Source organism: Stegostoma tigrinum, chromosome 15, assembly GCF_030684315.1.
Source record: "Stegostoma tigrinum isolate sSteTig4 chromosome 15, sSteTig4.hap1, whole genome shotgun sequence".
Taxonomy (NCBI): domain Eukaryota; kingdom Metazoa; phylum Chordata; class Chondrichthyes; order Orectolobiformes; family Stegostomatidae; genus Stegostoma; species Stegostoma tigrinum.
This window is the reverse complement of record NC_081368.1, coordinates 7,706,337-7,778,425: the sequence shown is the minus strand read 5'-3', so window position 1 is coordinate 7,778,425 and position 72,089 is coordinate 7,706,337.

Here is a 72,089-nt window from a genome sequence, read left to right as displayed (position 1 = left end):
ACAAGCTTCAAAATCTCCCCTTCCCCCACTGCATCCCAAAACCAGCCCAGCTCGTCCCCTCCCCCTACTGCATCCCAAAACGAGCCCAGCCTGTCCCCGCCCCCCTAACCTGTTCTTCCTCTCACCCATCCCTTCCTCCCACCTCAAGCCGCACCTCCATTTCCTACCTACCACCTCATCCCACCTCCTTGACCTGTCCGTTTTCCCTGGACTGACCTGTCCGCTCCCTACCTCCCCACCTGTACTCTCCTCTCTACCTATCTTGTTTTCTCCCCATCTTCGGTCCGCCTCCCCCTCTCTCCCTATTTATTCCAGAACCCTCACCTCATCCCCCTCTCTGATGAAGGGTCTCGGCCCGAAACATCAGCTTTTGTGCTCCTGAGATGCTGCTTGGCCTGCTGTGTTCATCCAGCTCCACACTTTGTTATCTTGGATTCTCCAGCATCTGCAGTTCCCATTATCACTGACACATTATTTGGATGACCTGTGTGGGACAGACTTAATGGCTCCTTTGTCTCTCAACTGTAATATTTATAAAGAATGCAGCAGCAGGGAGGCTCTTGTTGTATCTGATGCAGAACTGACCCCACCTTGCCATGTGTTGTCAAAAGCAAAACAGTGCAAAGCTTTGAAATTACTTTCTACCTGTTTTCCTTTTCTTTAGTTTTCTCCAGAAGATTCAATGCAGTGTATAGATCGAAGTGCCGATTTCACTAGATGGCAGTCTTTTCAATCAATTGACAATGTTGAATGTGGAGTATGTTAAGTTCTGCTTCAACATAATATACATCGGACCTCATGTAATACTATTCGTTACATATAATGGTTCGGCCTGCATCTTGGAAATGTGAAAATCCTTTTTAATTCTGAGAACATTCACCCTCTCCAGCTTCACTGACTTCAAATACGGAGCTACATAGGGGAGATAACAGACAAGTATTTTGCATCACTGTTTACTATGAAGAGGATTTGAATGACAAAGACCATGGGGAAATAAACAGCAACAATTTGAAAACTGTCCATATTACAGAGGAGGTGGTGCTCAACATCTTAAAATGAACAAAGACAGATAAATCCCCGGTACCAATCAGGCATACCTGAAAACTTTATGGGACGACCGGGGAGTGATTGCTGGGCCCCTTGCTGAGATATTTGTATCATCATAGGTAAGGTGCTCGAAGACTGGAGGTTGCCTAACATGGTGCCATTTTTTAAAAAAAAAGGTTTTAAGGAAAATCCAGGGAACCATAGACCGGTGAGCCTGACATTGGTGGTAGGCAAGTTGTTGGAGGGAATCCTGAGGGACAGGGATTTACATGTATTTGGCGAGGCGAGGACTGATTAGGAATAGTCAACATGACTTTTTGCCTGAGGAATCATCTCTCAATAACTTGATTGAGTTTTTTGAAGACATAACAAAGAGGATTAATGAGGGAAAGCAGTGGACATGATCTACATGGACTTCAATTTGGTGTTTGACAAGATTCTTCATGGTTGACTAGCTAACAAGGTTAGATCACATGGAATAGAGGGACAACTAGCCATTTGGATTCAGAACTGGCTTGAAAGTAGAAGGCAGAGGGTGGTGGTGGAGGGTTGCTTTTCAGACTGGAGGCTTGCGACCAAAGGTATGCCACAAGGATCAGTGCTAGGTCCAATGTTTTTCATCATTTATGTAAATGATTTGGATGTGAACATAGGAGATATGGTTAGTCAGTTTGCAGATGAATAGAAAGGTATTGGAGGGATATGGACCAAATGTTGGCAAATGAAATTAGATTTATTTAGGATATCTGGTCAGTGTGAACAAGTTGGACCAAAGGGTCTGTTTCCATCCTGCCTATCTCTCTACCTCTATGACTCTCAATGAGAGGTTAACTCATCAGCAGAGAGCACTGCGTAATAAATACTTACCATCACATTATTGACTGTAAAGATTAAAATTGTAGATCTGTTGTTATGTCAGGCATCTAATAATTCTCATTTGTCTGCACTCACTTTTTTTAAAGAATTGAATTAATTCCAAAGGTTAGAACCAATGGTTTATTTTCTCACTTCTGCACATTTATATCTAGAGGTTTTCCACAGGGCTCTTTTCTGATTCTTCCAGTTTCTCAGAAATTCTCTCCCTTCAACACCTACTTATTAATCCTTTCTTAATACCAACTTCTTTCATCATGTTTCCAGTTGTGTTTTGTGATATCTCCTTGTGTATTTGCATCTTTAATGTGGTCTGATCATGCAGTTGGGAAATATATTGAGAAGACCATCCTATGTAAAGATATGCTTGCCAGAGAGAGAGAGCAGGGGAGAGTAACTAACTGATACCAAAAATAGAAACTCTGTCTAATAGAAATTCAAATGAACCTATATTCGTTACAGGATGAGAAGGGATCTGACTGAAATGAATAAAATTCTGAAAGACGAAATGCAGGGAAGATGTTTCCCCAAATTTGAGAGTCCACAACCAGGAGACACATTCCCGGGATTGGAGCAGACCACAGGAAAATGAGACGAAGAAACATTTTTGTACTCAAATTGTAATGAACTTTACCATGAAGAAAGCCAAGGGGACACAATATCTTCAAGGAAGAGGTAAATAAATGTTTATATTTTAAAGAATTAAGGGGTATGCACAGTGATTCAGTGGTTAGCACTGCTGTCTCCCAACACTAGGGACCTGGGTTTGATTCCAGCCTTGGGTAACTGTCTGTTTGGAGTTTGCACATTCTCCATTTATTTACGTGGATTTCCTCCGGGGGCTCAAGTTGTTCCCATAGTCCAAAGATGTGCAAGCTAGGTGGACTAGCCATGTTAAATGCAGTGTTACAGAGATGGGATGGGTGGGATGGTCTTCAGAGGGTCAGCGCAGACTTGCTGGGCCAAGACGCCGCTTTCCACATGGTGGGGATTCTACAATGAAAACAAGAATATGGCCTTGAGAGATAATGGGAACTGCAGATGCTGGAGATTCCAAGATGATAAAATGTGAGGCTGGATGAACACAGCAGGCCAAGCAGCATCTCAGGAGCACAAAAGCTGACGTTTCGGGCCTAGACCCTTCATCAGAGAGGGGGATGGGGGGAGGGAACTGGAATAAATAGGGAGAGAGGGGGAGGCGGACCGAAGATGGAGAGCAAAGAAGATAGGTGGAGAGGGTGTAGGTGGGGAGGTAGGGAGGGGATAGGTCAGTCCAGGGAAGACGGACAGGTCAAGGAGGTGGGATGAGGTTAGTAGGTAGCTGGGGGTGCGGCTGGGGGTGGGAGGAAGGGATGGGTGAGAGGAAGAACCGGTTAGGGAGGCAGAGACAGGTTGGACTGGTTTTGGGATGCAGTGGGTGGGGGGGAAGAGCTGGGCTGGTTGTGTGGTGCAGTGGGGGGAGGGGATGAACTGGGCTGGTTTAGGGATGCAGTGGGGGAAGGGGAGATTTTGAAACTGGTGAAGTCCACATTGATACCATATGGCTGCAGGGTTCCCAGGCGGAATATGAGTTGCTGTTCCTGCAACCTTCGGGTGGCATCATTGTGGCAGTGCAGGAGGCCCATGATGGACATGTCATCAAGAGAATGGGAGGGGGAGTGGAAATGGTTGGCGACTGGGAGGTGCAGTTGTTTGTTGCGAACTGAGCGGAGGTGTTCTGCAAAGCGGTCCCCAAGCCTCCGCTTGGTTTCCCCAATGTAGAGAAAGCCGCACCGGGTACAGTGGATGCAGTATACCACATTGGCAGATGTGCAGGTGAACCTCTGCTTAATGTGGAATGTCATCTTGGGGCCTGGGATGGGGGTGAGGGAGGAGGTGTGGGGACAAGTGTAGCATTTCCTGCGGTTGCAGGGGAAGGTGCCGGGTGTGGTGGGGTTGGAGGGCAGTGTGGAGCGAACAAGGGAGTCACGGAGAGAGTGGTCTCTCCGGAAAGCAGACAGGGGTGGGGATGGAAAAATGTCTTGGGTGGTGGGGTCGGATTGTAAATGGCGGAAGTGTCGGAGGATAATGCGTTGTATCCGGAGGTTGGTAGGGTGGTGTGTGAGAACGAGGGGGATCCTCTTGGGGCGGTTGTGGCGGGGGCGGGGTGTGAGGGATGTGTCGCGGGAAATGCGGGAGACGCGGTCAAGGGCGTTCTCAATCACCGTGGGGGGGAAGTTGCGGTCCTTAAAGAACTTGGACATCTGGGATGTGCGGGAGTGGAATGTCTTATCGTGGGAGCAGATGCGGCGGAGGCGGAGGAATTGGGAATAGGGGATGGAGTTTTAGCAGGAGATCTATGGCCTTGAGATCTATGGTCCTTGTTTCTGTATTTGTATGTTAACTACGTTAAATGCAAATTGGTTTGTTTTTATCTTAGAACACAGAACACTACGCCTCAGTACAGGCCCTTCGGCACGCAATGTTGTGTCGAACTGTGAAACCAAACTGAAGCCCATCTAACCTACATTATTTCATTATTATCCATATGTTTATCCAATGACCATTTAAATACCCTTAAAGTTGGCGAGTCTACTGTTGTTGCAGGCAGGGCATTCCACGCCCTTACTACTCTCTGAGTAAAGAACCTACCTCTGACTTCTGTCCTATATCTATCACCCCTCAATTTAAAGCTATGCCCCCTCTTGCTAGCCATCTCCATCTGAGGAAAAAGGCTCTTGCTGTACACTCTATCTAATCCTCTGATCATCTTGTATGTCTCTATTAGGTCACCTCTTAACTTTCTACTCTCTAACAAAAACAGCCTCAAGTCCCTCAGCCTTTCCTCATAAGGCCTTCCCTCCATACCAGGCAACATCCTGGTAAATCTCCTCTGCACCCTTTCCAATGCTTCCACATCCTTCCTATAATGCGGTGACCAGAACTGTACACAATACTCCAAGTGCGGTCGCACCAGAGTTTTGCACAGCTGCAACATGACCTTATGGCTCCAAAACTCAATCCCTCTACCAATAAAACCTAACACACCATACTCCTTCTTAACAACCCTATCAACCTGGGTGGCAACTTTCAGGGATCTATGTACATGGACACCGAAGTCGCTCTGCTCGTTCACACTGCCAAGAATCTTACCATGAGCGCAGTACTCTGTATTCCTGTTACTCCTTCTAAAGTGAATCACCTCAGACTTTGCTGCATTAAATTCCATTTGCCACCTCTCAGCTCATCTCTGCAGCTTATCTATGCCCCTCTATAACCTGCAACATCCTTGTACACTATCCACAGCTCCACCAACTTTGCAAATCTGCAAATTTACTAACTCATCCTTCTATGCCCTCATCCAGGTCATTTATAAAAATGACAAACAGCAGTGGCCTCAAAACAGATCCTTGCGGTACACCACTAGTAACTGAATGCCAGGATGAACATTTCCCATCAGCTGCCACCCTCTGTCTTCTTCCAAATAACCAATTTTTGATCCAAACCGCTAAATCACCCTTAATCCCAGGACTCAGTATTTTATGCAACAGCCCATTTTGAACAGGCGGACAACATTTCCTATCCTCCAGTCTTCTGGCACTATTCGAGTAGACAATGACGACATAAAGATCAAAGCCAAAGGCTCTGCAATCTCCTCCCTAACTTCCCAGAGAATCCTAGGATACATCCCATCCAGCCCAGGGAATTTATCTATTTTCACACCTTCCAGGATTGCTAATACCTCCTCCATGTGAATCTCAATCCCGTCTAGTCTAATAGCCCGTATCACAGTATTCTCCTCGACAACATTGTCTTTTTTCTGTGTGAATACTGATGAAAAATATTCATTTAGCGCCTCCCTTACCTCTTCGGACTCCACGCACAGCTTCCCACTACTGCCCTTGGCTGGCCCTAATCTTACTCCAATCATTCTTTTGTTCCTGACATACCTATAGAAAGCTTTATGGTCTTCCTTGATCCTACCTGCCAAAGACTTCTCATGTCCCCTCCTGGCTTTTCTTAGCTCTCTCTTTAGGTCCTTTCTGGCTAACTTGTAATTCTCAAGTAATTCCCTCGCTGAACCTTCATGCCTCATCTTTGCATAAGCTGCTCTTCATGTTGCTCTTTCTTGATACTGCTTGAGTACACATCAATCAGGTGTTTGTTGAGAATTGTGAGTTTTTTCAACAATTCTGGTGGGAATTTCACCACCAGATGCTTGCAGTGGGATTGGAACTGATTGAAGTGTTCTTTATTGATGATACCCCGCATAGAGCTACACTGATGTCATCTGGCTATTGGTGCCTGGAACGTCCTGCCAGATGAGGTGGTAGAGTGGGACACAGTAGCAACATTTAAGAGGCATCTTGACAGATACATGAATGGACGGAAAGCTTTTTAGTTTAGAAAGGCATTATATGTCAGCACAGTCATGGTAGGCTGAAGGGCTTGTTGCTGTCCTGTACTACTCCTTGTTCTTTGTCTGCCCAAGCAGCCAAGTCCTGATGAAAATGTTGACTTTCCTACTCCTCCCATGCTGTCTGACCTGCTGTGTTTTTTCAGCTTCACAGTTACTGACTCTGGCTTCCAGCATCTGCAATCCTTACTGTCTTCAAGCCAATCACGTTAAAGCTGAGATACAGGAAAGACATGTTAAAGACCACCTTGACACATTATCTCATCTCCTGAGAAGGCATGGCACGCCAATGAGCTGACTGCTCAGTTGGGTAGATCAAGTGTAAAATTGGATAACCATGACCCAGAGCCTTTCAGAGACCAGCACCAGAGTCCACTCATCGACCTGCCTTAATGAAAACCAGAAAGAACTGCGGATGATGTTAATCAGAAACAGATGCAGAATTCAGTGGAAAACCTCCATAGGTCTGGCAGCATCTGTGGAAAGAAATCAGAATGAGCATTTCAGGTCGAGTGACCCTTCCGCAAAACAGGTCTTCCTCAGAATTACCTGCCTTGACTGGTTTGTGAGACAGTTTATGCATAGCGCTTCCATCAGTGCATCTAAAAGAGTCGCTCTCTGGCACAATAAAGAGCTAATTCTGAAATGAATCAAACTTGTCAAATAGGTAGTATGAAAGATCGCACATATACTATGCTACCTGTGTTCACCGTATATTAAGTCCATAGAATGTACACGTATAAGATGTATAATGGACCTCATCACCTTTTTTCTCCAGCTTAACAAAGTAATACACTGTAACTAGGTAAGGAGATGGTGGTGCTTAATTAATTAAGTGAGTTAAATTCAGTTAAGCAATTCATTTAGCTGAGTAGTAGATATGTGGAGTAGTAGTAGAAGTGAGAAGATATGGAACTAGTGTTTGGATAGAGTTGTTAATAAACTCTACTCATAAAGATAGATTTCTTGCCTTCTGCTGACAGACTAAGATCCATTGTCACAGTAAATTTCCGAGTTTTGTTTGCCATATTTTTTCTGATTTCAGAATTTTCCAGATTACAGAATAATATTAGGATACCTAACTACAAGTGTATGAACTAGAAAGCACCATAGACATCTACATTTACCTGAAAGAGTAAGGAAAAACGATGAAGCTCCAGTTTTCCCTATCCAAATTCTGCATTCCAAAATGTTCCCCAAACCATTCAAGTCAAGACACTAAGAGTTGCTCAAGTCTGCTCACAAAAATTATCAAGACGACTGCTAGTTTCCAAACAATAAACATGTAGATTGAAGAGGTGACAGTGTTAATTCCCCCCACCCTGATGAAAATCGCAAGCATCTGTCTACAATATTGGGCCTGCTAAATTGATACTAACTGCAAGCATTACATGAGTAAAGTAACCGATAATGTGCTTATTGCTGCACAATGGTCCAGTAATGTTTTGAATGTTTCTCCCCTGTGCACTGAACATAACAAAAATCAATATCCAGGCTATTGAGAGCTGCTTTTCATGTGACTTCCAAGAATATGTGGTCAAATATGTATTCACAATGCTCTTCTGTTTCAGAATATGCACCCTTTGGCACAGTATCCCTCATATCCTTGTCCAAAGTGAGTCTGGAGAATATTTGACCACTAATTCATCTTATATGAGACTGATCTTAATACCTCTTAATGAACATTAGGCTCACAATCTACGGCAAGTTGACAGTGATCGGATGGGTTTTTAATCACTCTCATCCCTCACTGTTATGGCTGTACAGAGCTTCGGTTAGACCTGGCCATGAGCACTGTGTTTAGAGTGGGACTAACAAGAGGAGAAAAAATATATTTGACCTCACACAGTCATGGAGCCATAGAATTGTACAGCACAGAAACAGTCCCTTCAGTCCAACTTGTCCATACCGACCAGATGTCTGAAATTAATCTGGTTCTGTTTGCCAGCATTTGGCCTGTATACTTCCAAACCCTTCCTGTTCTTGTACCCATCTGGATATCTCCACCAATTTTTCTAGTAGATCATTCAATTCACGCACCCTCCCTCTGAATGAAATCATTATCCTGTAGGTCCCTTTTAAATCTTTCACCTTTCACCTTCAAACTACGTCCCTTTGGACTCGCCTACACTGGGAAGAAAGACCTTGTGGATGTGAGTTTGCTCACTGAGCTGGAAGGTTAGTTTTCAGACGTTTTGTCACCATGTGACAAACACTACATTGGACAAACTGGCAGAAAGCTAGCCACCAGGATACATGAACATCAACTAGCCACAAAACGACATGACCCACTATCACTCGTATCCTTACATACAGATGAGGAAGGACACCACTTTGATTGGGACAACACATCCATCCTGGGACAAGCCAAACAGAGACATGCACGAGAATTCCTAGAAGCATAGCATTCCAACCAGAACTCCATCAACAAACACATTGATTTGGAGCCAATCTACCATCCCCTGAGAAAAAGAACAGGAAATGACACACCAACCCAAGGAAACCTAACCAGATAAATAGAAAGCGGGACATAACACCAGCGCTTCATCGGAGGCTCACTGATGATGTTACCTAGAATGGTGACAAAATGTCTGAAAACTAACCTTCCAGCTCAGCGAGCAAACTCACATCCAGAAACTCAACCTGAGCTACAAATCTTCTCAAAACTCGCTAGAAAGACCTTGGCTATCCACTGTATCCTTGCCTCTCATGATTTTATAAACTTCTAAAAAGGTTTGCCCCTTAGTCTCCAATGCTCCAAGGAAAATATAGTTCCAGCCTATTCAGTGTCTCCCCATAGTTCCAGCCCTGGTAGCTTCCATGTAAATCTTTTCTGTACCCTTTTAAGTTTCACAACATCCTTCCTCGAGCATGGAAACCAGAATTGGATGCAATATTCCAAAAGTGGCCGGCCAATGTCTTATATAGCCACAACATAATATTCCAACTCCTATGCTCAATGCAGTGACCTCATCCTTACCAGCCTGCTGACAGCAGATGCACCTGTCCATGACAGTATCAGTAAGGCTGAACACAAATCAATCCTTGTGAAGATAAAATCCCACCTTCACAATGAGAAAACCTCCATCGTGATATCTGGCACTATCGTCGTGCTAAATCGAGATTTTGAACATACCTAGCAACTCAAGACTGGGCATCCATGAAGCACTATGGGCCATCAACAGCAGCAGGGATGTACTCCGGCACAATCTATAACTTTACGGCCCAGCATATCCCCTGCACAGCCACTGCCATGAATTTTGGGGATCAACGTTGGTTCAATGGAGAGTTCAGGAGGGGGCATGCCAGGAGCAGCACCAGGCATACATGAAAATGACGTGCCTATCTGGTGAAGGAATGCTTGCATGCCAAACAATATAAGCGATGAGTGATCGATGAGCGAACCCATAATCAACTGATCGGATTTAAGCTCTGCCGTCCTGCCACATCCAGTTGTGAATAGTGGGGGACAATTAAACAACTCACTGGAGAACGAGCCTCCACAAGCATGCCCTTCCTGAATGATGGAAGAACTCAACACAGTGTAAAAGATAAGGCTGAAGCATTTGCAGCAATCTTCAGTCAGAAGTGCCAAATGGATGATCAATCGCAGCCTTCCCATTGGCACCCAGCATTACAGATACCAGTCTTAAGCCTGTTCAATACACTCCACAAGATATCAAGAAATTTTGATGGCGATGGATATTACAAAGGATAAGTACCCTGACAAGATTTCAGTGATAATTCTAAAGACCAGTGCACCTGAATCTGCCACATACCCTAACCAAGCTGTTGTGGCACAAATACAACACTGGCATTTGCCCAACAATGGAGAAAATTACCCAGGTATGTCCTGTACATAAAAAGCCAGACAAATACAACCCAGGCAATGACTGACCCATCAGTCTACTCTCAAATATCAGTAAAGTGATAGTGGGAGCCAACAACAGTGTTATCATGCAGCCCAAACTCAGCAATAACCTGACACTTGGTTTGGATTCCACCAAGGGTACTCAGCACCTGACCTCATTACAGCTTTCGTTCAAACACAAGAAAAAAAGCTAAATTACAGAGCTACAGTGAGAGTGACAGTCCTTGACAACAAGGCCATATCTTACTGTCAGTGGCTTCAAAGAGACTGAGCAAAACTGGAGTCAATGACAATCAACAGGTAAGTTCTCTGCCAGTTCGAGTTATACCTGGCATGTAAGAAAATGGTTGTGGTTGTTGGAGTTAGCCATCACGCGTTGAGGACATCTGTGCAGGAGTTCCTTGGGGTAGTGTCTTTGGTCCAACCACCTTCACCTGCTTCATTCATGACCTGACCTCCATTATAAAGTCAGAAGTGGGGATGTTTGAATGTTGGGGATGCATGATGTTCAGCACAATTCATGATTGCTCAATCACAGAAGCAGTCCATGTCCAAATCTTCAGAACTGTGCCATTCAGTCCATAAGAATTCCAAACATCCCTTTCCCCTCACCTCATACTTCTCTGTCCTAAATTTCACCTGCTTTGTATCTGCCCATTCTGCTTACCACACACTCCCCCGAGCTCTATCCCTGTAACATTGTACTTCCCCATGGCTAATCCACTCAGCCTGCATGTCCATGGACACTATGGGCAATTTAATGTGGCCAATCCAACTAATCTGCATGTCTTTGAATTAGGGGAGCACCCAGAGGAAACACACACAGACACAGGGAGAATGTGTAAACTCTGCACAAACAGTAACCCAAGGCTGGAATTAAACCCAGGTCCCTAGCATTGTGAGGCAGCAGTACTAACTACTGAGCCACCATTCCTTCTGTCCTTTTGATTTTAAAAACGATCATCACCATACGGACAACATTCTTCAATTTGGTAAGGTGCACTTTTTCTTTTAAATGAGTTCTCCCCCCAGAAATATGCTAAGTTTGGAATCAAATGAGAATTTTAAAACTAATGTTGATAGATCTCTGTTGGACAGGGCAATTAAGGAAGCTCAAGAGGGTAGATGGACTTAAAATGCAAATCAGCCGGATGTACCAGGTTTGATGGTCCGAATGACATTTTCCTGTTTTGAACCTCTTTCCGATCTTGGTTGTTAAAGTAGAAAAATAAACTGAAGGCCTCTGTCTGCCTGGCTCAAGGTGACATCTTCTGGCTCCTTAATCTGCACTGTCATCTCAGAAAGTGACTGCAGTCCTGTTTCATGAAGAAATCAAGGGCAAACGGGAATGTTTTAGCTCAGTGGACAATTAGTTGATCTTTCTTTGGTTTAGCTGAGCAATAATACCTGCTGAATAGTTTAATGAATTTAGAAACAACAAGATTATTCGTACAATAGGGGCAAGGCAATTTCTGTACAATAGATCAAAATCAAAAGACATTATTCCAAGTGAAGCAATTAAATGATAATGTGGGTACAATTAAGATGTAAAAATGCCAAGAGAGGTAGCAAAGGCATCAGGTAAAAATATTAAACCGTCTGCTCTTGCATGAGTGAATAGGTATGCTGCAATGTTACAGGATTCACAAGATAATATCTAGATACACAGAGGGGTTTCTGCAAGAATATCTAACTATCCCTTCAGGTTAAGACAACTTCCGCAGACCGGAATTTTAATTTATAATTCATTAAAAGGCTGCAAGCAAGTGGTACAAAAATAAGTCATCAAGTGGTCTTCTCTTAATTAAAGCTTGATGAAAAAGAATCACCTGGAGTTTAGCTTAGATTTGCAAACTGAGACATCCACTTCAGTCACTGGTTAATAACTGGAAGAAGTAAAGAATTTTAACCTCTATAAAAAGGTCATACAAATATTTACATTTTGGGACTGGGAAAATCATGCTTTGAAAGATATTTTAATAACCTGTTTCTATCAAAGTGTCCAAATGAGTTCTTTAATGAACTTTCAATTGTTTACTTTGCTATGGCATGGCAACTGCTCTGGTAGGACCGTACATTTTTCTGAAGAAGGTCCAGACCCGAAACATCAGCTTTCCTGCTCCTCTGATGCTGCTTGGCCTGCTGTATTCATCCAGCTGTACACCTAGTTATCACAGAAGGTGGTGTGCACAGCCAAGATCATCACAGAAGCCAATCTTCCATCCATAGTCTCTATTTACATGGTTCGCTGCCGCAGACAGGATGCCAATATCATCAAAGACCTTTCACACCCTGGTACTGATCTCCCACAACATCTACTATTAGGCAGAAGATACAGAAGCCTGAACACACACAACAGCTGGCTCAGGAACAGCTCCTTTCTGGCCATTATCAGACTATTGAATGGAATCTATCCTCACTAATGTAACCTGCAATGTTGCCTGTATGCCTTTAAGTCTTTTTGGTGTGTACATCCTTTGCTTGCTATGATCTGCCTGTACCACTCGTAAACAAAGATTTTCACTGCCTTTTGGTACACATGATAATAAAATAAATCAACATCAACATAGGTGTAGTGATTGTAACAAGGTCAGCCAAGTGGACCTCAGGACATGAGTTCCCTGATTGGAAGAGGTTAACAGCACCAATCAGGGAGCCCTGGCTGACAGATATGAACAGGAGGGTCAGAAGTTCTGTTTACTCTGAGAGCTGGCTTTATGCTGGCTGAGTCAGTGTCACGTATAATTGTGTGTGTGTGTGTGTGTGTGTGTGTGTGTGTGTGTGTGTGTGTGTGTGTGTGTGTGTGTGTGTGTGCATGGGTGTGCATGTGTGTGTGTGCGTATTTGTGTTTGCATGTGTGTGTGTGTGTATGTGTGTTTGTGTATGTGTATGTGTGAGTGTGCACATGTGTGTGGGTGCATGTGTGTGTGTGTGTGTGTGTATGCATGTGTGTGTGTCAGTAAAGGTTGACTGGGTGATGGTGTTTATGGAATTATTTCAATATAGTTGTTTGTAATGTAACTCATGACTTCAATAACTGCTGTAGTTCTGATAATTACAACCATAACCAAGCTTCAACAGTGTTTAGTCAACTGTGAAGTGCTTTGAGAAATCCTAAGGGGAAGTAAATTGCTATTTAAATTTGGGCTGTAACGGGGCACTTTTCTTTGCCTTCTTCAACTTTTTGCCCATACCCTTGAGCTCGCTAAGTTGGTGAAGGTTTGAGCTGACAAAGGTGTGGGACTTCGGTAAGCAGTATAATTGAAAACATATGCAAGAACGTACGAACATATGATCAAGGGTCAGGAACAGGCCATTCACTCCCTTTAATCTGCCCTGGAATTCAATAAGATAAGAAAGATGGTGTTAAACTTATCAGGGTTCAGAAAAGATTGACAACAGTGTTGCTGTGGTTGGAGGGTTTGGGCTACAGGGAGAGGCTGAATAGACTGGGGACTATTTTCCCTGGAGTGTTGGAGGCTGAGGGGTGACATTACAGAGGTTGATAAAATCCTGAGGGGCATGGATAAGATGAATAGCCCAGGTCTTTTCCCAAGGTATGACAGTCCAAAATTAGAGAGCTCAGGTTTAAAGTGATTGGGAAATGATTTAAAAGGAACTTAAATGGTAACTTTTTCTTGCAGAAGGTGGTGCATGTATGGAATTTGGAGACGGATATAGGTACAACATTTAAAAGACATCTGGATGTGCACCTGAAAAGGAAATGTTTAGAAAGGTGTGAGCCAAATGCTGGCAAAATGGGATTAGATTAATTTAAGATATCTATCTCACATGGACAAGTTGGACTGAAGGGTCTGTTTCCATGCTGTAAATCTCTATGATTTATGATCATGGCTGATCTGATTATGACCTTAAATTCAAATTCATGCCTGGTTCTTATGATGTTTCAGCCCCTGACTTTAAAAAAAACTCTCCACTTCTGCTTCAAAATTTGTTCCATCACTGTTTTCAGGAAGAGAGTTCCAAAGAAGCATAATTCTCAGAGAGGACAAAAATAATGTTATCTCTTTAAAATGTGTGACCCCTGATTTTTAAACTCTGATCCTTAGTTCTAGCTTTTCCCAGAGAAGGAAACATGCCCTCTATGTCTACCCAGTCAGATCCCTTAGTACCTCCTGATTCAGTCAGATTGAAGGCTTGGAAAATAAACAGAAGAAAGGTTGAGTAGCAGTGTGTGTTATCTCACTCAGGGAGTCCGTATTACAGCTTCAACATGACTGTCTTCATGCATGTTGCAGTTTGAAGTTGTGGCGAGTGATGGGAGAGGCTCCCATCTTCATCCAGTTACATGCCTGACTTGAAATCTCGCCCACTCTTGATGCCTGTCATTTGTGTACGTTGGAATGTCAACAGGGGTGATGGCCGAGTGATATTATCACTGAACTGTTAATCCAGAGACCTAGGCAATGACATGGGGACTCAGGTTTGAATCCTGCCACGGTAGATGGTAAAATTCAAATTCAACAAAAATCTGGAATTAAGAGTCGAATGATGATCATGAAACCATTGCTGGAAAAACCCATCTGCTTCACTGATACCTTTTAGGGAGGGAAACTGCCATCTTTACCTCATCTGGCCTCTGTGTGACTTCAGACCCAGAGAAATGAGGTTGACACTTAACTATCCTCTGGGATGGGTAATAAATGCCAGTCTAACTAACAATGCTGTCATCCAATGAATGATTAAAAAATGAAAAGAATTGTAGAATTTCTATTTTTTTATAAAAGTGTGGTTTTGATTGAACTAAGAGAGCTATCTCAAAACGAAGGGTGATGGAAAATATTGCTTAATGTTTTTTTAAGAGGAAACTACTTGCCCTCATTTTAGAGATAATGGGAACTGCAGATGCTGGAGATTCCAAGATAATAAAATGTGAGGCTGGATGAACACAGCAGGCCAAGTAGCATCTCAGGAGCACAAAAGCTGATGTTTCGGGCCTAGACCCTTCATCAGAGAGGGGGATGGGGGGAGGGAACTGGAATAAATAGGGAGAGAGGGGGAGGCGGACCGAAGATGGAGAGTAAAGAAGATAGGTGGAGAGGGTGTAGGTGGGGAGGTAGGGAGGGGATAGGTCAGTCCAGGGAAGACGGACAGGTCAAGGAGGTGGGATGAGGTTAGTAGGTAGCTGGGGGTGCGGCTTGGGGTGGGAGGACGGGATGGGTGAGAGGAAGAACCGGTTAGGGAGGCAGAGACAGGTTGGACTTGTTTTGGGATGCAGTGGGTGGGGGGGAAGAGCTGGGCTGGTTGTGTGGTGCAGTGGGGGGAGGGGATGAACTGGGCTGGTTTAGGGATGCAGTAGGGGAAGGGGAGATTTTGAAACTGGTGAAGACCCCATTGATACCATATGGCTGCAGGGTTCCCAGGCGGAATATGAGTTGCTGTTCCTGCAACCTTCGGGTGGCATCATTGTGGCAGTGCAGGAGGCCCATGATGGACATGTCATCAAGAGAATGGGAGGGGGAGTGGAAATGGTTTGCGACTGGGAGGTGCAGTTGTCACCTCAGGGGACCTCCCACCCACAGCCTCCAACCTCATTGTTCCCCAACCCCGCACGGCCCGTTTCTATCTCCTTCCCAAAATCCACAAACCTGCCTGCCCTGGTCGACCCATCGTCTCAGCCTGCTCCTGCCCCACCGATCTCATCTCCACCCATCTGGACTCCATTTTCTCCCCTTTGGTCCAGGAACTCCCCACCTATGTCCGTGACACCACCCACGCCCTCCACCTCCTCCAGGACTTCCAATTCCCTGGCCCCCAACACCTCATATTCACCATGGACGTCCAGTCCCTGTACACCTGCATTCCGCATGGAGATGGCCTCAAGGCCCTCCGCTTCTTCCTGTCCCGCAGGCCCGACCAGGCCCCCTCCACCGACACTCTCATCCGCCTAGCGGAACTCGTCCTCACACTCAACAACTTCTCTTTTGACTCCTCCCACTTCCTACAGACTAAGGGGGTGGCCATGGGCACCCGCATGGGCCCCAGCTATGCCTGCCTCTTTGTAGGTTACGTGGAACAGCCCCTCTTCCGCACCTACACAGGCCCCAAACCCCACCTCTTCCTCCGGTACATTGATGACTGTATCGGCGCCGCCTCTTGCTCCCCAGAGGAGCTCGAACAGTTCATCCACTTCACCAACACCTTCCACCCCAACCTTCAGTTCACCTGGGCCATCTCCAGCACATCCCTCACCTTCCTGGACCTCTCAGTCTCCATCTCAGGCAACCAGCTTGTAACTGATGTCCATTTCAAGCCCACCGACTCCCACAGCTACCTAGAATACACCTCCTCCCACCCACCCTCCTGCAAAAATTCCATCCCCTATTCCCAATTCCTCCGCCTCCGCCGCATCTGCTCCCACGATAAGACATTCCACTCCCGCACATCCCAGATGTCCAAGTTCTTTAAGGACCGCAACTTTCCCCCCACGGTGATTGAGAACGCCCTTGACCGCGTCTCCCGCATTTCCCGCGACACATCCCTCACACCCCGCCCCCGCCACAACCGCCCCAAGAGGATCCCCCTCGTTCTCACACACCACCCTACCAACCTTCGGATACAACGCATTATCCTCCGACACTTCCGCCATTTACAATCCGACCCCACCACCCAAGACATTTTTCCATCCCCTCCCCTATCTGCTTTCCGGAGAGACCACTCTCTCCGTGACTCCCTTGTTCGCTCCACACTGCCCTCCAACCCCACCATACCCGGCACCTTCCCCTGCAACCGCAGGAAATGCTACACTTGTCCCCACACCTCCTCCCTCACCCCCATCCCAGGCCCCAAGATGACATTCCACATTAAGCAGAGGTTCACCTGCACATCTGCCAATGTGGTATACTGCATCCACTGTACCCGGTGCGGCTTTCTCTACATTGGGGAAACCAAGCGGAGGCTTGGGGACCGCTTTGCAGAACACCTCCGCTCAGTTCGCAACAAACAACTGCACCTCCCAGTCGCAAACCATTTCCACTCCCCCTCCCATTCTCTTGATGACATGTCCATCATGGGCCTCCTGCACTGCCACAATGATGCCACCCGAAGGTTGCAGGAACAGCAACTCATATTCCGCCTGGGAACCCTGCAGCCATATGGTATCAATGTGGACTTCACCAGTTTCAAAATCTCCCCTTCCCCTACTGCATCCCTAAACCAGCCCAGTTCATCCCCTCCCCCCACTGCACCACACAACCAGCCCAGCTCTTCCCCCCCACCCACTGCATCCCAAAACCAGTCCAACCTGTCTCTGCCTCCCTAACCGGTTCTTCCTCTCACCCATCCCGTCCTCCCACCCCAAGCCGCACGCCCAGCTACCTACTAACCTCATCCCACCTCCTTGACCTGTCCGTCTTCCCTGGACTGACCTATCCCCTCCCTACCTCCCCACCTACACCCTCTCCACCTATCTTCTTTACTCTCCATCTTCGGTCCGCCTCCCCCTCTCTCCCTATTTATTCCAGTTCCCTCCCCCCATCCCCCTCTCTGATGAAGGGTCTAGGCCCGAAACGTCAGCTTTTGTGCTCCTGAGATGCTGCTTGGCCTGCTGTGTTCATCCAGCCTCACATTTTATTATCCTGCCCTCATTTTAAGTGTTGTTTACACTGCTGTTTGCTTAGCCATTCGGGAAGATTTACTGCAAACAAACTGGAGCCAGAAATTGTGTACAATATATAGTTCAGCTGGCAATGAGCAGCTGACAACTGGTCATCACTCCTCAAACCAATGGCAGAGATCTTCTGCTTGCCATGTGATTGGTTCCTTGGTATTTTAACAGCTTGTGGGTGTAAACATTGTAGGCAGAAAAATTGACAAAGGGGAAAATAAAACAAAAATGTAAACTGTAAACTGAGTGCTAGAATGACCCAAGAAAGTGTACCAGCATGTGGAGAGAGAAACACCAGGAGATTGATTTCAGAGGCAAAGGGCTTGTCTTATGAAGAGAGACAGAGTAATTTAGAACTATACTTCTGGACTTTAGAAGGATGAGAGGAGACCTAATTGACATATGTATTGATTTGATTAATTACTGTCAAGTGTATCAAAGTATAGTGTAAAGTGTTGTCTTAAGTACTTCACAGGCAGGTTGTTCTATACCAGTGCATTGCAGTTACAGAAGAGTGCAGGATACAATGTTACAGCTGCTAACAACATACAGAGAGAGATTAGCATTAACATTAAAGAGGCTCTTTCAAAAGTCTGAAATCAGTAGGGAAGAAGCTGTTCTCCAGTATGTTCATATGTGTATACAAACTTGTTTAGATACGAAGCAGGATTGACAAATTGGACATAGACAGGATGTTTCCACATGTGGAGCTATCTAGAATGAGAGATCAGATTTAGGATAAAGGATGGTGATTTACAGCAGAGATTGAAATAACTCCACAGAGGCTGGCATCCCATCACCAAGTCACACTTTATTTACATGTGCATAGTACTTGACACCGGTCTGGCTTCCTTAGAGCCAGCTCTGAGTGAACAGAACCTCTGACACTCGTCTATATCTGTCTGCCAGGAGTCCCTGATTGGAACGGGTTAACAGCCCCAATAAGAGAACCCATTCTATGAAGTCTACCTAGCTGACCTCATTATAATCACTACAAGGATGAAGAAGAATTGCTCCTCTCAAAGAGTCCTGAATTTGTGGAATTCATTTCCAAGAGTGTGGTAGAGGCCAGGACACTAAATAAATTTAAGGAGGAGGCAGACAGATTTTTAATTAGTAGTAGGTTAAAATGTTATGGAGAGTGGGCAGAAAGGTGGACTTGAGGCTGAGATGAGATCAGCCATGATCACATTAAATAGCAGAGTAGGCTTGAGATACTGATTTGGCGCCTCCTGCTTCTAGTCTATATTCTTATGAAACAGTTAAAATGTCGCTTTTTTCGAAAACATTGTATTCTTAAGATTTCCTGCCCTGGAAATAAAACTTCAAACTTTGAAGAAACAAGACTCCACACTTAGAGCATTGTATAGTGTTGATTAGTTTTGGAAGCTGCAAAATTCTTGAAGAAATACTTTAATAGCGCTTTGTAGTCAGATCTGTGAAAGCTTTTCAGCGTAGGTGTCCATCAATAGTTCACATTAAACTCAAAGTGCTTTTTGCTTTTGCCAAATGTCAGGTTGCTCTCTTTTTCAAGTAAAAAAGATCCTTGGTTTTTGATGTAAAATAACACTTTCAAGGTATACTATATCTATTCAAAGGACCCCTAGACCGTAAAATAGGGTTCAATCAGCAAGCAATTTTACTTCAAAGCTCAAAAAGCACAGCATGTCAGAGAGCATCTAGGCGCAGGGAAGTCAATGTTCTGGGCCAAAACCCTTCGTCAGAAATGGGGAGGGGAAGGGTGTGTATGATGGAGATAGGTGGATGCAGGTCGGGGGTTATTTTGGATGAGCAGTGGGAAGAGTGGAGCAGATAGGTGAGTGGGAAGATGGATGGGTTGGGGGGGGTGGGGTGGGGGTTGGTGGAGAGAAGTTGAAGCTGGTGAAGTCAATATTGAGTACGTTGGGCTGTAAGCTCCCAAGGCGAAATATATGCTGCTGTTCCTCCAGTTTATGTTTGGCCTCACTCTGACATTGGAGGAGGCCGAGGGTGGGCATATCACCGGGGGAGTGGGAGGGGCAGTTAAAATGGATGGCAACCGCAAGGTCAGGTTGGTTGGTGTGTGCAGAGCGCAGATGGTCCGTGAGCCCTTCCCTGAGTCTGCGTTTGGTCTTCCCTCTATAGAGGAGACTACGTTGGGAGCAATGGATATAGTAGATAAGGTTAGATGAAGTGCTGGTGAATCTCTGCCAGATTTGGAAGGATTGTTTAGAGCCTTAGAAGGGGGTGAGAGGGGGAGGTGTGTGGTTCAGTGTTGCATCTCTTGCAGTCGCATCACCAGCTTCAAAATCCCTCCACTCCCAGCCTGTCCAGCATCTTCTTCACCTATCTGCCCCACCCTTCCCACCGACCAACCACAATAACCCTCTAACTGCATCTACTATCTCTATCCCACCTAGCCTCCCCATTACTCTATTTATTTCTGGGTTCCCCTCCCCTCCCCAGACCTGAAAAAGGACCTGTGTCTGAAGCTTTCATTTCCCTGCTCCTGGGATGCTGTCTGACCAGCTGTGCTTTTCCAGGTCCACATTTATTGACTTTAGCTTCTAGCATCTGCAGTCCTTACTGTCTCCAGTTATATTTCAAAACCGTATTTTGATACAATGCAGAGAAAAGGACTTTAGGAACACTTCATGTTTTGTAAATACTAATGAGAAATGAAATTGGATGGAGCTAGATTTTAGCCGATTCTCCCTGGCTCGAATCGATGCACTGACTATGAGGCCATGTGCAAAAGGTTTAAACCTCATTTAACAGCATCCAGAATCCTGAGGTAGGAGTCAATGAGTTCAATGACTTTGACTGAGCTACTTGGATTGTTCACAAAGAAACATTGGGCCAAAAGGGAAAGTAAAATAAACAAAAGAAAATAAACACTGGAGTATTGTGGCAAAAATCGGAAATTGCTGGAAAAGCTCAGCAGGTCTGGCAACATCTGTGAAGAGAAATCAGAATCAATGTTTTGGGCCCAGTGACCATTTTTCACACAGGGTTATTGTGTATAGTTGTGGGCACAACATTACAGCAAGAATGTGAATGTGCTGGAGAGAGTGGAAATGCAATTTACAAGAATCATTCCAGGAATGAGAAACTTAAATTATGAGGAGAGATTGAAAAGTTGACACTGTTTTCCTCAGAGATAAGGTGGCTGAGAGGACATCTGACTGAGGGGTTTCAAAATCATGTACACGCTTAGAGTAGATAGAATCCCAACTGTGCTGAAGCAGGCCATTCGGCCCATCAAGCCCACACCAACCCTCCGAACAGCAGTGCACCCAGATCCACCCCCATCTCTGTAACATGCTATTTCCCATGTTTAACTCATTTAGTCTGCACATCCCTGATACCATGGGCAATTTACTATGGCTAGTCGTCCCAACCTGCACAGCTTTGGACAGTGGGAGGAAACCAGAGCACCTGGAGGAAACCTGCGCAGACATGGGAGGAATGTACAAACTGCACACAGGCAGTTGCTTGAGGCTAGAATCAGACCCCGATCCCTGCTGTTGTGAGACAGCAGTGCGAGCCACCAGTGCCACCTCCATCCATGGAGAGAAGCTGTTTCCACTTGCAAAGGATACAAGAAGGCATAGATTTAAAGAGATTCAGTGATGTATAAATTAAGCAAGGTGCTGAGAGAGACGAAGAGCAAAATCATAGCAATAGGTTTGCATTGTGAATGCACTTCCTGAGAGTGTGCTGGAGGCAGGCTCAATTAAGGCATTCAAGAGGGGCATTGGATTGTGTTGGATAGAAATAGCATACAGGGATATGGTGCAAAGGCATTATGTAATTGAGCTGGTGCACACTGTAATCAGAGATAATGGGAACTGCAGATGCTGGAGAATCCAAGATAACAAAGTGTGGGGATGGATGAACACAACAGGCCAAGCAGCATCTTAGGAGGACAAAAGCTGATGGACGGGTCTCGGCCTGAAACATCAGCTTTTGTGCTCCGAAGATGCTGCTTGGCCTGTTGTGTTCATCCAGCCCTGCACATTGTTATCTTGGTGCACACTGTAAGTTGGACTGATGGCCTCAGTCACTGTTGTAACTATTCTGTGATTCTCCCTAGCTACCAAAACACAACCAAGTGAGAAGATGATGGGCTAGTGGTATTATTGCTGGACTATTAATCCAGAGACCTAGATATTGTTCTGGAGACTCGAGTTTGAATCACACCGCAGGTGGTGAAATTTGAATTCAATAAAATATTGGGAATTAAGAAACTAATGATGACCATGAATCCATTGTCAATTGTCGGGAAAAACCCATTTAGTTCACTAATGTCCTTTAGGGAAGGAAACTGCCATCCTTACCTGGTCTGGCCTACATGTAACTCGAGACCCACAGCAATGTGGTTGACTCTTAACTACCTTCTGGGCAATTAGAGGTGGGCAACAAAATGCTGCCTGGTCAGTGATGCCCTCATCCTGTGAGTGAATAAAGAAACAAATATCATCCCTGAGGCCACTCCTTAGACTCCTATTATTTTGGCAAACTCAGTGAAGAGAGGAATGTTGTCCAGGACACCAGCCTGCCTTGTTAAGAAGAACACTATGAGAACCTCTAACATGCAGAGTAGAAAAAATTCTAGAGAGTATTACAAAAAATTAAGGCCTAAATTTAGATATGATTGTGTCATCATTCATGTAGTTGGTAGCAGGTGGAATTATTTTGAGTATTGAATTGACTTTAAAAAAACTTTGGAAAATTACACAAGATAAAACTAAATTCCATGGCACAACAAGTGATGCAGTTGAGATTTTGTATATTTCTGCTTTTCTAAGTAGTTTAAGTAGCTATTGATATGTATTATTCATTCATGTGCAATGCATTATTTATCTTATTGACAATATAAGACTGCTATTTTAAAGTTCATTTCGCCAATTCTTATCAGTAATTTATTTTTATCGAAACAAGACTTTTCCATGATGTTTGGGTTGTTAATTGCCTTGCTTGGTTGAATCTCTCCCACTTTGACCCTCGACATTGCTCACGGATTGTGTGGGGATTGTAAAACAAATGTGATTTTCAGCTCCCACAAAACTCAGCAATGCAGTTCCAAGAGTAATCAGGGAAGGGAGATGGAATGCTGACCTTTATTTCTAAAGGGAATAGATGGTAAAAGTAGGGAGATTTCACCAAACCTATACAAGGACTATTAATACCACAGAGATAATAAGGTGTGAAGTTAAAAAACACAGCAGGCCAAGCAGCTTCAGAGGAGCAGGAAGGCTGTTGTTTCGGGTTGAAGACCCTTCTTCAGAAATGGGGAAGGGGAAGCGGGCTCTGAAATAAATAGAGAGGGGGAGTGGGGTGGAATATGGGTAAAGGGGCAGATAGGTGGAGAGGAGACAGACCGATCGAAGAAGCAGGGATGGAGCCAGTATAGGCGGGGAGTTGAGATTGGGGTAGGCCAGATCAGGGAAGATGGACAGGTCAAGGAGGCGGGATGAGGCTGGTAGGCAGGAGGTGGGGTGGTCAAGGGGGTGGGATGAGGCTGGTAGATTGGAGGTCTGGAATACTGTAAAGAATTTATCTTTTAAGAGATATACTGGCATTGGAAGTAGTTCAGAGAAGTTCACTAGACTGACACGAGTTAAGGATGGCCTGTCTTATTTTGCTCCTTGATCCTACTCTGTCATTCAATATAGTTACAGCTGATCATCCAACCCACCCCATACCCTTCGGTCTCTCCCGTCCCAATAGTTTTAACTAAGCATTTTCAAGAAGGAGTTAATTTTTTTCGCCTCAACTGCTTTCTGCGGCAGGGAATCACTGCTCTTAGGGTAAAGAGATCTCGTCTCACCAAAATCCTGATGTGGAGGTGTTGAATGGGGGTGGACAAGCTCAGAAACCACTACCACCAGGTTATAGCCCAACAAGTTTGTTTGAAATCACAAGCTTTTGCAGCCTCGCTCCTTCTTTGGTGTTAGTGAGAGAGGGGGTATCAGACACAGAATTTATAAATAAAAGATCAAAGGATCACACCACAGATGAGGATGTATTAAACAAACTTGTTAAATGCTGTTAAATCTTTAATCAGTTAGAAGTTTTTAATTGATTAATATGTACACGTAAATTGCCGAATTCCTTTCAAATCACTTTACTGAGAGAAATAAAGGTTTTATCATTGTACAGAAGAGGTGACACTTTAGGTCAGACAATGCATGTAGGATGTGGGGTGAGTGTGTGAGAGAGGTGTATGTGTGGGTGTGGCACACTCACACATCTGTGGGGTGAATTTGTATCTGTGGATACATTCTAATTTATTGAAAAAGCACACAATTTATAGACACTCATTCAATGTGGCATTTTATAAATTCTGACTTTAGAAATAAAACCAGTCTGACTCCAAACCAGAACAAAAAGATTCTAAACAGGCCCTCACACATTAAAATATTATCTCTCACGGAAAATCTTTCGTGCTGTCAGAGCAGTGATTTGAAAGAAATTCAGGGATTTACACATACATATGAATCAGTTAAACCCTTCTCACTGATTTAGGTTTGTTTATTACATCCTCATCTGTGGTGTGACTCTTTGACACTTTACTTCTAATTTCTGTGTCTGATACTACCTCTCCCAATAACACCTGAAGAAGGAGCAAGGCTCCAAAAGCTTGTGTTTTCAAATAAATCTGTTGGACCTTAATCCAGTGTTATGTGATTTTTGACCTTGTCCACCAAAATCCTAAATGACCTACCCTATATCCTTAAACTTTGACCCCAGTTCTGGACTCTGCTAATCAGGAACATCTTTCTTTAATTTACCCTGTCTAGACCACATTTATTTTTAAAGAAAAATAAACAGTCTTTTTTCCAAAGATGCACAGGTTGGGTGGATGGGCCATGCTAAATTGCCCGTAGTGTCCAGGGATGTGCAGGCTAGGTAGGTCAGCCATGGGAAATGCAGAGCTATGTGAATAAGGTTGGTGGGAGTGGGCCTGGATGAGATGCTCTTTGGAGGGTTGGTGTGGACTTGTTGGGCTGAATGGCCTGGTTCCACGCTGATGGGACTCTATGATTCACTGAAGTACATATGCAATTTGCATCAATCAACAATGGTTCTCGTTAGGTTTTAATTCCATGTTTAAACAAAAATTAAACAACTTTCACCAGCTGCTGCTATGGGCTTTGAACTATTATCCCAAAACATGTGCTCGGTCTTAGCTGAATTACTAGCCCAGTGACATTACAAAGACTCCATCATTATACTAACGACTATGCTACACAGACACCTACATAAAGTCTAATCTCATATTCACATCCTCCTATTTCTTTCTCCCTCATGTCCTTTTCTAGCTTTTCCTTAAATACACCAACATTACTAATGTCAACCACTCATGAGTGCCCCATTTTCGCTGCTCTGTAAGTTAACCAAGTTCTCCTAAATTCTCGGTTGAATTTGTTAGCGATGATGATCTTATATTTCTATCGCCACTGGCAAGTGCATTGTATCATTTTTAAAAAATACATCCCACGTCAATCCGATCATAATCTAAAATAAAGATCAATATTGGATCACCATTCTTTTCACTTTTGAGGAAAAGAGCCCAACCGGCTCGAAACTGGGTTTCATCTTTCAGTCCTGCTGTTACTCTGGCATGTATTTGCAGACATTCTCCTGTTTCTTCGGATCCTTTAGGCTACATGGAGACCAAAGCTATTCAGGTAATCCGACTGTGATGTGAACAAAGTTCAATGCTAATCGAGTATAACTTCTCTGTACTCAATTCTATCCCTTAAGAAATTAATCCGAGTGTTTTGCTTGCTATGTTCATGGGTTTATTAATATCTGTCATTATATTTAATGATTTGTGTATCTTCATGTCAGATCCCTTTGCTAAAGCACATTACTTAAATAATTTGTTTCTGAGGAGCATTTGCCTTCCTTATTCTTTCTACCAACACAACCAAGCACACACTTATGTTTAAGTTTGTTTGTCATTGACTCAGTCATTCTGCAAATTGATTCATGTCTTTTTGTTTTGACAATTATGGTTGGATATTCACATCAATATAGAAAGACGTGCACTGATTTATAAGGTATTCAGGAAAAATTGATTACTATAATCATCCTGCTTTCTACATTCTGTGAATAAACACAGTGGATGCTTCATATTTCAATGTGAATTGAAATGTAATCATGAACAAATCTACCATGATGCACACACACACACTGTGGGAAGCTATCTTTGGACACTCCAGTAAAGATTCCATTCTGACTAAGCTACTGTCTGCTGACCACAGAACTAACACTTACTGATAAAGACTAATTTGCCAATTACATTCCTATTCTGTAGGTTAGTTAGTGTCTTCCTACATTTTGCCAAAGCTCATATCCAACCTGAGGATGCTGAGTCATTGTTCGTTTGTATTCAAGGAGTGGACTTTGCAGCCAGCATGGGCGTGAAGGATATTATGGGAGATAATACTGTTCAGGAAAGGTTAGTCCCAGATATTACATGACTGTGTTTCCATCCTTCCTTCCTCCTCTAACCAAAAAGAAAGGCAGAGGCAAGGCTCAGAACATTGTGAGAGGAAGGTTGACAGTGAGAATTCCAGCAATTAAAGGAGCATGAGCCTATACTGTTTGTGGAAACCGTCGTTGGAGAACAACGGATAAGTTTTGAGAAATTGTTATCAGAGCAGACAGCATCAGAAGCTTCAACTTAGTACTAAAAGTATTAACATTGTAAGGATGAATTAACTTAATTGACCAACAGGGTGTAAGACAGCTCCAAATTGCAGACTACTCCTCTTACTCGATGTTGGAAGCTGAACACGTTTCCAGTGCCCAAGACCAGTGCCAGGAATCTACTGTGGCTGTGCCCCTGTGAAACTGAGGTACCATTTCCGAGTTAAAGTTTTGGGTCCAATGACCCTTCCTTTGAGCCGAAACATTAACTCCGTTTTCTTTCACAGATGCTGCCAGGCCTGCTGAGCTTTTCCAGCAACTTCTGTTTTTGCTCCTGATTTAGAGCATCCACAGTTACTTTGGCTTTTATACCACTTTGGATACTGTTGAGAGGAATGGCCTCTCAGGGAATAACAGCAGCCGCCAAATAAGCAGGATGATTATACTGCAGAGCCATGTTTGGCTCTGCAGTAGAAGGAGGGAGCAATAGGCATGGAAATGTCATAGTTATAAGGGATTCAATTGTGAGGGGAATATAGAGGTGTTTCTATGGTTACAAACAAGAGTCCAGGATGTAGTGTTGTCTCCTTAGTGCTAGGGTCCTGGATATCTCAGAGCGATTGCAGGACATTCTGGAGGTGGAGGGTGGGCAACCAGTGGTCATGCTACACATGGGATTAAAAAAGGGATGAGGTCCTCATAGCAGAATATTGAAAATGAGGAAGAAAGTTTAAAATGTAGGACCTCAAAGATAGTATTACTGAGCTAATCAGAGTAGAAACAGTAGAGTATACAGGATGAACACATGGCTGAAAAGATGGTGTGTGGGTGGGGGAGCATTTCAGATTTGTGGGGCATTTGGACCAGTTCATGGGGAGGTCGGACCTGTGCAAACTGGGTGGCTTACACCTGGGCTGGAGCAAGACGGACGGCCTTTGGGGAGGGTGGGCAGGTGTATATTTGGTAGAGTGGTTGTGGTGGGTTTAAACTAGTGTGGCAAGGGGATGGGAATCGGGGAGTAGGATAGCAGATGCAGGATTTGAGGGAGAGATAGAAACTAATGTAAACATTACTCAGAACAAGAACAGGTCGGGAAGCACTGCTGAAAAGAGCAAGGAGCTGGTTTGAAATGCCTGTGTTTCAATGTGAGAAGTGTAATAGGCAATGTAGATTAACAGAGAGCTTTGGTTCATACTTGGAGCTATGATGTTACTGCGATTAGAGACTTGGCTGAAAGAGGGACAGGACTGAATGTCCCAGGATTTAAATGTTTCGGGTGTGATAGTAAGGGATGTAAAAGGGTAGGGAGTTGCACTATTAGCAAAGGAGTATCTCACAGCTATAATGAGGGAGGATGCATCAGAGTACTCGTGCAGATTGACAATATGGGTATAACTCAGGAGTGGGAAAGGTGAAATCACAATGCGTGGGATACACTATAGTCCTCCCAACAGCCCGCAGGAGACAGAGGAGAGAATAGGCATTTTGAAAAGATGCAAAAACTGCAGAGTTAGTGTGGTGGATGAACTTATTGACTGGGACTCACTTTGTGGTGGGAGCTTGGATGGAGCAGAATTTGTAAGCACCAATCAGGGGAGTTTCCTGACACAAGATATAAACAGTCCAATCAAAGGAAGAGTTATACTGGGAAATGAGCCTGGCCAGGTGAGTGAAGTTCCAGCACTGGAGCATTTTGGGAATAGTAACTACAATTAAACATAGAACATAGAAATGTACAGCACAGTACAAGCCCTTCAGCCCACGATGTTGTGCTGAACTTTTACCCTAAACCTAATGTCTATCTAACCTCCACTCCTACCTGATACTATCATCACCCATATGCTGCTTAAATGCCCCTAATGAAGCCAACTCCACTACCCTCTGCAGCAATGCATTCCACACCCCTACCACTCTCTGAGTAAAGAACCTACCTCTGATGTCTCCCCATATCGACCTCCACACACTTTAAAACTACACCCTCATAGCTACCTCCACCATAGGAAAAAGTCTCTGGCTGCCCACCCTATCTATACCTCTGATCATTTTGTATACCTCTATCAAGTCACCTCTCATTCTTTGTCGTTCTGAAGGAAAAAGCCCTAGCTCTCTCAACCTTTCCTCCTCAGACCTTCCCTTCATTCCCAGCAACATCTTGTTAAATCTCCTCTGCACCTTTCCCAACACTTTTACATCGTTCCTGTAATGAGGTGATCAGAACTGGACACAATACTCCAGGTGTGGCCAAACCAGGGTTTTGTATAGCTGGAGCATACATTGAGTTTTAAGATACTCATGGATAGGAATTACAACAGTCCTCGGGTAAAGGTGTTAAACTCGGGGAAGGCAAACTATGACAATATTAGGCTGGAACTAAAGGGCGCCAATTGAAGGAAGCTGTTTGAGGATAAGTCTATATCAGACATGTGGGAGTATTTCAAACGGCAGTGAAAAACAGTTCAGGCAAGGCACATCCCTGTGAGAATGAAGGATAGGTATGGACAAGTTCCATGAACCTTGGATGACCAGGGATGTTAGGAGCTTGGTCAAAAAGAAAAAAAAAGAAACATATGTAAGGTCTAGGAGGATGGAAACTGACAAAGCCCTGGAAGTAAATAAGGAAAGAACTGAAACAAGAAATTAGAGGAGTGAAAGGGGGTTAGAAAAGTTGTTAGCAAACAGGATGAAGGAGAATCCCAAGGTTGCAATCTGTGTGGGGCTATAACAGATAGGTGAGGTCCTAAATGAACACTTTATGTCAGCGTTCAAAGAAAAGGAAGTGCTGGAGAATGATCTCAGGGAAGGCAGTGTCGAATTTCTAAGCCAAGTTGCTATTAAAAAGGAAGAGCAGTTGCGTGTCTTAAAAATTATTAACAGAACTTAGTTCCTAAATCCTGGTGGGATTTATCCTAGCATATTGAAGGAGGCAAGTGGACAAATCACTGGAGCATTAACAGACATCTTTGTGTCTTCTTTGACCACAGGTGAGATTCCTGAGGTCTGGGCAACAGCCAGTGTTGTCCCATTGTTTACAAAGAGTAGCAGGGATAAACCTGGAATTTACAGGTCTGTGATTCCCATGTTGGTGGTAGGGAAATTATTGGAAAAGTTTCTCAGGGACAAGATCTATATGCATTTGGAAGCAAATGGGCTTTTTAGTGATAGCATGGTTTTGTGTCGGGGAGGTCGTGCCTCAGTAACCTGATCAAGCTTTTTGAGGAGGTAGCAAAGATAGATGAAAAGGGAAAAGTGGTTGGTTTTGTCGACCTAGACGTCAGTAAAACCTTTGATGTGGTAAACTGGTGTAAAAGGTGAAGTCAAAGGTCAGCTGTCAAGATGGATATAGAACTGGCTTAGTCATAGGAGACAGAGGGGAGCAGTGGAAAGATGCCTTTTGGAACTGAGAGTTGTGATGAGTGGTGTTCCACAGGGATCAGTGCTGGGGGACCCCTGCTGTTTGTGATCTACATAAACGATTTGGAGGAAAACATAGCTGGTCTAATTATGAAGTCTGTTGACGATACAAAGAATAGTGGATTTGCTGATACTGAGGAGGATTGTCAGAGGATACAGCAGGATATAGATCAGTTGGAGGCATGGGCAGAAAAATGGCAGATGGAGTTTAATTCAGACAAATGTGAGGTGATGCGTGTTGGAAGGTCAAGTACAGGTGGAAACTACACAGTAAATGGCAGAACCCTTGAGTATTGATATGCAAAAGAATCTGGGTCACAAAAGATGGCAGCACAAGTAGGTAAGGTAGTGGAAAAGGCATATGGCACGCTTGCCTTCATTGGAAGGGGCATAGGGTATAAGGATAGGCAAGTTATGCTGCAGCTTGACAGAACTTTAGTTAGTCCACACAAAGAATATTGTGTACATTCCTGGCCGCTACACTACCAGAAGGATGTGGATGCTTTGGAGAGGGCACAGAAAAGGTTTACCGGAATGTTGCCCAGCATGGGGGAATTTTAGCTATGAAGAAAAGTTAGACAGACTGGGTTTGTTTTCACTGGAATGCAGAAGGTTGACAGGTGACCCGATAGAAGTTATAAATTGTGAATGACATTTTTCTTTATGCATTCACAGGATAGGGGCATCACTGGTTAGGCAGCATTTATGCAAGTCAACCACATCGCTGCAGGTCTGGAGTCACATGTAGGCCAGACCACATAAGGATGGCAGTTTCCTTCCCTACAGGAGATTAGTGAGGCAGATGGGTTTTTCTGACAATTGGCAAAGGATCCATGGTCATGACTAGATTCTTAATTCCAGGTAGTTTTGGCGAGGACAGAGTGGAGAGTAGAAGTCACTGTCCTCAGGGCAGAGGGGTCAGTTTCGGGGAGGGCGTAAGTTTAAAAGAGATGGTTAAAAGGGAGGTGGCCGAAGCAGACCCAATAACAGCTTTCAAGAAGCATGAATACCTAAATCAGAAGGGATTAGTGGAATACAGATCCTGTAAGCAAAGACAGATTTAATGTGGATAGGCAACATGTGTCAGCATAGGCTTGGAAGGTCGAAGGGCCTGTTCCTGTGCTGTATTGTTCTTTGTTGTTTGTCCATATCTACAATTTATACAAAACACAATTGGGTATTTTCTATATGACTTGGTGCCAATTCACGAGCCCTCATTATTTATCTGATCTGTAAATAACAGTGATCCCAACACCTCGTCATAGTTCATAGAATCCCTACAGTGTGGAAACAGGCCCTTTGCCCCAACATGTCCACACCGAACCTCAGAGCATCCCACTCAGACCCATCTCCCTAATCTAAGCATCTCTAAACACTATGGGCAATGTAGCATGGCCAATCCATCTAACCTGCACATTTTTGGACTGTGGGAGGAAATGAGAGCACCCAGAGGAAACCCATGCAGACACAGGGAGAATATGCAAACTCCACACAGATAGTTGCCCGAGTCAGGAATTGAATGGGGGTCCCTGGTGCAGTGAGAGAGAAGAGCTAACCACTGAGCCAACATGCCACCCTTTTTTGGGGTATATCATTTTACCAGACAGAGTGGTGACTTTTAATCTGTCTCCACTTTATAGTTTTACAACCAGTTCTTTAAAATTCTTATGGGATGTGGATATCTCTCTCTCTGGGCCATCATTTATAGACCATCCCAAACTGCCCTTGAGAAGATGGTAATAAGCTGCTTCTTGAGCCCCTGAAGCCCCTATTGGTTAAGTTACACCCACAGTGTTGTTAGGGATGGAGTAAAATGATTTTGATTTGGACCCAATGATGATGCAAGAACAATGCCACAACCCTGGCAGGAATAGTTAGCTCAGAAACAAGCTCTACTCCTCCCTTCAGCCATTGCAAATGTGAGAGCTCGTCAATTCAATCACTCGAATGGCTAATAAAAATTCAGCAATCCAAGAGCAATTTAAACAAACTTATCCTCTAACACAGCAACAACAGATCAGTAATTATTAATATACAAACTTAAACTATAACCCTTTTAACTCCAAACATATATACAATAATTCACATACAGAATTGACAAGACAAATAAGAATAAAGTTTTTTCAAGAGAAAGGTTAAAAATAAAATGCACAGACTAAAGGCACAATGGTTTTTGAATTCAGACCATTCCGAAAAGAGAAATGAAGCAACTTCCTCACAATTTTTTTTCGGGATTAATATGACATTATTCTCAAATGTCCACAAATGGGTAACTGGTCACCTGGGCCTCAGTCCTGTGTTGAATTAATAGCTCTCCTATTTTTCCCCAAAGCCTTTCAACATTATTTCTCCCGCCTGGTAGCAGAGAGAAAGAGTGATGTTGCTCGCTGGCAGAAGAGAATGTTAGAGTCCCAAGTGCTCTCTGTGTGTGTGTGTGTGTGTGTGTGTGTGTGTCACACTGTCACTTACAACCAATTATGAAAAATATAAATCCTAATGCCATTCAGCTTTTTCTTTCTACAAAGACACCTGGCGTTGCTGGTTGGCCAGCATTTACTGGTCATTTTTAGTTGCCCTTGGGAAGGTGGAGTCGAGTTGTCTTCTTGAGCCACTGCAGTTCACATGCTGTAAGTTGACTCACAAAGCCCTTAAGGAGACAGTTCTAGGATTTCGACTCAGCTACACTAAAGAAACAATATATTTCCTTGTCAGGATGGTGAGTGGCTTTGTGGGAAACTTGCAGGTGGCTTGTTGTCATGGATCTACTGCCCAAGTCCTTCTAGGTGGAAGTAGTCATGGGTTTAGAAGGTGCTGTGTAAGGATCTTTTATAAATTTCTGTAGTGCATCCTAAAGATAGCATACACTGATGCTACTGATCCACTGAGGGAGTGGATGCTTGTAGATGTGGTGCCAAATGAGTAGGCTGCTTTGCCCTGGACGGTATCAAGCTTCATGAGCCTTGTTGGGGCTGCATCCATCCAGGTAAGTGGGCAATGTTTGCTCACACTCCTGACTTGTACAATGAAGATGATGGGCAGCCTTTGAGGCATCAGGAAGTAACCTATAGGCAGGAAAGGCAATGGCCTAGTGGTGTTATCACTGAGCTGTTAATCCAGATCTCCAGATGATGTTCTGGGAACTCGGGTCTGAATCCCACCACGGCAGACGGTGGAATTTGAATTCAATAAATATCTGGAATTAAGAATCTAACGATGACTGTTTGTCCGTTGTCAATTCTTGGGGAAAAACCCATCTGATTCAGTCATGTCCTTCAGGGAAGGAGACTGCCACCCTCAACTGGTCTGGCCTGCATGTGACTCCAGGCCCACTGCAATGTGGTTGACTCTTAACTGCTCTCTGAGCAATAAATGCTTTCTTGTCAGCGACGACCCTCATCCTACGAATGAATTTAAAAAAAGAAGGGTTCCTCAGCTCTGAACTGCTCTTATAGCCATTGGATTTATTGGGAGAGTCCAGTTGAGCATTTAGTAACCCCAAGATTGATTATAGCAGCGGATTTATTGATGTCAACATAATTGAAAGCCAAATGGCAGTGTTTTTAAAAAATGTATTCATAGGGTGTGGGCGTCAGTGGCTAGGTCAGCATTTATTGCTATGTGTAATTGTGCAGAAGGTACTTGGGAGTCAACCACATTTCCCGTGGGTCTGGAGTCACATGTAGGCCAGACCAGGTAAGGATGCTGGTTTCCCTCCCTAAAAGGCATTAGTGAACCAGATGGATATTTTCAACAGTCAACAACAGTTTCATGGACAAGAACAGAAGTTGCTGAAAAAGCTTAGCAGGTCTGCCAGCATCTGTCAAGAAAGAAAATCAGAGTTAGCAGTACAAAAACTGACCTGGAGGAAAACGTGGGTGGTCTGATTAGTAAGTTTGCAGATGACACGAAGATTGGTGGAGCTGTTGATCGTGCCAATGATTGTGAAAGGATGCTACATGATATAGAAAGAGTGGTGATTTGGGTACAGAAATGGCAGATGGAGTTTAATCCAGACAAATGCAAAGTGATGCATTTTGGAGGATCAAATTAAGCTATGAATTATATTGTAAAAGACAGAACCCATTATCCACATACAGATGGATCTGGGCATGTAGGTCAGCTTTCCTGCTCCTCTGATGCTGCTTGGTCTGCTGTGTTCATCCAGCTCTACACTTGTTATGCAGGTCCACAGTTCCCTAAAAGTGGCAACACAGATTAAGAAGGCACATGGCATTCTTGCCTTCATTGGCTGGGGAATGGAGTACAAGAGGTGGCAGACAATGTTGCAGCTATATAAAACCCTTGTTAGGCTGCATTTGGAGTATTATGTTCAGCTTTGGTCGTCATACTACCAGAAAGATGTGGAAGCTTTGGACAGAGCGCAGGGAAGGCTCAACAGGATGCTACCTGGTCTCCAGGGCATTGGCTTTGAGGAAAAGTTAAAAAGGCTAGGATTATTTTCACTGGAAAGATGGCAGCTGAGAGGAGACCTGATAGAAGTCTACAAAATTATGAGAGGTATAGATTGGGTGGATAGTCAAAGGCTATCTCTGTCATCCTGCAATCCTCATGGCTAATTCACCTAGCATCCTCATCCCTGGACACAATAGGAAATTTAGAATGGCCAATCCGGCCAACCTGCACATCTTTAGCTTGTGGAAGGAAACCTACAAGGACACGGGGAGAATGTCTGACTGTGTGGAGTTTGCACAGTCACCCAAGGGTAGATAAAATCCAAAAGAACTGTGGGTGCTGTAAGTCAGGAACAAAAACAGAAGTTACTGGAAAAGACAAGCAGGTCTGGCAGCATCTGTGATGAAAAAAATCAGATTTAATGTTTTGGGTTTAGTGACCATTCCTCAGAACCTGCCACCAAACCTGCTGAGCTTTTCCAGAAACGGAGACAACACAGTGTGGAGCTGGAGGGACACAGCAGGCCAGGCAGCATCAGAGGAGCAGGAAAGCTCGGGCTGGGACCCTTCTTCGGAAAATATCTTTCCAGAAACTTCTGGTTTTGCACACACTCGGGCCTCTGGCACTGTGAGGCAACAGTGATAACTACTGAGCCACCATGTCAGCCCAAAATAATTGAAAAGGTTGTTTCAGAGATAAAGCTAAAAATAATTGGTCAAATTGTTTCCTTCTGTGCTGTGCGATTCTATGAATGCTGAAATTGGAAATGTACTTTTTTTTAATGTCAAGTACAGCGTGAAACATTTCAGCAATTCAGTGAAACCTCCTGTTGCACTCGGTAAAAATCAGCAAAGAGTTAATACGTTGGATTTGTTAAAGAGGTTTATAGTGTCATGTTGATATTAGTTTACTGTTCAATTCAGAGGTTAAACTGTGGGGCATGCAATTTTTATGTCCTCATCTTAAGTGTATAGTAAGTCGTAAGTATTGTGCCACTCGGTTTCCTAATCTTTAAAATCTGTCAAATTGTGGAATGAACAATTTTGAAAACAAGAACTGAATGAAATAGTGTAAAGCAAATCACTGAGATGTGACATTTGTGCAAATCTCTTTTTTGTTTGAGTGCTTTGAGAGCTTCAGAAACCGATCACGTTATTTCCCAAATCAAATTAACAAAATTAAGATTGTTCTATTTGATAGCTGATCCACGCAGAACCTTTCAGGAATGCGTTTCACGAGAAGGAAGAGTTCTGTAAGAAGAATGGGTCATTTCTATACTGGCAGAAATGAGGCCGATCTGTCACTTGCATTGTCCTAGAGTCAGTGACTATCTGAACTTGACGATGCATGATAACCAAATTACATACTAATTCAGAGTGAAGAGTTAGCAAGAAGGAAAGGAGAAATAGAGAAGGTGCACATTTTTCATGATCTCAAAATATCCCCAAGTATTTTACAGGCAAAGAGACACTTGTCTCTGATTTTTTTCAGGTGAGAGCTGATGTCCACATCACAACTTCAAACAAACAATGATTTGAATAGGTAATTACTGGCCCAGGGCACCCTTGACCTTTTTTGCAAATAATACCATACATTTAAGTGAGTTAGTCACCTGAGAGACAGCATGTCACTCAATGTTACCGCAAGCTTTCAGATGAGCCTCTATGCTCAGGTTTCTAGAAAGGCAAACACAAAATTCTCTGCAACAAACACTGAATGTTGCAGAAACTGAGCAGCTCTGACAGAATTGGAGGAAAAAGGAGCAGAACATTTTGAGTCATTCTAGTTCTAATTACCTTCCGATTCCTCCTTGCAGCTGTAGATCCCTATAACCCCTTTGCGACCTTTAGTGGCCAAATCCTAAGGCTGTGACCAACCTCCATAAGCAATGATGAGTGAACATACCCTTGATCCAGTGATAGTAGGAACTGCAGATGCTGCAGAATCAGAGATAACAAGGTGTCGAGCTGGATGAACACAGCAGGCCAAGCAGCATCAGAGGACCAGGACCAGGAACGCTGACATTTCAGGCCTAGGCCCATCTTTCTGAAGAAGGGTCTAGGCCCGAATCGTCAGCCTTCCTGCTCCTCTCATGCTGCTTGGCCTGCTGTGTTCATTCAGCTCTCCAGCTTGTTATCTCATACCCTTGATCCATATCTCTATGCCTCCCCATCTGTGTTCCTGCAAATAGCTTGACTGCTTGCACTGGACTTGCAAAGCTGACCATGACCCATGCTCTAATGTATGGATACTCCTATCAAGACTAGCTGACTTACAGTCTGTACCCAAGCCCCTGGATGGCCACAGACTTACTGTGCTGGGAACGCCTGCCTGAAGGGTTTCTCTCAGGCATTCGTAGAGCCAGGGCTATACAGCACAGAAACAAACTCTTCATTCCAACCCACCTGCAACAACCACATATCTTAAATTAGCCTAGTCCCATTTACCAGCATCTGGCCTATATCCCTCTCAAACCTTTCTATTATATATGCATCCAGATGACTTTTAAATGCTGTAATTGTACCAGCCTCCATCACCTTCTCTGGCAGCTCATTCCATGCACGCACAACCCTCTGTGTGAAAAAGTTGCCCATTGGATCCTTTTTAAACCTTTCCCCTCTCACCTTAAGTCTTTGCCCTCTAGTTTTGAACTCTCCTACCTTGGGGAAAAAGACCTTGCCTATTCACCTTAACCATGCTGTCATGATTTTATAAATCTCTATAAAAGGTCAGCCCTCAGTATCTGATGCTCCAGGGATAAAAGCCCCAGCCTAATCAACCTCTCCTTACAGCTCAAACCTCCCAAACCCTGCAACATTTTTTTTTCTGAACCTTTTCAAGTTTAACAATATCTTTCCAATAGCAGGAAGACTGGAATTGAATGCAGTATTCTAAAAGTGGCCCCATCAACCTCTCCTAAGATTTTTGAGACAACATTTTTCTCCTTATGACAGCGTAAGTTAAGAGATAATATAGATGCTTTCAAAATCATGATGAGTTTGGAAAGAGTAAAGGAGATAAGCATATTTCCAGGAGCAAGAGTTGGTAACCATGGAAGAGATGTTCAAGGTAATAAAACATTTGGTGATGCAGTGAAGTGTTATGACCTTGAATGCATTAGCTGAAAAGCTGATAGAAGCTGATTCAATAATGAGCTTCCAAATCGAAATAAATTGGCACCAGAGGGGAGATCGTTTACATAGATATCGAGAAAGAGCTGATTGAATAACTGTATCAAACAAGCATGGGAATTATGGACCAAATGGCCTCCTCCTCGGCTATGACATTATTTGATATCAATTTTTGTGACACTCCTTCCTCCTCCCACGTTACCACTATCTTCCACCCCCTCCTCCTCCATGCTCCACTTCAGCTCCACCATCTACTCCATCTCCAAAATTTGAAGGCTCTGCAATGACAAAAGCTGTGATGCGGTTGTCTCAGATAACAAGGTGTGGAGCTGGATGAACACAGTAGGCCAAGCAGCATCTTGGGAGCAGGAAAGGCTGATGTTTCAGGCCTAGACCCTTCTTCAGAAAGCCCACTCTCAATGAGTAGCCCTCCTGACTGTGTGCATCAGAATGTTGTCCCACTGCAGAGGCATTGCAGGAAGAATTCTATCTAGCAGTTCAGTACAATAGTGAATAAATACTCTGCTGTTGGAGGTGATTTCTTCCAGATAAAATCATAAATGCAGACTCCATCTGTCATCTTGGGTGTGTGTTAAAGATGCCATGGCTTTGTTTTGTAGTTGAGTGACAGAATACCCTCTCATACTCTCCTCAAACTTTATCCTTCAACCAACATCGCTAAAATAGATCATCTGTTGACAAATTTGCTAGCCGTGCTTAACTCCTTCAACTACTATAGGCCATATATGTGAAAGTAATTGTTTGACTGAGAAGTTATGGAAGTTAAGGAGTTACAAAGTTCTATAGTTATGATAAATGCTATAAAAATGAAAATAGTTTATTTCTTTAATTGTTCAATGGTCGCATTTTATTGGTGACCAATGAAAGAATTTTCACTAAATTTCCCTCTCACATGATATCCTAAACAATTTTGCTTGATTGACGAAGATTAAGCTATCCTTGATAATTGGAATGTATCCTTGAAATTCTGAAAGATGATAAGGATAGTCAGTTTTCCAGGTTTGTATAAGGTACCCCAGTACTGTTTTCTTTTCATCTCTATGCCACAATCCTTCCCATCCTGGGTAAATCCTATCAGTTTAGTAACAGGTACATTGATGACTAAATCTCTCAGGATATTTTAACTTGTTTAGAATTGGGAGTGGCCTCATCTGTACATACACGAACAAACACAGATCTCTCCTGCCAGGGTGATATCCAATTGCACGGTGGTTATAAGTTCAAAACATGACGAAATATAATGGGCACAACATGTAGTTATTTGAACTGAGTTCACTACCAACTTGTGTTGGGAAAAATTGATCTGTCCTGCCATGCGCTGTTGCAAATAAAATTCCTGACATTCTAACTTTCTGTGATTTTTAAACATTATTTGTCGTACAATCTCCTGCAGTACTTAATCAATGACTCACCCAACCTCTATATTCTTGAGCCCAAAAGTATTATTCTTCACAAACAGCTGATACTCTGTCAGAATTACACTTTGATGATGTGGTATTACAGAAAAGAATGAAACTATATAATTTCTTTCCAAAGCAATAAGGATGAATTGGCAAACTTTACTCCTTTACAACTTAATGCAATTCAAATTATTCAACAATTTGTTTCTGTTCTCCAGAAATATGCCTCTGTGATTAATTTGTACGAAGACATGGTTTTTTTTGACCTGCAGGATTTGTCCCGGAATGCAACATGTCAATACTTTAATAAGAGGTTGTTATGATTGTAGTGGAGAACAATGCTCTTTTGTTTTCAAATCTGAAAACCCAGGCAATTACTAAAGGAATGAAGTCACGAGATTCACAATTTAATTTAAGAGAAAATTACAACACAAAAGTTCAAAAGAGACCAATACTAACAACGATACTGCATTTTAAAATCATTAAATAATGTTTAAAATATTAACTGTCGTATGGGCAGTTACTTAAACTGTAAAGCAAACTCTTTCATCAACTTTCCTTCTATATCCATTCGAGGTACATCCCCTAATATAAGATATTTACTAGAAATTGGAAGGTTAAACACTTGATCTGAGGACTTTTACCAATATTTGATGGAGTTCTGGATGTCAGTTTGTTCGCTGAGCTGGAAGTTTCATTTTTAGACGTTTCGTCGCCATTTGAGGTAACATCATCAGTGAGCCTCCGGTGAAGCGCTGGTGTTATGTCCCGCTTTCTGTTTATCTGTTTAGGTTTCCTTGGGTTGGTGATGTCATTTCCTGTGTTGGTGATGTCATTTCCTGTTCTTTTTCTCAGAGGGTGGTAGATGGGCTCCAAATCAATGTGTTTATTGATGGAGTTCCAGTTGGAATGCCATGCTTCTAGGAATTCTTGTGCGTGTCTCGTGTGGATTCATCACAATGGTACTTAAACTTACCACCTTGAGTCAGAAGTCTCTTTAATGCTGGAGGTCTGCATCTGAAGTTCTCTCTGCATGTCACATCTCCAGATATCTTGGTTATTCCACAAACTCTAATTCATTGTTTGTAAAATCCTTTGTTAAACAAAGGTTATAAACACTGTTAGCCAGCGCACAGAATTTCAAAGGATTACTGCTCGGGAAAAAGTTTCCAACAGCAACCACTATCTAAACTATAAACTGAAACCCCGTCTGAGATCAGAGGCATGCCTAAAACTATCTTATAAGTAATGTCTCATTGGACTATTTCAATTGTTTACTTCCTGGAAAACCTTGTTACACAAGTGCATCTCCCAGAGAAAACAAGTTCTTAAAGGGATCACAACCCCAACTAAAGAATTTTGTTTCTCTCTAAAAGTGCATGGATCATCACATTATTAATTCTACAACATCTGAAATTCTCCTCATTCTCTCAATCTCATTCAATTACTTGATCTTTCATGGTTGTGCATGATAAAAATGTCTTTGCTTCATCATTCCGCACAGCATTGCAATTGTGTTCAGTTTGGGAAGCTGTGCTTCTCACGATTGTGTTTAATTTAAAAGGAGAAAGTAAATCAATCAGCGATTGAGAATCATTTAAAAAGAAAATGCACACTTGATCTTTCTTTAAACAGTGAATGTGTTTTACAAACTAGCTGGGGTGATCCAGAGAAAATTGTGTTCTGAAATGTGCCTGTCAACATGCAGCTAGAAAATTAAGAACAATATTATAAATAGACTCACGTACAGCTACATTTTTTTGCTTTGGAAGTTGCAATTTTTTCACCTAATGATCAAGACACAAATATTTTGTTTCAAGAATGCTGCATTATGCATGTAATCAATGAGAACACACTTTTACTGTGATGGAACTAGTGATTGCCAAGAGGGAGCTTGCCTCACAGAGAATTTGTCACCTTATGTCCCATAATATTCCACAAGCAGTAAAAGTAAATCGCTTCATTGCAGCTGATAATTGTGTAAGGTAAACCTTCTGTGGATCCTGACTCTCTTTAGAATGCTGTCAAGGAGAATATCTACTCCAGTCATTGAATCAGGGCAGTGAATGTTGCATTGGGCCAGAAACTGCGCGATCAGAAGAAATCGTCCATACAATTGTGAGACCATAAGATATAGGAACAGAATTCAGCTATTTGGTCCATTGAACATGCTCTGCCATTCAATAACGGCTGATATGTTTCTCAATTTTATTCACCTGCTTTCTCCCTGTAACCCTTGATCCCCTGGCTAGTCAAGAACCTATCTATCTCTGTCTGAAATATACTTAATTACATGGCTGCTACAGCCTTCTGCAGCAATAAGTTCCACAGATTCACCATCCTCTGCCTGAAGAAATTTCTCACCATCTCAGTTCTAAAGGGTCGCCCCCTTCTTTCTGAGGCTGTGTACTTGGGTCTTACTCTCTTCTACTTGTGGAAACATCTTCTCCATGTCCACTCTATCCAGGCCTCTCAGTAATCTGTAAGATTCAATATAATACCCCTCATCCTTCTAACCCCCATTGAGTACAGACCCATAGTGCTCAATTGTTCATCACATGACAAGCCCTTCACCCTGGGATCATTCATGTAAACAGCCCGGACCTCCTCCAAAACCGAACATCCTTCCTTTGATACGGGGCCCAAAACTGTCCACAGTATTCCAAAAGCTGTTTGACCAGAGCCTGAGACATCCTCGACAGTATAACAATGCTCTTTTATGCTAGTCCTCTTGAAATAAACGCGAACACTGCATTTGCCTTAAAAAATGCCAGCTGAACCCACATGTTAACTTGGAGAGAAATCTGAGCTCGGACTGCTTAGTCCCTTTGTGTTTCAGATTTCTGAAGCCTTTTGCCATTTGAAAAATAATCTCACCTCTATCCTTCCTGCTGAAGTTCATAACCTCACACTTTCCTACATTGTACTCCATCTGTCACTTCTTTTCCCACTCTCCTAGCATGGCCAAGTCCTTCTCCAACCAACCTGCTTCCTTAGCAATGTGGGGTAAGACATATTTCCCATTAAACCTCCTCTGGCATTAAATATCTTCCTCACCTTCAACTCGAACTTGCTTCATCCCACATTCTACATTGGCCACTTAGGACTGAGGTGAGAAGTTTCATCTCCCTGATGGTGGTGAACCCGTGGAATTCCCTGCACAGAAACTGGTTGAACTTAGAACATAGAACAAAGAACATTATAGCACGGTACAGGCCCTCTGGCCTTCGATGTTGTGCCGATCTGTCATACCAATCTGAAGCCCATCTAACCTACACTATTCCATGTACATCCATATGCTTGTCTAATGACGACCTAACTGCACTAAAGTTGGCGAATCTACTACCGTTGCAGGCAAAGCATTCCATACCCATACTACTGTCTGAGTAAAGAAACTATCTCTGACATCTGCCCTATACCTTTCACCCCTCAATTTAAAGCTATGCCCACTCGTGCTCGCTGTCACCATCCTCGGAAAAAAGCTCTCCCTATCCAGCCTATCTAACCCTCTGATTATCTTATATGTTTCAATTAAGTCACCTCTCAATCTTCTTCTTGCTAACGAAAACAGCCTCAAGTCCCTCAGCCTTTCCTCGTAAGACCTTCCCTCCATACCAGGCAACATCCTCTTCACCCTTTCCAAAGCTTCCACATCCGAGCCAAAACATTGAATGTTTTAGAGAAGGATGTAGATATAGTTCTTGGTGGACCTAAAAGGATCAAAGGAAATGGTGAGATAATGGGAATAGGATTCCTAGTTGGACAATCAGACATGATCATATTGAGTGGAAGAACAGGTCTAAAGGACCGAATGGCCTACATCTGCTTCTATTTTCTATGTTTCTATACCTTTCAATTCTCTTGGATTTATAAAATCTTTCAACTGCTGTATTGAATACAGTCATTGCTGGTGCAACCAGACCTTTCTGGTTTATAGTGTAATTTATAAGTGGTTGGATGAAGGAATTTGTCCTCATCCCAGTCCTAACTGGCCTTACTATGCATCGCTCACCCCACTCCCTGCAGTTAGACACTTCAAGCAGAAGAAACATCCTTTCTGCATTGACGTTATCTAATCCTCTGACAATTCTATATCTTTTAATGAGATCACCTCTTATTTTTCTAAACTTCAGAGAGTATAGTGCATAGGTAATGAGATCCAGTCCCACCATACCAAATTGTGAAATTGAATTGGAGAAATCTGATCATTTGTGACCTGTCAGAAATGACAATGAGAGTTATTTCTAGCTAAATGTCACTAGATTTCAAATACGGTCCAGGAAACAGGACCTACAAAACCTCCCTAATGTAGCTTACAAGTGCTTCCAGTGTCACCTTACCATAACAACTCACACTTATGTACTGCCTTCACTTTAAAAAGAACAATTCCAAGGTGTTTCAGAGGGATATTATCAATTGTAATCTAACGCAACTCACAAAAGGAAACATTCAGACAGATGACCATGAGCTTGGTAGAATAGCAGGTTTTGAGGAGGATTTTAAAGGAGGATAGAGAGGAAGAACTGGATGAACTTAAGGATGAAATTCTACAACGTTCAACCCAAACACCTGAAAGCATGCCTACCGATGATGGAGCAATTAAAATCAGGGACCGCAAGGTTACATAGGATTACGTACATAACACATTTATTAGAAAAGATATTATTTAACTGGAGGCAGTTCAGAGAAGGTTCACTCGAAATGTGAAGATATCATCTTAAAAGCAAAGACTAAACAGCCTGGGACTCCATCATTGAAATTTCTAAGAATGAAAAGGTGATCTCATTGAAACAAGAGAGCTCATAAGGGACTTTACTGGTTAAAGGCTGACAGGTTATTTCCCCTCATGGGAGAACCTAGGCCCAAAAGGCATAGTCTCAGGATAAAGGCACACCAATTTAAGACTGTGATAAGGAGGAATTTCTTCTCTCAGAGGCTTGTGAGTCTTTGGAACTCCTCGCCACAGAGTCCTTGTTTACCTTTAAGGCTGAAGTAGATAGATTCTTGATCAGCAGGGGAACCAAGGGTTAGAGGGAAAAGGCAGGAAAATGGATGTGAGGAGTATTAGTCAGTAATGATCCTATTAAATAGTGGAGCAGAGACATTGCTTACACCTGTTCCTATTTTTTGTGGTCTTATAAGTTATATGTGATATGATACATAGAAACAGCCATTCAGCCCAATGCATCCATGTTGGTGTTTATGATCCAATTAAATATCCTCCCATCTTTCTTTCATTTGTAAAAGTCTTACCTCATGTGACTGCAGCCTTCAAAATAAATCTGGATGATAACTAATACCAGAGACACTGCACAGTGTCTCCCACCCTTCCACCACCTCTAGCCTAATAATAAAGGCTGAGTGTGGTGAGCAGGTGAGCTATTTGCATTTTCCTTTTCCTTATCTCTGTTATCTTTCAGGGAGGTCACCCAGACACCAAATCCTCTGGAAGCAGTTCAGGAGGCAAAGCTGGAGTCTGTTTGAGTATGTAACAGAGTAAACTTTCTGGTGCACAGAACACTGCGAAATTAAAACAAAACTAATTATTTTTAAATAAATAACTAAGTAGAAGTACTGGGCCAGGCGATGTCTTGTTGCTGTATGATGTGGGAGCTACCTGATTCCATTATGAATGGCAATGACCACATCTGTAGCAAGTGTTGGATGCTTGAGGAGCTTTGGCTCAAAATTGAGTAGCTGGAATCCGAACTCCAAACATTGTGGCACATCCAGGATGGGGAGAGATACCCGGATGCTGTGTTCCAGGAGGAAGTCACACCTGGTAGATTAACTAATGTTAACTTGATCATCAGGCAGAGACAGCAGTGTGTGACTGCCAGTGAGGCAGGTAGAGGGGCCCTGCAAACAGGAACACGGGGGCGGCAGCCCTTGACATTGTCCCACAGGTATGAGGCACTTGCTCCCTGCGTGGATGAGGAACTGGGCTGCAGGAAGGATGAGTCAACCGAACATGACACCATGGTTTAGGAGGCCATTCAAGAGGGAGGAGCTAAAAGACAGCTTGAAGTTGTAGGGGATTCCATCACCAGAGGGACAGACAGTACCTTCTGCGAGCAAGGTACAGAATCCCGCATGGTGTGTTGCCTGCCCGGTGCCAGGGTGCGAGACATCACTGGCCAGCTTGAGAGGCTACGAGAGAGGGAGGGGGACGATCCAGTTATTGTGGTCCACGCAGTTACCAACAACATAGGCAGGGCTAGGAAAAAAGGCCTGTTTTGGGATTATGGAAAACTATGAACAAAATTAACAAACAGGTCTTCAAAGGTCATAATCTCTGGACTGCTGCCCGAGCCACTTGCAACTTGGTACAGGGAGGCGAGGATCGGGGTAGTAAACACGTGGCTAAAAGAGTGGTGTGAGAAAGAGGGTTTCCCTTTCATGTGGCACTGACATCAGTTCTGGGGCAGGAGGGATCTATACCGCTGGGACCGACTCCACCTGAACAGGGCGGGGTCCAGTGTTCTGGCGAAAAGGGGAAATAGGGTGGTTAGTAGAACTTTAAACTAGTAAGTAGGGGGAAGGGATAAGTGAGCGTAGAAGGAGAATAGCAATTCATGTAAGGCAAAGCAGCAGGTTAGCAAGTGAGAAGGAACTCCGTGGAAAATTAGGAAAAGAGTTAATGAGAAGGAGAACTCAAGAGCTGTAGTAATGGAGGTGATAGGATCTGAAAAGAAGGTGCAAAAACTGGCATAAGCGCACTTTATCTGAATGCTTGGACCATTCGAAACAAGGTGGATGAGTTGACGGTGCAAATCATGACAAATGGGTATGAGTTAGTGGCCATTACAGAGACATGGTTACAGGATGGTCATGGCTGGGAGTTAAATATCCAGGCGTATCAAACTGTTCGAAAGGACAGACAGGAAGGTAAGGGAGGTGGTGTCAGTCTGATTTTTAAGGATGATATCAGGGCGGTGGTGAGAGATAATGTAGGTTCTACTGAACAAAAGGTTGAATCCATTTGAGTGGAAATTAGGAATAGCATGGAGAAGAAGTCACTGATAGGTGTGGTCTAGAGGCCACCAAATAATGACATTGTGGTGGGGCAGGCAATAAACATAGAAATAGCTAATGATTGTAAAAATGTTTCAGCAATTATCATGGGGGATTTTAATCTACATATCGATTGGTCAAACCAGGTCAGTCACGGCAGCCTTGAGAAGGGGCTCATAGAATGCATCCACGATAATTCCCTTGAACAGTATGTAATGGAACGTAAAAGGGAACAAGCTATCCTAGATCTCGTCCTGTGTAATGAGACAGGAACAATTAATGATCTCATAGTTAGGGATCCTCTCAGAATGAGTGATCATAGTATGGTTGAATTTAAAATAAAAATGAAGTGTGAGAAGGTTAAATCCCGTACCAACGTCCTGTGCTGAAACAAAGGAGACTTGATGGCATAAGGGAGGAGTTAGGTAAGGTAAAATGGGAGCAAAAATTTTATGGTGGGTCAAATGAGGAACAGTGGAGGACTTTCAAAACTGTTTTTTTACAGTGCTCAGCAGAAATATATTCCAGTGATAAGGAAGAACTGTAAGAAAAGAAATAGTCAATCCTTAATGCCTAAGGAAATAAAGGAAAGTATCAGATTTTAAAAAAACACATTAAAGAGCAAAGATTAGTGGGAAACTAGGAGATTGGGAAATCTTTAAAGGCCAACAGAAAGCCACAAAATAAAATTATAAAGAAAAGTAAGATAGATTACGAGAGGATGCTAGTTCAAAACATAAAAACAGACAGCAAATGTTTATATAAATGTGTAAATCATGAAAGACTGTTGAAGGTAAACATTGGTCCTTTAGAGGACGAGAAGGCCAATTTAATAACTGGGAATGAGGAAATAGCCGCAACATTAAACAATTATTTTGTGTCGATTTTCACAGAGGAAGACACAAATAACATGCCAAAAACTGATGGCAAGAAGGTTATAGCAGGTGAGGACCTAGAAACTAACGTTATCACCAAGGAGACAGTGCTGGGTAAGCTAATGGGGCTCAAAGCAGACAAGTCTCCTGGCCCTGATGAAATGCATCCCAGGGTACTAAAAGACGTGATGAGGGAAATAGCAAACATACTAGTAATTATTTACTAGAATTCACTGGACTCTGGGGTGGTTCCCACAGATTGGAAAACAGCCAATGTGACACCACTGTTTAGAAAAGGAAATAGACAAAAAGCAGGTTACAAGAGGACAGTTAGCTTAACTTTGGTAATGGGGAAATTGCTTGAATCTATCATCAGGAAGAAATAATAAGACATCTGGATACAAGTTCTCTCATTGGGAACACCCAACATGGGTTGTTGAAGAGTAGGGCATGTTTAACTAATTTGGTGGAATTCTTTGAAGACATTACCTGCATGGACATTGGGGAACCTGTGGATGTGGTGTGTCTGGATTTCCTGAAGACATTTGACAAGGTGCCACACTAAAGGCTGCTACGTAAGATAAAGTTGCATGGTATTACAGGTAATGTATTGGCATGGATAGAGGATTGGTTGAGCAAAGAGTCGGGGCAAATAGGTGTTTTTCAGGTTGGCAGTCTGTGGCTAGTGGTGTGCATCAGGGATCAGTGTAGGGACCACAACTGTTCACAATGTACATAGATGATTTGGAGTTGTGGACTGAGTGTGGTGTGTCAAAATTTGCAAATGACACTGAGATGAGTGGTGAAGCAAAGTGTGCAGAAGACACTGAAAGTCTGCAGAGGGATATAGATAGCCTAAGTGAGTGGGCAAAGGTCTGGCAGATGGAGTACAATGTTGACAAGCGCGAGGTTATCCATTTTGGTAGGAATAACAGCAAAATGGGCTGTGTTTTAAATTGTAAAAAGTTGCAGCATGCTGCTGTGCAGAGGGACTTGGGTATCCTTGTGCATGAAATGCGAAAAGTAGGATTGTATGTGCAGCAGGTAATTCACAATGCAAATGGAATTTTGTCTGTCATTTCTAGAGGGATGGAGTTTAAAAACAGGGAGACTATGCTGCAGCTGTGTGGGGTCCTGGGTAGGCCACACCTGGAGTACTGTGTGCAGTTTTGATCTCCTTACTTGAGAAGGGATATACTAGCACTGGAGGGGGTGCAGAGGAGATTCACTCGGTTGATTCCAGAGTTGAAAGGGTTGGATTATGAGGAGAGTCTGAGTAGGCTGGGATTATACTCATTGGGATTCAGAAGAACGAGGGGAGATCACATAGAAACATATCAGATTATGAACGGAATAGATAAGGTGGAGACAGGAAGGTTGTTTGCACTAGCAGGTGAAACTAGGACTAGAGGATATAACCTCAAAATAAAGGGAAGCAGATGTAGGACTGAGGTCAGGAAGAACTTCACCCAAAGCATTGTGAATCTGTGGAATTCCCTGCCCAATGAAGCAGTTGAAACTACCCCGCTAAATGTTTTTAAGGCAAGGCTAGATAATTTTTTGAACAGTAAAGGAATTAAGTGTCATGGTGAATGGGTGGGAAGCTGGAGCTGAGTCTGAAAAAGATCAGCCATGATCTTATTAAATGGCAGGGCAGGCTCAAGGGGCCGGATGGCCTACTCCTGCTCCTAGTTCTGATGATCTCCACATATACATGTCTAGCTTGCCTTTAATGCATCTGTCCTATTTATTGCACCTAGTTCCTGAGATGAAGAGTTCTCCGACTTTTGGGTGAAGATGCTTCTTCTGAATTCTTCATTCAGCTTCTTGAGGCTGACAGCTTCTAGTTTTGCTCTTCCTCAGCAAACATGGTTTCCATATCCACTTAATTTCTCAAAGAAAATAATTTTTAAAGACCTCTATCCGGTCATTCCTTTGCCTTTCATTAAAGGGAAAAGAGTCAGAATTGGAGGACGACACAGATTCTGGAGACTCGTAGGACTGGGGGATTTTGCAGAGATTCTGAGGAGGGATAATGTGGAGAGGCTTCAAAACAAGGATGAGGATTTTGTTGCTTGACTATTCATCTTCACTGAACTACCTGAAGAAGATGGGACATTCTCAAAACAATCAGGAATGGCCAATGAACATTGTCTTTCAAGTATTAGCCGAAAACCTGTACCAAATAAAAACCAGATCAGTTTTTATTTTTAAACCGAGGGATTAGTTTTTTTCCAATGACTAGAGATATTTTACATGGAACTTCAGTCAAAAAAAAAGTGTTACTGTGTGAAGAAGCTTTAGTGGATTCAAAATGTTAACTGTTTTCTCTCCACACATTCTGCTGGTCCTGCTGAGTTTCTCCAGAGATTTCTGTTTTTTTTTCTGATTTCCAGCACCTGCAGCTCTTTGTTATTTTTTGTTAATTGCGTGAATTAGGTAAAATTCTTCTTGAGGTAACATCAACGTTCTGACATATTCCATTTTTTAAACAGTCAAATGCAAACTAACCACAAAATGAAAAAATGACAATGCGTATGTTCCATTATATTAGCCGCCTCAATATGTTCTTGATTAAATGTCATGAAGTGCTGGCTTTAAATTATACGGGTTTTATTGAATTAGATTTGAAAAGGCTAACTTTTCTATTGGCTTATTAATTTAATCTATGACTTGAAGCTGCCATGATATAAACAATTATATTCCGCTCTGGACAGGAGCCTTGTGCTCTCAATCTTAGACTATCGAATTTTTTTTTCCCTGCAGTTTAAGTTTCATACAGAGTCTGAAGTGCAGTTAATTTTAATAAGGTTGCCAATTTTTGATAACTGGGATCAATAAATACATCTAATTTCCAAAATCTAATTACCATTCTAAAAATGAGCAACTTAAGTAACAATCCCATTGTCAGGGAGTGAATTATAAGGGAGAAGATAGTTCAAATAAATTTTCAAAAGAAAAGCTAATAAAGATCCCTCACAGCTTATGTTTAGATGATTCAATCTCACATAATCAAGGAATGTTAGCATCTTAATTTTTTTTTGCAGGATTGGACTGTTGTTGATAATTAAAAAGGCACAGAAAGACACTGGAAAAGGTGGAAAACAAATGATTTACAAGGAGGATGCTGGGTATGAGAGATGTCAAAATCCTGGAATTCCCTCCCGTTGGCATTGTGGGTCAACCCACAGCAGGAGGACTGCAGCGGTTCAAGAAGGCAGCTCACCCCCACCTTCTCAAAGGGCAACTAGGGATGGGCAAGAAATGCTGGCCAGCCAGTGAATCCCACATCCCACAAAATGAATGGAAAAAAAAATTGATGCATAAGATTGTGATCCTAAAAGGCGTGGGTTTATGTTAAGTTGGACACACCCATTCTGCTAAGTTACACAGTCTATGGAAATAATGTAAACCAGTAACCAATGAGTTCTATCAGAGATAATGGGAACTGCAGATGCTGGAGAATCAAAGATAATAAAGTGTGAGGCTGGATGAACACAGCAGGCTAAACAGCATCTCAAGAGCACAAAAGCTGATGTTTCTGGCCTAGACCATTCAGCAGAGAGGGCGATGGGGAGAGGGTTCTGGAATAAATAGGGAGAGAGGGGGAGGCGGTCCGAAGATGGAGAGAAAAGAAGATATGTGGAGAGGAGAGTATAGGTGGGGAGGTAGGGACGCGATAGGCCAGTGCGGCTTGGGGTGGGAGGAAGGGATGGGTGAGAGGAAGAACAGGTTAGAGGCAGAGACAGGCTGGGCTGGTTTTGGGATGCAGTGGGTGGAGAAGAAGAGCTGGACTGGTTGTGTGGTGCAGTGGGGGGAGGGGACGACTGGGCTGGTTTTGGGATGCATTGGGGGGAGGGGAGATTTTGAAACTGGTGAAGTCCACATTGATACCATTAGGCTGCAGGGTTCCCAAGCGGAATATGAGTTGCTGTTCCTGCAACCTTCGGTTGGCATCATTGTGGCACTGCAGGAGGCCCATGATGGACCCCATCCGACCCCACCACCCAAGACATTTTTCCATCACCACCCTTGTCTGCTTTCTGGCGAGACCAGTCTTTCCGTGACTCCCTTGTCCGCTCCACACTCCCCTCCCACCCCACCACACCCGGCACCTTCCCCTGCAACTGCAGGAAGTGCTACACTTGCCCCCACACCTCCTCCCTCACCCCCATCTCAGGCCCCAAGATGACTTTCCATATTAAGCAGAGGTTCACCTGCACATCTGCCAATGTGGTATACTGTATCCATTGTACCCGGTGTGGCTCCTCTACATTGGGGAAACCAAGCGGATGCTTGGGGACCGCTTTGCAGAACACCTCCGCTCGGTTCGCAATAAACAACTGCACCTCCCAGTCACAAACCATTTCAACTGCCCCCCCCCCCCCCATTCTTTAGATGACATGTCCATCATGGGCCTCCTGCAGTGCCACAATGATGCCACCCGAAGGTTGCAGGAACAGCAACTAATATTCCGCTTGGGATCCCTGCAGCCCAATGGTATCAATGTGGACTTCACCAGCTTCAAAATCTCCCCTTCCCCCAATGCATCCCAAAACCAGCCCAGCCTGTCTCTGCCTCCCTAACCTGTTCTTCCTCTCACCCATCCCTTCCTCTCACCTCAAGCCGCACCTCCATTTCCTACCTACTAACCTCATCCCACCTCTTTGACCTGTCCATCTTCCCTGGACTGACCTATCCCGTCCCTACCTCCCCACCTATACTCTCCTCTCCACGCATCTTCTTTTCTCTCCATCTTTGGTCCGCCTCCCCCTCTCTCCCTATTTATTCCAGAACCCTCTCCCCATCCCCCTCTCTGATGAAGGGTCTAGGCCCGAAACATCAGCTTTTGTGCTCCTGAGATGCTGCTTGGCCTGCTGTGTTCATCCAGCTCCACACTTTATTACCAATGAGTTCTATTCTAGGTTTCAGAGGGAGCAGGTGTATCTGGAATACTCCTGTAAGTCCTGGTAATTTCGCCTGACCAGATGTAATCGCACTTTTTTGCTGTCAAGTAGCAAACTTTCTCGATATCTGAGGACAGTATCTCTTCTAAAGATACTCTGCAATGGTGTATCATCTGCCACTGATCCTGAAATATGTCCGAGACAGAGCAAAGAAGGATTGACAGTCGTGAGCTACCTCAGACAACCCTAAGGCAGCACCTTGCATTGGTCAAGCTGGCAAATGCAACAAGGTTTTGGGAGCCCAAGATAACAAAGTGTGGTGCTGGATGAACACAGCAGGCCAAGCAGCATCTCAGGAGCACAAAAGCTGATGTTTCAGGCCTTGACACTTCATCAGAGAGTGGGATGGGGTGAGGGTTCTGGAATAAATACGGAGGGGGGGGAGGGGGACCGACGATGGAGAGGAAAGAAGATACGTGGAGAGGAGAGTATAGGTGGGGAGGTAGGGGCAAGATAGGTCGGTCCAGGGAAGACGGACAGGTCAAAGAAGTGGGATGAGGTTAGTAGGTAGGAAATGGAGGTGCGGCTTGGGGTGGGAGGAAGGGATGGGTGAGAGGAAGAACAGGTTAGGGAGGCAGAGACAGGTTGGACTGGTTTTGGGATGCAGTGGGGGGAGGGGACGAGCTGGGCTGGTTTTGGGATGCAGTGGGGGGAGGGGACGAGCTGGGCTGGTTTTGGGATGCAGTGGGGGGAGGGGACGAGCTGGGCTGGTTTTGGGATGCAGTTGGGGAAGGGGAGATTTTGAAGCTTGTGAAGTCCACATGTATGTATTGGGAGTGGTCACCTTTGATTTGAAATTGGTTTATTATTGTCACATGTATCTGGGCACAGTAACAAGTTTTTTGATTTGGTTTATTATTCTCATATGTCCCTAAATACAGTGAAAGGTTTTGTCTTGCCTGCAGTACAGGCAGATCATACTGTACAAAGGGCATTAGGGTAATAGAACAGAGTGAAGAGCACAATGCTACAGCTGCAGAAAAGACAGCAAAATCAATATTAAATTTGAATTTGAGAGGTCCATTCAGAAGTCTAATAATAGCTGGGTAGAAGTTGCTCTTGAATCTACTGGTATGTGTGTTATGTTTTTGGATCTTCTGCATAACAGAAAAGGTTGAAAGATTATAATAGAAGTGGGAGGGGTCCTTGATAATGTTGGCTGTCTTTCCAAGGCAGCAAAAAGTGTAGATGGAGTCAATAGATGGAAGGCTGGCTCACGTGATGGACTGGGCTGTGTTCATAATATTTTGTAGTTTCTTATGGTTCTGGGCAGAACAGTTGTCAAAGGCCCACTAGGAGAAGAATTAAACAAGAAGATCCAGACAAAAATTTTTTACAAGCCAATGAAATGCCATTTACACCTTGAAGACCATTTTTGCTTTAAGAAAACACAATCAGTCAACAGCTGAAACATTATGTTAACATGAAGAATTGTGGACACTGGAGATCTGAAACAAAAAACGGCAAATACTGGAGAAACTCATCAGGCCTGGCAGCCCCTCATAGAATCCCTACAGTACGGGAGCAGGCCATTCATCCCATTACATCCGCACCAATCCTCCCAAGACATCCCACACAGAGCCAACCCCCTACCCTATATTTTTCAATGCTAATCCACTTTACCTGCACATCCTTGGACACTACGGGCAGTTTAACATGGCCACTCCACCTGACCTACACATCTTTCAACTGCGGGAGAAGATCAGAACACCTCCCCTCGAGGAAGCCCTCACAGATACAGGGAGAATGTGCAAACTCCACACAGACAGTTGCCCAAAGGCAGCATCAAACCTGTGTCCCTGGTATTGTGAGGCTGCAAAGCTACCCACTGAGCCACCGTGCTGGAGAGAAGAAGAGGATAATATTTTGAGTCTCTTTCTGAATGGTTGAAATATGATTACCTTGAGAGAGAGAGAGAGAGACATAAACAGACACGAAGCAGTTGCTGTGGAAACAGAAAATTAAAAAGGCAAAACATTATTCAGAAGCTTCTAAGAAGTTCATTGGAAAGAGTGTGGACTGACAAAAGAGAAAAAAAACCAGCTACACGTAGAAAATAGACATCTGTTATTGAAAGAGTGTCTTTAAAGAACAATGGGAAGCTCCAGGAAGTAAAGTAAGAGTTTCTTAAGGGAAAAAAAATGAATACATGGAAAACATGCAAAAGAAAGCAGAAAGGGAATGCAAGGGTGTGGAAAAGAGTTCTTGCCTCTTTCAAAGAGTATCATGCACCATTGAGGTTAGACTTCATGAGTTGCAAAGTACAGTGAATGGGCAGAAAATAAATTTAAACCAAGGATATAGAACTGGGAAGGACTGAGAACTTATTTAAGCCAAAAACTGGGATGAATTTAAAAGAGGCTCATAAACAAGTCTTACAGAAGAAGGAAAGCCAGGGGAAGAAAATTCAAATAATTAAAAATGAGTAGGACTGAGGTAGTAAGCCACCTTTACAAATGGGTTGGAAAAGTTTTATAAAAGAGTGCAGCCAGAGTACTTTATTGCTAGAAATTGTGGAAAATGCAGTGCTTGGTCCGTTAGTGAAAAGTGAGAAAATGCCGACTCTCCCTGGGAAAACATCTTGGCTGCAGGAGACAAGAAAGCCAGAGCAGAAATGAATATTCACATTTCACAGGGGAAAAGAGCTGTAAAAGGTATAAAAGCATCAACTGTAACTGCAAAGGGAAAGGAAAATACCACAGAAAGTGCAAACACTCAACGCAACATGCGACCACTACTTAGAAAAATGGAGAGGAAAGACAGTAAGTAGTACAGAGATAAACTATTAGAAAAAAAGATATATTACACAAAAAATTGAAAGCTATCACATATTGCAGAATCACCAATAATACATTTGACTCCTTTTTTAAAGCATCGAATAGTCAGGTACAGAGTTAAACAAATAAAACAAAAAGCTGCACAGAGTCTTAGAGACACAATAGTGATTCAATTTGAAGGCACATTTGTGCAGAACTGAATACAAGCTTACAGAACAGGAGATTTAAGCTAATACTCCAATGGTACAACATTACAGCTGCTCTACAGTAAGAAGATTAACCAAGCATCAAAAAGAATTGGTCAAAGATACAATACTTCAGAGCAGATTGTCGCTGATGGTCACGCAGAACACAAGATTGGGCTACATTGAGGCGACAGTTCTTAAGATTGCTTCAAAATCAAACACTTAACCTGCAAAGGTCAATCAAAGTTACAGAGTTGCACGAACGATTCCACAAAGGAAAGAACTTAATATGTACAGTAATCTGCTTTAGAAAGGATAATTGAGACAGGTGTAGGAGAAATCAGTGATCCCAATGATCTGAGATTTGCAGGAATTGCTATGTCAATGGAAATCCTGCTGAATTCAAGATTGACATGATTGGAGTCACAATCTTATCAGAACAATTACTGTGCCTAAAGCAACAGTAGTTATTGGCTTCAAACGAGAGTCTCCATAGGATAGGTGGAATAGTTGCCAAGAAGTGTGTGAGAGAATTGAAAAAGTAGACAGTTTTTTTTACCCATCAACAGGATGAGGGCATTATTAGCTCGGCAGCATTTATTGCCCATTCCTAATTGCTATTTAAAGTGCATTTCCCACTATACAGCAATTTTCAGGATGGATGAGAGCAGTTACCTCATGAAAGATTGAGTCTACTTAAGAGACAATCTACTTAAGAGTCAACCACAATGCCTTGGATCTGGAGTTACATGTAGGCCATAACAGGTAAGGATGGCCATTTCCTTCCATAAAGCACAATAATAACCCAAATGGGATTTTCCAACAACTAGCAATGGATTCATGGTCATCATTAGACTCTTAATTCTGGATATTTATTGAATTCAAATTCCACCATCTGATGTGGTGGGATTAGAAGTCAGGTTGCCCAGAACAGTGTCTGGGTCTCTGGATTAAATGCCCAGTGATAATACCGCTAGACCGTCATCTCCCCATGCAATTGACTAATCTCACCTTTGAACATGTCCACATGTCATGACTTCAATTTCCTCAGGAAAGTAAAAAGACTTCAACTATCTCCCAAAGAACTCGTCGAGAAGCAAACTCATCGAACACCAGTCAAAGGGGTTTCGAAGATCCATGGTTTATTCTAAAGAGGGGAGAGAGAATGGATTGAGATTATCCACAATGGAACAAAATAAATGTCTCATATGGCTGAGCAGAAACAGTGGGCAATGCACACAAAGGTTTGAATAAACCTGAAAAGCATAGAAGCATGGAAACTAAGAGCAGAAGTATAACATTCAAGTCTGCTCCACCATTCAATATGATCATGGTTGGTCCTCTATATTAATGCTATATTCCTGCTTTCCTGTGTAACCTTTTATGCCTTTAAAGAAGTTTAATAGGTCAAGAATAAAAAGGTAGGCAAAACTGTATTACCATTCACCGGCATTGTGTTGCATTGTGGCTGTAGCAAAGTGCAGTGCTTGCTCAAGTGGACTTACTGTGAAGGCAAGTCATAATAGACAATTTATTGTTCTATGGTAAAGCAAAATAGTTATTAGGAGGTTGTATTAGAAAAAATACAAAGGAGGTATTTGGACATTTGAAGGAGAAATTAGTGATCCCAAAGAGATAGGATGCAGAGACGTTGCAATGTCATTTCAAGTAAATTAAAAATTGATACTGTTGCAAAATGCCAAATATCGTCATTGTATTCTTTCCAATATGTCTTACGCAAGGTGAACATTCTGAGTGTACATCAAGGTTCAGTCATCGATGTGGTCTCCCGAGGACTCAAAAGAGATTGAAGGTCTCATGAGTCATTGTAAAAGCTGAAATATTGTAGGACTATCTGATCTGGAAAGTACTCCTGTCATCACAGATCAGGAACCAAAGTTCAGCAGAGGTTGTGAGAAGAAGCAAATACTGATTATAGGGATAAAAAGCCCATACGACCTACTTGAAAGTTCTTTAGGGATCTTGCACAGATCAACTTCAGAAAACTGAACAGTCAATATTAGTGACAGAGAATGAGCAATAATCTACACAACCATAGGAAATAGACACAAGCCCTTGAACATGCTCCACTATTCAATAGGATTATGGCTGATCCAATATTCCTCACATTCACTTTTCTGCCCTTTCTCAGTAACCTTGATTTCCTGACTGGTAAAAATCTATCTATATCAGACTTAAATATGCACAAGGATTCCACCCCATCAATTTCTTGTGGAGTTCCAAAAACTCACAACCCACTAAGAGAAAAAGAACTCATCTCAGTCTTAAATTGAGCCCCTTTATTGTGAAACTATGCCATCTGATTCTAGACTCTCCAATGAGGGGAAAAAAAATCATCTCAACATTTACCCTGTCTGGCCTTAAAAGAACCATATACATTTTAATGAGATCTCCTCTCATTCTTTGAAACTCCAATGATTACAATCACAATCTGTTTAGTATTTGTTCATAAGATAATCCTTCCATACCAGTGATCATCTCAGCGAACCTTCTCTGAATTGCCTCCAATAAATGGTATCCTTTAGGGTTTTGGAGTAGATTCATAGCTCGGGTTGTGGGTGTTGAGGTTGGTTGGCCCACCGAGCAGGTTTGATTTTATTTCACAGGCGTTTCGTTACCCTGCAGGATAAGATCACCAGTGCAGCCTCCGATGAAGCGCCGGTCTATTTTCCCGCCTCGTCTTTAAACTCACTGATTGGACCACATTAACAGCCCCAATCAGGGAACTCATATTCTATGAAGTCCACTTGGCTAACCTTGTTATAATCACTGCAGTCTACAGTACATTCACTTCCTTCCTTTGAGTTATTGATATGTATTATAAACATTTGTGGTCCCAGCAGTGATCCCTGAGGAAGCTAGCTGGTCATCGTTCACCAAAACTGCAAAAGAACACCTTATTTGCCACTCAGCGTTTCCTGCCCATAAACCTACACATTACCTCCAACAACATACGCTCCCATCTTAGGACTCAATCTTTCATGAGGTAACTGCTCTCATCCATCCTGAAAATTGCTGTACAGTGGGAAATGCACTTTAAATAGCAAACAGCAAAATAGGTGGATCATTCACCAAGAACCTCATCTCACATACCATGAGATAATAGTACATTTGGACTGGGAAGGAATCTCGTGTGAAGGCAATTCTGCATGACCCCCTACTATGGCCTGCTGCCAGAGGGAGCCTGCCGACATTCTGGACTTTAACATCCCTAATCCAATCCAGCCCTGTCCATTTTGTTTTCTCACTCAACATTTTCTAATGTATGCTTGATAGCTTCTGCGGACATTTCTGAATAAAAATGTAGGCTTTGCCTCTGTAGGTGAGCTTTGCTGACTAGGCCAGCATTTACTACCCAGAAAGCAGTTCACAGTCTACCACATGACCGTGGATCTGGAGTCACATGTTGGTCAGGCTAGGTAAGGATGGCAGATTTCTGTCTTTAAGGAATACTTGTGAATTTGAAGGGGTTTTTATGCCAATTGGCAACTAGGTTAACCTCTAGAGAAAGAAGGAACTGCCAAAGCTGGAGTCTGAGATAAGAAGGTGTAGAGCTGGATAACACAGGGTAGGTTAGCCTTTATGCCAGATCTGCTGACTGAATTCAAATCTCGCTATTTGCATTGGTGGAATTAGATCCCTTGTTTCAAGAACATTGGCCATTTGGGGTTCTGATTTTTAGTTCAGTAGCATTAAAGCCGTGGCATTATTTCTCCAAAAGTTTTGACCAATTGCCTTCCGTAAGGTAGGTCAAAGAGAAAAGGGAACATGTAACAAGAGCCCTACAGTGTCAATGGTATGGGCTCAATGAGCTGTGTCATTTTGAGTCTATGAATGAATTTTGCAGCAGTATTTCAGAGCTCTGACAGAGCTCTATGACTTTAGACGGACTTGGCTTTCAGATAGATTTCAGATTGGACGTCAGCCACTTTCTTCAAACAAAGCTGTCAGGCCTCTCTAATTCCTTTTCTATCATCAGAGGTGAAGGTTTGAAAACTATTCATTTTTCTCATGTCTCTTGCTACTTCTACCACTAAGTGGCAACACAATATCTATTATATGGCTTTCTAGGGAACAGGGCCTGGATTTTTAATCATTTCATTCATAGGTTGTGAGCACATTTGGTGAGGCCAGCATTTATGACCCCTCTCTAATTGCCTAGAGGGCCGTTAAAAGGCACTACATTCTATCGGCCTGGAGTCACATATCAGTCAGACCAGGTACAATTGGTGGGTTTCCCTCTGTCAAGGAGATTAGTGAACAAAGAACAAAAGAGAAGCACAGCACAAGAACAGGCCCTTCAGTCCTCCAAGCCCATGCTAATCATTATGCCCTGACTAATCGAAATAGCAAACTTTCTGGCCTTATTCTGTCCGTATCCCTCTATTCCCTCCCTATTCATGTAACCATCCAGATGCCTCTTAAACGCCGCTAACAAGCCCACTTCCATCACCTTCTCTGGTAATGCATTCCAGGTTCCTACCACTTTCTGCGTGAAAAACGTCCCTCACACATCTCCCTTAAATTTTCCACTCTCACCTTGAGCCTGAGCTTCCTTGTAATTGAAACTTCAAGCCTGGGGAGAAAAAAACCTCTGACTATCCATCCTATCTCTGCCCCTCATAATTTTTAGACAAGTTCTATAATCAGGTGTCCTCTCAGCTGCTATCTTTCCAGTGAAAACAATCCTAGACTTTTTAACCTTTCCTCATAGCCAATGCCCTCGAGACCAGTCAACATCCTGGTGAACCTTCTCTGCGCTCTCTGCAAAGCTTACACGTCCTTCTGGTAGTGTGGTGACCAAAACTGTACACAGTACTCCAAATGCCACCTGACAAGGGTTTGTTATAGCTACGAAATGGTTTGCCAACTCTTGTACTCCATGCCCCAGCTAATGAAGACAAACATACCATGTGCCTTCTTAATCACCTTAGCCACCTGTGTTGTCACTTTTAGAGAACTGTGGACCTGCACGCCTGGAGCCACCTGTATGTTAAAGTTACAGTATAATTCACACCTAAATTTGAGCCTCTAAAAATGCATTACCTCACATTTGTCTGGATTAAGCTCTAAGTGCCATTTCTGTACCCAGGTCGCCAATCTATATGTTTCCTGTTGTATCCTTTCACAATCATTGACAACAACTCCAAAAATCTTCATTTCAACTGCAAGATTACTCACAGATCACCCACACTTTCCTCCAGATCCTTTATATATACTTCCAGCAACAGAGGACTGAAGTCTGATCCCTGTGGAACACCACTAGTTACCAGTCTCAATTCTGAAAAATGCACTTCCACCGTTACCCTCTGTCATCTATGGCCAAGCCAGTTCTGCATCTGAGCTAACATCTTGGGTCTGGTGACCCTATCTCAGAACTCTGGGTTCATAGATGCTGCCAGACCTACTGAGCTTTTCGAGCAACTTTGTTTATGTTCCTTGATGCCACACTTGGTCAAACACAGCCTTGATGTCAAGGGCAGTCTATTCACTCCTTACCTACACGCGCATTTATTTCTAACTTATAGAGTACAGCAACTGGAGTCAGGAAAATGAGTGACTGTGTCGTTGAAGTAATTATTGCTCCTTTGAGGCTCCAGGGCGGAAAGATGTGTTATTTTCAGTAAAAACAGAAGAGGTAGCAGCATGGGTCATTATGGAATTAGGACAGAATCTTTAGCCCCTGAGCTGGGAACGCAGGGTTAAATCAGTAAAGACTGTTCCCTGTGGTGAAATTTGCATTGTGGATGGGTCATAGGGAAGGGGAGGGTGTGATATCACAAGATTCAGGCCTGTCACCCCAAAAAGTTTAGGAGCAAGCCACAAGGACTTCTGGATGTTTAGCTGAACTGTTTAAAAGGCCCACCTCAGTAATTTGGGACTTCACTGTAGTGAGAGTGACAACAATACAACAAATTAAATTCCTTCACCTCATATCCCTACAAACTTCCTGCCAATTTAGTACCAACACATACTCCCTCACTCATACTTATTTTCTCCTAGGAATGGACACAGGGAATGGCTCATTTATACAATGTGAGGAATAAGTGACACCTCAATAGAATTCAGTTGTAAATTGATTGGATTCATTCATTCTGTGAACTTAACGTGTATAAGAGATAGGGACTTGTGTGCTTTTACCTCAGTTCAGTTTTACAATGTCTAAGACTAACTAGCCTTGTGTACACATAAATAAATGATTATGACCTATAATTGAGTTCCTGTTGGTTTGTCAAGTTGAATCAGAGCAGTTTCATCTTTACAAGTTTTCATTGCATTTGACAATGTTTGAATGTTAGCTTCTGTTTGTTATAAAAACAATGGCAGGTGTACCCTAAGGAATATATGTAAGGAAATCAATCCTTTGCCTTCTTCCTTCATCAGAGATTCAGATTTATATAGATGTGGCTGCTGTATTTCAGCAAAGGCATCACCCAGGTGCAGACCATTGTCTCCTTCTTACCTGTCATTTCTGGAGTCACATTTCAATGAATAACGCCTGCTTATTTAGGTGATAAATTTATTGTTCATCAGAGGTATCATGCAGACATTGTTAACACACACCCTTTCCTCCTCTCAGTTAGCTTCTTCTTGCACTGCTCATCCAATATCAAGGTTTGGAATTTCCTGAAAATCAATTAATGTTGAGTAAACTAAATCTAATAGATGCATAGATTTGTATATCGGTAATACTTTTTTTAAAACAACCCAGCTGGAATATTTTCTGTTGCTATGTCTCCGCATGAAAGCACTGTAGAATTTCCCCTCAAGGCCATTCAATCCTTTGCTCCCATATGTGAACTCTGAGGAAGTTAGCCATTTGGTGCCCCTCTCCTGATTGGCCTGGTTTCCACTCTGTACAATCACAGACCTAATAGTACTATGCCAGGGAAGCAAGTCACATCTTAACTCCATATTTATATGGATATCGTCAATGGAGATGTTTGGAGAAGAATGATTTTATTCTCTCGAGAGATTGGAAGCAATCATTTCGGAACTAGTAACTAACAGCCGATGATAAGAATAAAATGTGATTTTTCTGTGCTAGGTCTGAGGGCCTGTTTGATTAATAGCAATCGAGGGTGAATCATTTGTGCGTCTTTAACAGGAACAGGCACTCGTCATAATAACAGGTTTATTACTTGATTGCCAAGGCACAATTTACATTGCCTAATTAGATATAATTATTCAAACTATCAGGAGCAAGGGGTGACAAATCTTGACCTGGACTCCTCAAACCTCTTCTAAATGGCATAACTAAATTATGTGGAATCTAATGCAGTCTCTATGATTACGCTTTCCAGAATTATTATCTTAGAATGAAACAGGAGCTAAAGCCTGGGTAGATGAGATCTTGTTGAACGGGAAGACTCGAGGAGCTGAATAGATATCTCATACTGTTATTTTGTCTTACAGTCCTATACACAACCAGGGAGCCTAAGTTTATAATGTGAGAGAAGGGGTGAGAAGGAATATAGGGCTTTTTTAAAAATAAATACCCAAAAAGAAGTGATTCTGTTGAATGTGTTATGGACAGGTTTTTATTGGGAGTACTTCTCTTCCTTTGAGAGAATTGCACCAACATGAGGTGGCACGGTGGCTCTGTGGTTAGCCCAGCTACCTCACAGCACCTAGCACCTGGGTTGAATTACAAAGTACAAAGGGATCTGGGAGTGCTGCTCCAGGATTCTCTAAAAGTTAACTTGCAGTTAGAGTCCATGATTAAGAAAGCAAATGCAATGTTGCTGTTTATCTCAAGAGAGTTGGAATATAAAAGCAGTGATGTGCTTCTGAGACTTTATAAAGCTCTAGATAGGCCCCATTTAGAATACTGTGTCCAATTTTGGGCCCCACACCTCAGGAAGGACATACTAGCCCTGGATCATGCCCAGCGGAGATTCACACGGATGATCCCTGGAATGGTAGGTTTAGCGTATGATGAACGGCTAAAGATCCTGGGATTGTGTTCATTAGAGTTTAGAAGGTTGAGAGGAGATCTAATAGAAACTTACAAGCTAGTGTATGGCTTAGAAAAGGCGGGCACTGTTTCCATTAAGCGGGGAAACTAAGATCCGTAGGCACAGACTTAGAATTAGAGGGGGTAAATTTAAAACTGAAATGAGGAGATATTTCTTCAGCCAGAGAGCGGTGGGCCTGTGGAATTCATTGCCATGGAGTGCTGTGGAGGCCGGGATGTTAGATGCCTTCAAGGCAATTCTTGATCTCACAAGGAATCAAGGGCTACGGGGAGAGTGCAGGGAAGTGGAGTTGGAATACCCATCAGCCATGATTTAAATGGCAGAGTGGACTTGATGGGCTGAATGGCCTTACTTCCACTCTCATGTCTTATGGTCTTATGGTCTTAATCCCAGCTTCGGGTGGCTGTCTGTGTGGAGTTTGCATGCTCTCCCTGTGTCTGTGTGAGTTTGTTCCAGGTGCTTCCCTTCCTCCTACAGTCCAAAGGCATGCAGGTTACTTGGGTTGGGAAAAGGGGCAGAGGGGTGGTGTGATATTTGGGTCTGGGTGATATGCTTTTTGGAGAGTCAGTGTTGACTCGATTGGCTGAATAGCCTGCTTCCACCCTTTAGGGATTCTATGAATTCCTATTGTGGAAGAAATTCCCCATGCCACTGAAGCCATGTGGTTTTGCTGGATGGCTATGAATCAGTGCGATCCCTTGGGTTGGGGTCTATCTGCAGAGAATGTTGGAAAGGAATTCTTCAGACTCTTTTTGCTCCCCATGATCGTCTCTGAATGTTCTTCTGGTTTTCTAGCAGCAGATTACGGATTGCGGGAGGAAGCAGGAAGGGAGTGGAATGAATAGGGGAGAGGCTAAGGATGGGGTGGGAAGTTTCCAGTCATAAAGCAGTAGATATCACAACCTGCTGTGGGAAACCGTGGCAGGCTGACGGTTCTTTTACTGACAGTCATTTTTCTTTGTCTGCAACCACACAGAAGAAATAAAAAAAAGCTTATTATCATCCATTCTCACTGTGTTAAATAATATGACCACATCAAATAGATGTGCAGTTCATCTTTAATGTCCTCCAAATACACAGAGTTGTGTCAATGAGACAAAAAAAAATACAGCATCACTTCTTTAAAGTGGAGTTCAAACAGATTGCTGAGCACTAATTGTGATGGGTTGGATTGTGTCAAGTCTTGCTGCAGCCTATGTAATTTCTGGCAATGTGTCTCTGTGGTAACAGACCAATTATTCCAAGACAGATTCAATGGTGCAGCATGTTCCAGAGTAGTTAGTGTTTTTTTTATAGAATGGAAACTACATTTTTCTAAGCCAGAGTGGTTGTGAATGCAATATAATGGCAAATAGGAACAATGATCTACCAAATTCAAGAGGTGCAATTGTAGACAACTTGATTTATCATCAGTTGTTTCTGAAGCAAACAATTTTGACATAAGTACAAAGATGTATTCTAAGCAGACAACGGGCCAGATTACAGCTATTGTTGGATAATTTAGTCTTCTTGTCTTTTCTTTAAATATGATTTGAGCTTCACAAATTGGATATGAATATATCGGTATATATTAAACAAGATTGTAAAGTTAACTAACTTACAGAATATAGTAATTAAGGTGACTAATGGATCTACTTCATTCCAACTGCAACAATTACAAGTTGCATTTAGAATGTTTATAACATTAGAGTTATAACATTTTCAAAGGCATTTTACCAAAAAGCACTCTCAAGATATTTGACACTAAACCATGTAAGCAGGAGCCATGACAGGTGACTAAAAGCTCATTCAAAGAGACAGATTTTAAACAACATCTTGAAAATAGAAGAGAGATAGGCAGAGAGGTTTAAGCCGACAATTCCAGATCTTCGGACTCAGGCAGCTGTACTGGAGTGTTTTGAGATGAATTGGCCCTGAAATGCAAAGAATGAGCAAGAATTATGGTAACAGGCATTCACCGACATCAGTGATAATGACAGCAGTATGTTAATGTAGCCACAGTCTACCGTTGGATCAGGCACTTATAAACCACATGTTTGTGTTGAATCTGGGGACAAAAAGTGAGGGGATTTCAGCTAAATTAGAACGCTACACTTAGTGTAGCAGCTTGTAATAGTGTGCAGGGAGGTGGCATGTACCCAAGCAGGGAGAAGCAAGAATAATCAAGAGGGAGAGGGAAAGAGAGAAAAGAGAACGTTGCTCATTAAATTGGGTCTCATGGTATGACTGCATAACAATACTTTCAACCCAGTTACATTTTGAAGAGTTGTTCACCATTATGAAATAGAGAAATGTTCCGGAGCGCTTTGGGACCATGCTGTACGTAGAATGGCAAACATTTCTCTATGGGGTTGTAGTCCTGCAGTACTCAGACCCCGAGGTGCAAAGGTAGCCCATAAACCAATAACCACCCTATGACAGCTACTGACGAATGTAAAAGATCCCATACCCACAACCAATAAAACTAATGTAATATACAAAATACCATGCAAGGACTGTGAGAAGCATTACACAGGTCAAACTGGAAGAAAACTGACAATAAGGATACATGAACACCAACTAGCCACCAAGAGACACAACCAGTACTCACTGATCTTAATACCCACGGACAAAGAAGGACACAAATTTGACAAATCCATAATAGCGCGAGCCAAGCAGAGACATGCCAGGGATTTCCTGAAGACCAGGCGTTCCAAACCGAACTCCATCATCTAACACATTGCACTGAATCTGATATACAAACCACTGAAAAACAAAACCAGAAGCAATGCCAACTACTCCAGTGAACCAAAGCATATAAATAACAAGTGAGACAGAATGCCAACGCTTCACCTGAGGCACACTGATGTTGTTACCGAGTAGGGTGATGAAATGTCAGCAACCAAATACACTGGCTTGGCTTCATAGAGAATTTTTTTCCAATTTACGTACAATGTGGTCCTACACTACTGTTAATGTCAAAGACCAATGTGATGATGGTCACATAATCTTTGCTATCTTGTGTTGTTGGTGGAGGGATTAATATTGGTTAGAGCTTTGGGGCCATCTCTCCTGTTCTTCTTCAAAGCTGTGGCACGGGATCATGAATAAAAACAGAAATTGCTGGAAAAGCTCAGCAGGTCTGGCTGCATCCGTGAAGAAAAAATTCAGAGTTAACGCTTCGGGTCCGGTGATGACCCTTCCTCAGTGTGGGGTCATTCCTGCCTGCTTCTGTGAACAAATGAGACCAGTTTACCCATGTACAGCAAACATTTTATTAACTGGCACCTATGGGACCAGGGGAGTACCAATTTATCAAATATTCCAGCTAATCGTGAGGTACACAAAACAGCAGAAAATCCTGACCAAGCGAAGCTTCAAGATATCAATATCCCTCAAAAAAGTCTGTGTAGAAACATCAACAAACCTTCTAAAACCAATATTAAAACACACAGTATGTAACAGAAATGTAATGTAGGTGGTATATACATCACAGTTGTACCTTCTTTACAGCATAAATACTCAGACATTGCGGTATTTAAGGTTTTTTTTGCCATTTTGGTAAGAGTGTTATTTGATAAGGTGCCAGTTAAAACAATGCTTGCTATAATATTGATTTCTCGAGTAACATTACAAAGCACGTCATTATCATAATACTGTTCGTGGGGCCATTGCCTAAAGCCAAACAACCAACCAATTTTAAAGACATGTACTTCACAGAATCACTTCAGTGTGGAAGCAGGCCATCAGCCTATCGCATAGACTCGAAGAAACCACACCAACCCTCCAAAGCACCCCCATCCCCCTACACAAGTCCTGTATTTTCCATGGCTAATGCACCCAGCCTGCACATCTTTGGACTGGGATGAAACTGGAGCACCTGGAGGAAACTCACGCAGACACAGGGAGCCACCCAAGGGTGGAATCAAATACAGGCCCCTGGTGCTGTGAGGCAACAGTGCAAACCAGTGAGCCACCGTGCTGCCCTATTGCTTTATTGCTTGTAAATTGTTTTTATGCACCAGTTGCTTAGTAAATGCAGTGAACAAGTTACTTTTTAAACTTTTTGTTCAGAGCAAGGATGCAAGCTCGAAGAATTCAATTGATGGAATACTACAAGGCTGGAAGTATTTTCTATCAATTCTCAATAAGTGTGTACAAATAGACTCTGACATATGTTGCCTCTTCACTGATTATATAAATGTCTTTTGACCTTGTGAACAGGGGTAAGTTATGTGTGCAAAAAGAAAATGCAAAGGAACAGTCTGTTCAAGTATTGAAATAATATCATTCATCAGTCCAATGGGTGTGAGACAATTATACGGCATAAAGTGGAATATTTCAATGTTAATGAACATGAAAAACAAGAAAATTATTTCACGCAGCCAGCCTCTTCTCTCTGCAGATAACTTTACATGCGAACACAACAGATGCACATTCCAGTTTATACACTTAGGCTAAACGACACTGAAGATCAGGCAGATATCCAATTTGAAATTAATTGCTGAAAGCAGAATTATGCTGTAAAAAAAAGTTAATAAATGGTTCAGCAAATAGTAGTTATTGAAGGAAAGGGAAACAAGTATACTTCAATGGTCCTCAATAAAGGGCTCTGAATTTCAAGAACAATTTTTTATACAAAGCAGGAAATGAATTCATTTGCCAGGGCTTTTAATTGCACTCTTTTGCACTTTGGTTTGTTTCTCATTTTGTCATCACTGAGACTTCCCCTTCTGTTGTTTATTTGAAGGTAATAGACAGAGGTAATACAGGATGCAGTTAGTTCAGGTCCCAAATTCTAGGTTGTTAGGTAGAAGGAAACTGAAAATCACAGAAATGTTGAGGTTAGATAAAGCTGGGGCCTGTACTAGAATGGGGTCACATGAAGTTATGTGCGAGAGACATTAAGTTATATAATTTATCCCCATGTATTCAATATAACACATTTAACTGCAATCACACAAATACCAAACGTGGACTCATTGTGCACATATTCCACCTTATATCATCCCAATATGGCCACTAAATTTACTTTCTTAGCCTGGCAAAGTGTTGACTTTAAAATTATCCTCCTCATTTTTTAATTCCCTTGCTGGCCTTACCCTTCTCTAGTTTCTAGCATTGCTAGACTTTGAAATCTCTATGATCTCTCTCAATCCTCCAATTATAGCCACTTGTACACGAGACATAAATTATCTTGAGTCATACGTATTTCTGATATAATTTATTTTAAGTCTGAGTTTTGAATTTTGATTTTTAATGTATGCATTTTCTGTGAGTTTGAAGTTAATAAATAACTTGTAAATATTTCTGTACCAGTGGTGATTTCTCTTAAAACAGTTTGTGAGAGCAAACTCAGCAGCCTAATCAGTTTTTGTTTACTTTCATATTTTATGACATAGCAAGGCAGACTTTGTAACACAAGATTGTTCCTTGTTCAGCAATTTCTGGCCTGGAATTCTTTTAAAGTTTAAAGGAAGCACCATAGTGGAGAGAGAGAGAGAGAGAGAGAGGTCTGCTTTGGTATTACTTTGTTTTGAGCAGTTCTGTGAAGTCTTCACACGCAGATGCATACAGCGAGCAGTGCTACTTCGAAAGAAAGAATATAATGTACTCAATCATTTTAGATTAAGAACTCAGTGATTATTCCAGAACACTAGTACTAGGTTAAAATCCTTAAGGTAATTTAAACTTTACAAGTTCAATGCACAAATGCCTTAAACCTATTGAGATGATAGAGACAGGGATTCTGCTGTGAGTAATGTACAAGGTTGCTGTGGAGTATTGTGCAAAATCTTTTTGTGTAATTTGTAAAAGGGCATTTGTGATTCATGGGATTATACATCTACTGTGTGTTTAAAGCTTGTGTGTAAGTTAATAGAATGACTTGTTCTATTTTATCTTTATTTCTTTTATTTAAGAGACTCCTAGTTTATTTATTGTAAAACTAAAGTCTGAAACATTGCTTGTTTATGTTTCAGTGAGAGACAACCAATACAAAGCAAAGTATAATCTTTTCAAGCAGATTTCAGCCTGGGATATGATTTATCCAGCAATCAGCTGAGAGCATAAAAAAGTCCTCAATTAGGAACATGCCATCATTGTTAGCTATGTATTTGGTCACAAAATGCTAGTTGACCTTTCTGAAAAATTAATTCACGACCTCTCTTTCCTCATTTAAGACAGTCCTTAAAAACTAACATTTTGACCAAGCTTTTTGTCACTTGTCCTATAATCTCATATCATAGCTCAGAGTTGTTGGGTCCAATTCTAACCCATTCAAACCTCATCATGCAGTTGTGCCAAGGTTATTAAGAAGAGTTTAAAAATTCCAAATATTCCATGTTACAGCAAACAAGTCCTCAGGCATTCAAGACACACTGGTGCATCAGATTCAATCAAAATCACAGAATCACAGAATTATTAACACACAGCTGGAGGCAATTCAGTTCATTGTGACTGTACCATCTCTTTGAATGAGCATTTACTTTGCGCATTTCTCCTGCTCTCCTAAACTCTACATTTGCTATTTCTCAAATAACCATCTAGTTCACTTTTCAATACCTCAATTCACCTGCTCCCATCACAAAGTCTCATGCAGTGGATTTTAAATGACATTGTGTGAAAAATTCTTATATGTTTTTGCTTCTTTTATGAATCACTTTAAAATGAATGTCCTCTCATTCTCAATCCTTCCACAAGTACAGCATTTTCACCAAAATTACACTGTGAGAGATCTGAATGTTTTGATATTCAGATCCAATCTACTCTCATTGCGTGTGAAGACTTCACAGAACTTTTTCTAATCACAAATGGAACAACTCCAGGTTCTTCAATCTATCTTCATGTCTAAAGTTCCTCAACTCTCGAAACAGTCCTGTAACCCTACAGTCACGATGCAGTCTACACTTCAATCAGATCCCCCCTCAGCTTCCTCTGCTCCAGGGAAAACAAACCCTGCTTATTTAGTCCCTCTCATATCCAAGACTTTTCATTCCAGATAACATCTTGGTGAATCTCCTCTGCATCATCACTTGTGCAATTGTGTCCTTCCCATTGTGCAGTGACCAGAAATTGAGCCAGACTATTTCCAGAGTCATTACAAAAACTAATGATTTTATCAAAGTACCCAAAATTACCCTACCTATCTACTTGCCAGTACTAGGGCTACAAGAAAGTACAGTTTCTTAACAAAAATTGGTACTTCCCTTCTAGTTTCAGGTAAACAGTTATAAATTGCTGACATATAGCTAACTGTCAAAACTCTACCTCCTCTGACAAAAGTACCCTACCCCCACATGCAAACACACAGAGACAAACACAAAGGAAAACATGGAACATAAACAGAAGTTGCTGTAAAAGCTCAGAAGGTCTGGCAGCATCTGTGAAGAAAAAATCCAGGGTTAATGTGTTGGGTCCATTACCGTTCCTCCGAACTCAGCCATCAGAGGCAAAATATTAATTCTGATTTTTTTTCCCACAGGCGCTGAGATTTTTCAGCAACTTCTGTTTTTGTTCCTGATTGACAGTATCCACAATTCCTTTAGTTTTCACTAAAGAAAACACTCATGTGCTGGGTGGAGGGAAGATCTGGGAGGGCAGTTCAGAGCTCCATGATCCCAGAGTCCACTGAAATAATGCTTTTAACTTCAGGGTGTGCTGTTCTTCGATCTCTCTTTTCTGGGTGTTTTTACTTCTTTTCAGGAGGTAAAAGGTGACTGGTTCACAACTTATAAAATCTCTGATATACTGTTAAATGCAACAATTTACATTAATCATCATCATAGATTATGGGATATCATCGGCTCGGCCAGCATTTGGTACCACTCCTGGTTTCCCTTCAATTGAGTTTTTAGCCATGCCACTTCAGAAAGCAGTTAGGTCCTGCCCCATTGTTGTGCTTTCGACTCACATGTAAGTCAGACCAGGTAAGCACGGCAGATTTCCTTCCTTAAGGATATCGGGGGTCAGTCAGAGGAGGCAGTAGAGTAGTGGTAATGTCACTGGGCTAGTAATTTTGAACTTCTGGCTAACGCTCCATGGATACAAGATATTTTCATTCATTCACAATCTGAGTGTGTCACTGGTTAGGCCAGCATTTGTTACGCAGTCGGCAATTAAGAGACAACTGCATTGCCTTTGGTCTGGAGTCACCTGTAGGCCAGGCCAGGTAAGTTGAGCAAGTTTTCTTTCCTAAAGTATAAAGATTGTTTTTTTTCAACAATTAGTGATGGATTCATGGTAATCAGGAAACCCTTAATTCTAGATTGTTTATTGAATTCAAATTTTACCGTCTACCTTGGCTGGATTTGAACCCTGAGCCCCAAAACATTGGCATAGTTTCTGGGTTAACATTCCAGTGATAATACCAATAGACCGTTGCATTGCCCAACACCACACCATGGCAAAAGATGAAATTTGAATTCAATTTTAAAAAAGCTGGAATGAAGAATAATGCCTAATAGTAACCTTTATTGTTTGTTGTAAAAACCTTTCTGGCTTACTGATGACTTTGCGGAAGGAAATCTGTTGTCCAGCAATGCCGTTGCCTCTTAATTACCCTCTGAAATGCTCCTATTAGGCCAGCCCAGATCTAAGGGCAATGGGGTAGCTTTGAGGGACACACAATGAAAATATTTTCAAAAAAATGTTGCGTCTTTTGACAATCAGTGATGCAAGCTTGGTGTCCAAACTGCTCCCTGATTCAAAATGTCAATCTCACTTAACATTGCAAGATAGTGTAGGGTCATACTTCTGGGTAGAAATAAAAAGGCAACATTTCAAAATGGAAAGTGGTGTCCAAAGATGGAAACAAGACCCCAATTTCATGGTCACTTACTGTAAGCACTTCACAAATTAAGATTGAATTTAAATTCCACCAGCTGCCTCAGTGGATTGGAAATCATTTCCCAGACCAGTAGACTGGACCAATTCGATTTCGAGCCCAGAAATATTATTACGCATCAATGTCGCCTCCAAACTTAAAGATCTTTTTTGTTGAGAATCTTGGTGAGACCATGCAAAATAGTAAGACTAGAAAATATAGATGTAAAATTATGCCGTTCAGCCCATTGAATCTAAACCACTTTTTGATCAAGGCTGATATGTTTCCCAACCTCATTCTCCCCATAACTGTTGATCCTCTTACTGATAGGAATATATTTATCTCATCTTAAATGCACTCAATGACTTGGCCTTCACAGCCTCTTGTCGCAATGAGTTCCACAGATTCACCACCCTCTGGATGAAGAATTTCCTCCTCATCTCAATTTTAAAGAGCCATCCCTTCATTCTGATGCAATGCCCTTAAGTCCTCGTTGCTTCCATTCGGAGAAACATCTTCTCCATGTCCACTCTATCTAAGACTCTGTATTCTGTAAGTTTCAAGAAGATCCCCTCCCCCCCACCAATCCTTCTAAACTCCATTAAGTACAGACCCAGAGTCCTCAAACAATCATC